Source organism: Solanum stenotomum, chromosome 8 (genome assembly GCF_019186545.1).
Source record: "Solanum stenotomum isolate F172 chromosome 8, ASM1918654v1, whole genome shotgun sequence".
Classification (NCBI taxonomy): Eukaryota; Viridiplantae; Streptophyta; class Magnoliopsida; order Solanales; family Solanaceae; genus Solanum; species Solanum stenotomum.
The window spans coordinates 7,221,382-7,272,592 of NC_064289.1; the positions used below are offsets into that span (position 1 = coordinate 7,221,382).

A 51,211-nucleotide genomic window follows, 5' to 3' on the forward strand; every position below is an offset into this window, starting at 1 on the left:
TGGCAAGAGTATTATCTTCAGTACTAGATTCATCTACCTTACTTTTTTCTTTGCTATTAGCAGACTCAATCTGAGTAAGACGATGATCATAAATAATATGATTTTGTTTAAGAAATTTAATTTCTTCCTTCAAATGCTCAATTTCTCCTTTTAAATCATCAAAAAAGGTATCACGAATAATCATACTTTGTTTAGAAGAGAGTCTATTATGAACTTCAGACAAAGAATAAGGAGCAGAATAATTAAACTCATCTTTAACCTTTTTTATTATTAGGAATACTAGATGAAGAACTAGTTTTACCAACAACTAATTGAATGATCTTTTCACGAAGAGTATTATCAGTAACTTCTTTTAGAAGTTCTATCACATTGTCTGCAGTGATAGTGAACATATTCATGTCTTCGAATTGAGATTACAGCTTGTAGAATTCATCATGTTCACAGTGACAAGTATCACCATGACATTTGCAAGCATCATTCAAATCTTGTTGAACCTTACTAGAAGACTCATGTTGATCATCCTCTGTTGCATAACTTGCTTCAGAATCATCATAATCTGATTCGGAACCAGAAGTATATAAAAAGCTATAAATCTTTTCCTAAATATCTTCATCAAGTTCTAGAGTCTTAAGCTATTCAAGCTTACAATTTTGAGCTATATGCTCGAATTTTTCACATTTGTAACATTTGATCTTATCAAGATCTCGCTTGGACCTATTCTTGGTAAATCTATTAGATTTACGATGAGCCCTACGCTATTCTCTTTCTTCTCTATTCCTTCTTCTAGATCTTCTTCTCTTCCGATGAGATCTATNCTTGTAGAATTCATCATGTTCACAGTGACAAGTATCACCATGACATTTGCAAGCATCATTCGAATCTTGTTGAACCTTACTAGAAGACTCATGTTGATCATCCTCTGTTGCATAACTTGCTTCAGAATCATCATAATCTGATTCGGAACCAGAAGTATATAAAAAGCTATAAATCTTTTCCTGAATATCTTCATCAAGTTCTAGAGTCTTAAGCTATTCAAGCTTACAATTTTGAGTTATATGCTCGAATTTTTCACATTTGTAACATTTGATCTTATCAAGATCTCGCTTGGACCTATTCTTGGTAAATCTATTAGATTTACGATGAGCCCTACGCTCTTCTCTTTCTTCTCTATTCCTTCTTCTAGATCTTCTTCTCTTCCGATGAGATCTATAAGCTTCGGATTTGGAGGTTTCATGGTTAGTACTTTTGGATGTATCTGGTAAACCAAATTGAGTACAAAAATCTCAATTGGGAAATTTTTCTCTAAGTTTATCCATCTTAAGTTGTCTAGAGAGTTTTAACTCGTTGCACATATTTATGCCTTATTGCGTACAAGCCCCAATAAGCTTTTCATAAGTAAAATTACTATAGGAAATAATTCCTTGCGGATCTCTAAGAGTATTTTTCACTCTTTCTGCAAATAAAGGAGGTAAACCATCAATAAATTTGGCTTTCCAGAATTCTAAACCATTTTCGGGAAGTTCCATTACCCGACTTAAATAAGTATCTTTATACCATCTAAACTTACCTAAATGTCTACACCTAAGACCATTTAGTAAAGATCTAATGGTTTCATATTGATTGGTAAATCTACTACTAAAATGTTCTAGTATGGTAAAGACTAAGGTATAAACAATGTTTTCTCTATTTTTGACTAAAGCAAAACCTAGGTTATCAACTCCTTCGGCTGTAGCTTTAGCATTTATGACTGCTGCCTTTGCATCAAGGGTCATATAATTATCCCACCAGCCTCTTAGTTGACCAGTAAACCCTGCAATAATCATCTTGCAAATGATCCTGTCAATGTTATTAAAACTCTTGTAGATGGTAGCATACATAAGCATCCTATGAACTAAAATAGTTAACTGTCTATCAGTCAAACCATCGAGATTCCATTCATATATCTCGCTTCCACTATAAGAGGTGTTAGTTTGATTCCAATCTCTTTCCTCTATTAAGACATCTTGAGGAGTTGGTCTGGGATAGTAGTAAGTTTGCATACTAGGTTTTCTAGCATACGTATTACCACTATTCTTCTTTGGATAACCATGAAGTTTATTAACTTCCATTTCCACTTGTGTCTTGAAATCGAAAGTGGCTTCCATTTCATCTGCAAAATCTTCAGCGAGGCTTATAGGTTTCGCGCTTGCGCCAAATTCTGAAAACTTTTTATCCAAAAGGCTTTCAAGATCATGAAGAGATCTAAGAATAAAATCCTGAATCTCAGGAGGTCTTTGAATAGGAACATCAAGTTGTTTTGATGTAGAAGCCTGTACGAAAACTTGTTTCACAGATTTCAACTTATCATCAATTTGAATAATCAAATTAGTTAGATTATCTAACTTTTTGTCAAGAGAACAAATATGTTCACCAATAACTTTAACATACAGATCCAAATAATTATTTTGAGAAATAAGACGATTAATTTCATTAATACTGACTGCGGCAACCTCATTATCAATAAATTTTTGAAATGCAGTAAAAGTAATACCTGTATTATTAGGTAAAACAAACGGAGCTTGAGGAAGGTAGATGAAATTAATAATTTACCTGATTCATCTTTGTAAGATCTTTCAAGAACGTTAATGAATAAAGGTAAATAAGTGGTTATAAACCACAGCTCAAAAAACATAATATGATTATGTAGAGCGCAAGTTTCATAAAATTCTTGAGAAATATTGTTTAAATCTTCTTCACTATAAGTGTCAAAAAACCAAGTTTTAAATCGGTTCCATTTTTCATTCGAAAATTCATTTTGAATATATTTTCTTGCCAGTGATCCTGGACTAAAATCAATTTGATGTTCACTCATCATTAAGCATCATTAAGATTAAAATCCATCTCGGATGCAAAATGAATATCCTTATCAGAAATATCATAAGATTTATCATTAGTTTGAACAATGTTTAACAGAGGATCAATTTTAATTTTTTGTTTTTCTGCAGATATGACTGTTGATAAAGTATGCAAAGAAGCAGCGCGATTCCTAGCTGGACCATAAAAAGGATCTATCGGGGAAATATATTGAATAGCCAGTCTTCTATCAGAAGTAAAATAATGTCTATTATAAGGAACACTTTTTTCATCAAACTGCATACAAATTTTTCCATCGAAATTTCGACTAATATGAGAATATTCGGAATTGGTGACAGCATCTGTCAGTTGTTCAGGGGGTATAACAGAATCTAGAATCCAAGTAGTAGGAAAATTAATTTCTTCCCATTTTATAGGTTTCTAGTAGTGACCTTAGATCTGGCGAAATTAGTTTCTACCAAAATAGTTTGATCAAATGTATCATATAATTTACATCTAGGATTCAAAGTAGCAAGTAATTTAAAATAGATTCTATAGGACAAGCAGACTAATTCAGAGCCAATTGCATAGTTATAACCATGTGCTTTAACATTCAAAGTTAAAGCATCTAATATATTAGAATCAGTCAAAGATAACTGCAAATTTGGTTGAGCATTAAAATAGACTGGACCATAGACAATCATAGATTCTATCGAACCCACAAAGATTGTCAAAAATTTAAATTTCTCGCATCTCGTAGAGCGGCTAGGAAAGTCTCAGGTAACCCTTTAAGAGTTAAAAGTTTAAAAGCAATTTGAACCATGCCAATATGCAAAAACTTATATTGAGATCTATACAAATCAATATCTCGCTTATTTAATAAATGAATAGTTTGTTCAGACGAGTTTAACGCCAAAGATTGCTCAATTGTTTTAATCAACTGTTTATTTGAGATTTTATCAAACCAACCATAATCATAAATAGTTTTTATATTCACTTTCGGAATAGTCCATTTATTTAACAAATCAAGGTTTTGAGGTATATCTACCTCTGCTAATCGAGTACTTTTAATATCTCCTTGGTCCATAAAAGAGAGAATATATCTATGCCGAAATATATATATATTGTCAATTTGATTTGGTTTAACTTTTTTTCTTTTAATATCAAACCAAACCAAGAGTGATCGATTTTTTTTTTCAACCGCCAAACCAAATCACAAATCAATTTTCTTTTTAATTTAATTTAATTCATCGATTCAATTTAACTTTATGATTTGATTTGTACACCCTACCTCAATATTCCACCAGATAAGAAGAATCAATTAAAGGTCAGTGCTTTTGCACCTATCCATCATTAAAAGAACGTGAGGACTTTATATCTGTTATATTGACTTTATAATAATGCATATTAAATCATATCTTTATTCAGGTCCGATTTGTCCATTCTTTAATATCAAAACAAGAAAGTATTAATTAATTACAAAGTTAACAGGCATAACTATGATAAAAAAAACAAAATTCAAACAAAGACCGTTCCAAAACATAGGAAGTGACATATTTTCGCATGGCGTCCTACGTGTATTATGGCATGTAGGATGAATGTGTCTATTTGTTCAATTTTATACAAATTTAAATATCTATTTATGCACACTTAAAGTTAAAGATTATAGTTGTCAGCTGACGCCAAGTTAAGAGTCATGTTTATGTATTACTAATTGTGAATATGTACAATAAATATTTAAAGTTAGTAAAATTAAATAAATAGACATGCGCTACATGATAATTCATGTGAGACGCCACATAAAATACATGTATTTATTTAACTTTATACTTAATTAAAATTGAAGAACAAAATATTAGTTAATACAAATTTAAAGAACATATTCATATATTACTTATCATGCCTAACTAATATTTATGGACATCTAATATCTACGATAAAATTAATACATAAATTCTCCCGTAATTAACTAGCCCTTATTCTAGTGGGAGTATTTTTCCTTCCCAACGTACTGCGTGAGATGACGATGGGAACAAGTTGCCAATGAAATTAACTTTGAAATTTCCGAAGTATCTTCTCCTAATAATTAACTCCATTACAATTTCCACATACTTTCTTCCTCATCAAGTCTCTTTCCTCCATAGGCATATCCCCTAATATATAAACTCACCCATCTTAGCTATCGAAATACCCATTTCGATTCTTCACTCCTTTGCTAGCTTTGTTGCTTCCCTTTGTAAGTATGTTTATGTAGATATGCACATACTTTATTCAATTTCAATTTTCCTATTTGTTCTTTTATTTTAGTCGTTTTTGTGTTAGAGTTAATGTGTGAAGGAAGACTCGCTTGCTAGTTTGATCTAGGTCAACTCTGTAAGATTATTCCCTTTGTTTTGATATTTTTTGCTTATCGAGAGACTAATCTTCGAAGTTGAATTAGATTAGATCAACTGTCTATTTTCAAATTAAAATTTTGATATTTCGAAAAATGTCACATAAATTGGGAAGGACAGATTAGTTATAAGCAAGAAAATTGCTACTCTAGTTTCTTTGATGCCATGGATTTTAGTTTCTAGCCTTGTTGGATTGGGAGTTGGTTTTGGGTTTGATAAGGTAAAGTAGGTTGAGAAGTTTGACAGGAAAATTTAACTTACATATCTATTTGGTGGGATGTGCCTTTTGTAGAGGAATACAGTAGCTGTTGAAATCAATAATTGTACTGCTGACATTGTATCATTTAATCTTTTATTGGTTAACTGGAAGTTTATTGCTAGCTAGAGTAGCAATTTCTCCCTAAAGTTTGACAAATAGTTAATCATTAGTCCCAGGGAGAAGTTTGAAAATATTACCCTTTTTGGATTGTGAACTTGAGGTGTCCAAGTGTAATTTGTAAAGTGTAAACTTACTATTGTGTTCTTTTCATTTTAGAATATATTACTTGTTGAAATTGCTCCTTTATAATGACAAGTTCTCATGGTGTAATATCTTTTTTGAGTTTGTTTCATGGGTGAATTCTGTGGATCATCTTCCTTTTCATGCAATCTTTACAGAGTATGGGCAATTTGTTGTGCTGTGTACAAGTTGATCAATCCACCGTCGCAATTAAGGAACAGTTTGGCAAGTATCAAGATGTGCTTCAGCCAGGTTGCCACTGTCTGCCTTGGTGCTTCGGATTCCAGTTAGCTGGCCATCTCTCCCTCAGGGTGCAACAACTGGATGTTCGCTGCGAGACAAAGACAAAGGTCTATTCTTTATTCCGAAACAGTAATTCCATTGATTTGACACAAGCTGTGTTGGTTCTTAGCTAAATCATCAAAGTCAACCACAATTTGCACTTTGACAAACATAAATAGGTGATGATTTTTCAGTATTTATGGATATTAATGACTTAATACATATTGCAACAAATGTGCAGGATAATGTATTTGTCAATGTTGTGGCATCAATTCAGTACCGTGCCCTGGCAGACAAAGCAAATGATGCTTTCTACAAACTAAGCAACACTAAGGGTCAAATTCAGGCCTATGTTTTTGATGGTAGATATTTAATCTGTCTGTTTATATATCCTATTCCTCCTTGGAATCTAGTTCTGAGAATAAATTGATTTCAGTGGATAATGCTAACTTACACAAATCTATGTTTATATTTTGTCAGTCATTAGAGCAAGTGTTCCAAAACTCAATCTTGATGATGTTTTCGAGCAGAAAAATGAAATTGCCAAGGCTGTCGAGGATGAACTTGAGAAGGTAAGCCAATTCTTCCCTGTTTTTTTTAATTGATACAAGCAATTTGAATTGTTCAGTGGATCTCATATGAATGTCATTATGATCCTCTACAGGCTATGTCGGCTTATGGATATGAAATTGTTCAAACACTTATAGTTGATATAGAACCAGATGAGCATGTGAAGAGAGCTATGAATGAAATCAATGCTGGTATGTCTAAAATCTCATCTCTGTAGTTAAGCCTGATGCCTGCTGGTTCTCAACTGCTCTGACTAGTTAGTACTTAGTCCCAAGAGGACTATATACATCAGTTGATGGAGGGGGATACGGTGGGATTCGAACCCACCATCACTAGGGTGAAGGTGTGGGCAGCTCCCCAACTGAGCTATACCCCACACTATAAAGGACTATCTTTTCATGTCCTAATTGTTTTCAACTCTACAGCTGCTCGGATGAGGGTGGCTGCTAATGAGAAAGCAGAGGCGGAGAAGATTTTGCAAATTAAAAGGGCTGAAGGAGAGGCAGAATCAAAGTATCTATCAGGGTTAGGTATTGCACGACAGCGTCAAGCGATTGTGGATGGTTTGAGAGACAGCGTGCTCGGATTCTCAGTGAATGTGCCTGGAACCTCAGCAAAGGATGTAATGGACATGGTCCTCTTAACCCAGTACTTCGACACCATGAAAGAAATTGGCGCTTCCAGCAAATCATCTGCCGTCTTCCTTCCTCATGGGCCTGGTGCTGTAAGAGATGTGGCAAGCCAGATTCGCGATGGACTCCTCCAAGCTTCTGTGGACCATTAAATGTTCTACTATATCAGAAATGTCAAATGAGTTTCACTTGAAGCTGCCTTTTTCATTTTGTGTTTACTTTCTGTAAGTGTGGATATGTTTGGTGAGTTTGACTTTGTATTTGTGAATGCCTCTAGTACCTGTATATTGTAAAAAAAATACTAGTATCTCCAGACCTTTGAAGAATTGTGAAGTATATACTATTAATAGATTGATGTGATATTTCTCCTCGTTAATTGTGCCTGTTAATTTGTTCCTATTACCCATCCATCCTTGATGATTGATCTTTTGTTGTCTTATTAGTTATGTTGTTCGGATTCTTCAAAAATATCAATGAGTGTGTGTCAAAGTCGCCAACAGTAATGTATTTTTGGAGAATCTGACATGGGTGTGACATCAAGCCTGAAGAATCTGCGCAACTTAGCTTACTGGTGTGTAGTACAGGGTCATATTTTTGTTGTGTGCTATGCTAAAGGAAGGTGATTGATCCCTCAAACTAAAACGAAAAATTCCAAAGGGAGGTTATATCAATATTCTTGCTTGTTTTGGCAAATACCAATTGAGCATTTAAGCGAGTCAAAAAGTTGATTAACATTTGTGAAGGGACTTCTTCTTCACTCACATAGCTTTAACTTTTGTTTCGATTCGATTTTCAAGTGAAAGGCATATTTCAACACAATTTTAACGTTCAAAAATACGTATTGGTGAACTATGTTTACAAAAATCTCAAAAATATACTATGTTTAATGCATTGTTTAACCATTGATGATCAACCTTTACAGATGTGAAGATTCATGGCCATCGAGGCATGGGCACCTTGAAAAAAATTATGACACGAGAAGACGCTCTCTTATAGAGGCTTCCTCTGATCTCTCATGCGCCTTGCACAATATAATATTTTCCTCGACATACGTATATGTATATTAGTAGATATATATATATATATCCAAATGATTCGGGGTAAAAATCGTAAAAACACTCAATAATATTTAATAATAATATATCAATTTTTATATAATTTGAATAAATAATGAAAAACCCAAGTCATTGACAAGATGTTATTAACTTATTATTATAAAGGAAAAAGAAAAGGAACTGAAAAGAGTAGTTCTATAGATCTTGTATAATACACCTATTCACAAAATTCCTTCTTCACTACTCTTTTCCCCTTTGTCCTCTCTCTTAATTGTGTGTGCTCTTCTTGATCATCTGTGTCCAGTTGAAGATCGTAGATGGATCATTCATGGCGTACTCATCTTCCTCCACCACCAATTCAAGGTAGAATCTGTCCATCTTGCTCAATCTCACACTTCCCCTTTTGCCCTCCTCCAATCCCTTTCCCTTCTAACCCTAGTTTCCGATATCCACCACCACATCCCAATCAACCCCTCCCCCGCCCTCCACTTCCTCCTCATGAGGCGGCGTACGACCCCTTCATCGATCATCGCGGTGGCCCCCCTATTCCCCCTCCTCATCGTCCCACTGTTGATGGCTACGAGCATCATCCCCGCCCCTCAGATGTGTATGGAAATATAAAACCTAGTTATGATTCACCGGGTGCTTTTAATGTTGGAGTAAAGAGAATGAGAGTTGATGATTCATCGGGTACTTTTACGAATGAAAAATTGACTAGTTTAGCTAGGTTTTCAACTGACAATGAGAGGAGATTGCAGCTGATTAGCGAATTTGGTGGGGCAGCTCACGAATTAGACAAAGGGCGTGTAAGTTTTGATGGTGAAGAATATGGAAAATTTGATGGATTTTTAGGTGGCAAAATTAGCAATAGCAGTTATGTAGATCAAGGTTATGGTAATATGGATAGAAATCAAACATTTCATGACCAAGAACGTTTTGAGAGACAGCAATATCCACCGAGGGAAGGGAATGTACAGTTTGGACAATTAGGATATGACAAGAATTTGCCACAGAGAAATGGTTACAAATATGGTAGTCCTCAAGCTGATACTCACCACAATGTAGAGCACGACCAACAGAATTATGAAGGATCAAGGTACAGCTCAAAACTTGGAGATGGTTATCTTCCAAGGCATGGAGTTTCAGGGATGAATAAACTGTACAATGAACAGACAAGCCATTTTCCCGTGGATGGTCACAGTTATAACCATCATTATTCACAGGCTTATGCAATGCCGAATCATGTGGAGTCAAAATCAAATCACTATGGTTCCCCATATGACCAGAGGGTTAATTCAGCGGACCGTAGTGGCACGAGCTTATATTCGGCACAGGGTTGTAAGACATATGCTAGCCAGCCGCCACTTCCAGCTTCTCCTCCACCTCCTCTTCCAATGGAACCCCCTTTGCGTGAGCGTCTTGTCTCATCTTCACCACCTGGAACTTCTGCCTCATTGTTTCCAGGTTCTGTTGGTTCTTCAGCTCCTTTGTCATCATATTATCCTCCACTCCCGGAAGAGAAGTCCATATCACGTTATCAGCCCAATTTACATTTGTCATCTGGCACTGCTATCGAGGTACTCCTTCAATTCTTTTTGGGCTTTGTTTATATTCTTGAGTGGCTCACGAGATGATATTTGATATAATAAATGTTGAAAATATTATCTAATTATCACATAAATATTGGAACACTACCTTTAAAAAGTTTCAAGGTCACTACCTAGTGGGCAATGAAGTGGGTCAAGAACCATGAGGTCAAACCTCAGTTGAGGTAGAAATACTAGGTGATTTTTTTCATTTGTCTAAGCCATGACGGATAGAGTTACCCTGTACCCATGTTGGTGGGAGGTACCAAGTAACACACGGAATTAGTAGAGGTGCATCCAAATTTGCATGTACATTACGAATATAAAATATTTTCAAGATTAATTTTTTAAGTAGTGAAATTGTTCGTGCGTGCTACAAGAAAAAATAATAAATTTATATATATATATATTTCTTATTTAATAACGTCATTATGTAATATTTATATTCAAGTTAGTGTCAGATAAGACAATATTGATATTTCTCTTCATTTGCGCCATGATATGTTTTTTCATCTTGTTTCAATATACAAAATGGAAATTATGTGCATCCTTTTAAGTACAAACTATTCATATGTATATAGTAGAACAAAACATTTAAAGTGGTGAAGTTAATAGAATAAGAAGTCATATTTTGAAATAATAATATATTGTATTACGTTGAAAATGTTATATGTATTTTTATTTTCTCTCATCTTTTGTAGCAGTTCTTGACTCTCTATACAAATTCTGATTTCTTAAAAAGCTTTTAAACTTCTTCATTGTGTCTTTGTTATTACATTTGCTTTTTTATAATTTTTAAATATTAATTAAATATGGTTAAGAACTATGGTAATGAAAACACAAAAGTTAGGAATAATATTAAGAGTAGAAGTTATAAGTAAGATTAAGAGATATGAGTTATGAATAATTTGAATGTATTATATTATTAGACATTAAACACATAATAATTATGCATTGATTTTAATAAATAAATAAATAAATGAATGGTGAAAATAAGGGGGGGGGGGGAGTCAAAAAATGAATAAATGAATGGTGGCTGCATAGGAGCCATGTCACATTACTATTTCAAAAACCACAAGTGTTTTTTACGAAGTAAGTAGATTCATTTAAAGTTATCAAGAAGATGCAAGATTTACAAGGATTTCTTAATTGTTGTTAGGACATAAAAATAACCTACACTATTACATTCACAACGTAATTAAAAATGAAAAGGAAAACTACAAATACTTTTCAAACAAAAATAATAGTGACGAAAACAGATTGTTACATATCACATCATATAATTAAGGGAAAATGCTCAAATATGCCATCGAACTGTGAGAAAAGGCTCATCTATGCCATTTCTGTTTGAGAAAAGGCTCATCCATGCCATTTCTGTTTGAGAAAAGGCTCATCCATGCCATTATTTGTTAACGGAAAACATTTTTGATTTTGCAAAATCATTTTTTTTTACAGGTGATCAATTATGATTCAACCACGTCATTAATTCAATTATTTTTTAAAAGGGCCATCAATCTTTGAGAAAAGGCTCATCTATGCTATTTCAGTTAATTTAATTCTTTCATTTTTTTGCGAGCATCATAAAAATGGAACTCCTCATCATAATTCTTTTGGTTGTAATTATATTAATTGTATTTCATAACAAAAAAGTAGGATAGTGGAGGACCAAATGAGTAGCATTGTCAATAGATGTAGTTAAGCTATTAATACAAACCAAAGTAAAAAAAAAAGCTCTAGCCAAAGTAGCTAAGTTACTAATACAATTCAAAGTAAAAGAAATTCTAGCAAAAGTAATCCTTAATTGTGCTTCAATTTTTTCTAGCATTTTCCTTTTCATGTAGATCTGTCATCATATTTTGCTCCCTATGTCACCTCATCATGTGCTACCAATCGAATAAAAATAATTGACATAATTATGAACAAATAAAATGTCATACCAATCAAAAAAAAATTATATTGGTGAAAAAGAAAGAAATCTAAACTATACAATATATTTGAAAATTATATTTTTGATTATACTAATAAAAAATAATCATCATCCCTTTAAATCTAACAAATATTGTAATCTAAGTACATTATATGATTATAAAGTTAATATCAACCGCAAATTGACCTTTAGAGAGAACAATCACTTACTAACGACCCATTGTTTATTTTTACAAAGATATTCTTGATCACACTTGTTTGGAGGATGATAAGACGTTCAACATTAAAATATTAAGAAAGTACATCCAAGTACATGAAAATGAAATATTTTTTACCTTCATATACTTCTTTTTTGTTATATGTAAGTTAATTCACAAACCAATATGATGAAGAAGAGAGAGGATAATCTTGAATGTGAATCTTTATGAAACTGAATATGAATTATATAGGTAAAATAGAGGAACACATTCACAAACCAATATGATGAAGAAGAAAAAAATAATCTTGAATGTGAATTTTCATGAAACTAGACATGAATTTGTATAGGTAAAATAGAGGAACACATTCACAAACCAATATGATGAAAAAGAGAAAGAATAACCTTGAATGTGAATCTTCAACTAGGGCCTCTTTACAAAGATAACATCTGGAGGCAATAATTTTTCCCCTCTTTTGAAGTTTATCATGTGTCAGGCAAGCTCTCCTAGTTTTTTTTTTGAAATTAGTAATGTTGTATTCCTCAGCATTAAGGGTATGCTGGTGACCTCCAAAAATTTGTACATAGAGGGGCTAGGAAGGCTAATTACAAAGCTCTCCTAGTTACCAACCGAGTGAAACACTTCACCTTAGTTGGGGCTACACTCTTCCATATAGCACTCCATGGCCCTGATTTCTTCCCCGCAATTGTGGCTAGATCCTTTTTATGCATTCTGTTCACATTGAATTGACCATCAGTGTGATGCCTCCATAGCAATGATGCCATAGCAATTTATCTGTTTCCAGATTTGTGCCAGGAAAATCTCCAATCAAAGCTAGCATATCCGATACCCATTCTATTTCCCAATCATTAAGAAATCTCCTAAAGAGCAAATTCCATCCTTGTGGGGACCAAACCTCTTGTATTTACTGTCAGGATTCAGGCAAATGGAAAACAACCCAGGGAGTTGATATGGGATTTCTATGTACTTTTTAGTTATGTTCTTGTCACTCCCCGAGCCTACACCCTGGGGAGACTGGTACTCGAAGACCATTGTTGGCCCCAAGCGAACCCTTGGCCTGACTTACTTAACTCAGCGGAAGACAATATTAATATCTATAATGATCAAAGAACGTAACTGAACTGAATAATAAAATAACTGAGAATGTTTTAAAGATTTAACATTCAACTTGGTCAAAAGTGGCAACCCAAGTCTTAACAATAGGAAATGAAAATGAAAAGACTCACAGGACTAACATTTGACTGTCTATGAAGCCTCTAAAACAACTGAGATGGATGTTGGGACAAACCCCACAACATCCTAATGAACTAACTAGAAAGCAATGAAAATAGATTCTTCGGAATGCAAGGAGGCTCACTGACTGATTCTGAATTGCTCACTGGATCAATGGTGCGCTGGGATGCCGATCCTAGTTACTTGTGTTTGCATCATAAGATGATGCAGGCCAACTGACATCAGTACATTGAATGTACAAGTATGCAAGTTGGAATGCTAAAACAGCAAAGGCTGGAAAGAGAATCTGAAAGAAACACTTACCTTGGCTCTTCTCAACTCATGAATACTTAACTGAACTCATTTCAATATAAAGCAATTTAAAACAAGTGCAATATAAAGAAAAATTGTTTAAAAACATGATGTCAACTCTGTGTATATACAAGGATACAACATAACTCTGAAATGTATGTAAAAATACAATAACTTCTGTGGGAGTTTCTCTAACCGACAACCATCACATAAGAGCTATAGTGATGATACAACGATCTACCTCACGCTGCCAGCGCATCCTATACTCGGCCAGAGGTATAGGACCTGAACTACTAAGTGGATCCACTAGTCTATTGTGAAAAAGGTTCATATAAAAAGTATGACCCTTTTCTACCCATGGTGGCTACATGATTTTATGTAGACGTGAGTTACCTGAACTTATGCTCCCACCCAATTCGGTGCTCAATACTACTCCCAAAATATACTAGCTATTATGTTTAAAAACATAGTTCTTCTGTGATTTGAGATTAGTGCTCAAAAACTTAGCTCAAAGGCTATCTTGGAAATCTCAGGGTACTGCTTGTTTCATTTAGAAAGTTGTTACTCTTTTCTGAAAAGTAGCCCGAAGGCCCTTTGAAAATCTCAGTTTCCGCTCTTATTTAAATGTGTAAAACTTTTTAAATCTCTTTGGGATATACTTAGTCCCCATATGTTTCTTTGAAGAAAAGAACTTCAACATTACTCTTTACTGAACTCAAAACTTAAGTCTTAAAATAAAGTTAAAACGTTTGTAAAAGACTTATGAAAGCTTGAAATGAACTTCTTTTACTTGACTCTTGACTTTGATCTTAACTGTTTTTGACTTGACTCTTAACTGATTCTTGAATTGAATTATAGATTCAAGGATTAAGATTTGTGATTGGAAAGATCTCATGTTGTTTAGGAATGATTTTAGATAGCTAAACATGAGAAAAGACCGAAATTCAAGATTTGAAGGTGGGTCCGCGACGCGGAGGCATAATTAAATTTTGGTTCCGAAAACGTCTTTTGAGGCAGAACACTTCGTGTCAGCTCCGCGACGCGAAGCTGAAATGTTCAAATCTGGGCACTAGGCACGCGACGCACGACCACCCCTTAATTTCGTTCGACGAAATTTCTTCTTCATTTTCCAATCCCAAATCACCCAAACTCAGTTCTTTTCCAGATTACTTTTAGATACAGTTACCCAGCAAATGTACCTAAGAACCTAACGCTAAACAACCCTATAATGCGACGTAACGAACTCAGAAACTTTCCCAACTCAGTCAAATTCAAGAACAATATATGAATTCAAGAATAGGTATCAAGTTCATCAATATTCATATGCTTTTAGGACAAATCTAAACTGAAATAAATATGTTTGGCACGTGGGAGAATGATCCCAACGTTATGAGAGCCTCACATACCTAATAGAAGCAAATCCTTGGCGAAACACCAACTTCCTTGATCGATCTTGATGAATTTCCCCTCTTCTCCTTCTTCTTTTCTCTTCTCCTTTCTCCTTAGCCCTAGCGTGAAAATCCCAAATTCTAAAACTGACTAAAATCTAATTTGACCCATATTAAACTCCTAAAAACGGATTAAAATAATAAGGCAGATGAAAAGACTAAAATACCCCTTAAAATTCCGGATTGGACATTTCCTTAATCCAACTACCCAACTTCCAAAGGGAATAACTCACTCATACAAACTCGGAATCGCGCAAACTTGGCGGCGTTGGAAAGATCGTCCCAAGAGCTTTCCAACCATATCTGGAACTGCACTTAACTCATCCTGAGCTAGGAGTTATGGCCGATTGAAGTTGACCAGAAACTGAATTTTAACTTACTTGCAATTTTTTCCAGATTTCCTTATACTTTCCAAAAATAACTATTTCCAGATTTTAAAATTCCTTCTAGTACTTTCTAGTTGCGAGATGTTACAGTTCTAATTCTTGCAAGATGGCTCACAATGAGGTTTACACTTCACATGATGTTTATTTGGATACGCTCCCAATTGACGACTATAAATCTTACATCCTATTCCATTCATAATGAATAACTCCCAACACTTCTTTAAGCTAATATTGTGTGATATTGGGGGTATATCAAGCATTGGTATCCTTTTAAAAAAAAATAGATATCTGTCTGTTTTCGCCTTAAAGATGTACATATGTGTGTCTTTAGCTATCTTCCTGTCTTGACAAATTTGATATCCTTTTTATGTTGAAGATATGGTAAAACGCCTAATATAACTGATTTTTGTGGTTTCACCAGCAAGTCCATATGCATCGTTATACTTCATCATCTATACGCTCCAGAGGAAGTGAACATCCTCTGCTAGAGGTACCTTCAGATAAGTCAAAAGTCATTGATGCTATACACATTCTAAAGCATCCATACCGAGCTACCCGACCTGATCATCTTGTTGTTATTCTTCGGGGACTTCCAGGTGCTTCTTTCTTTCCAAGAGCTATCTCATTTAGTTATGTAGTTGTCCGTTTGCTTTTAGTTGATATCTACTTTGAATGAAAATTATTTACCCTAATATTACTTGATAAGGAGATTAAACACCTTCCCCACTTAAATAGACTCCTTCAGTCCCCCCTAAACCCCCAGGGAAAAAAGGAAAGAAAAAGTGAGCCCTTCTTGTTATTAAGAAAAGAAAGGTGAATTGTTTATTGTGTTAAGTCTGCTGGAGACATATTTAAGGTAATAGTTTTCTGATAAGGTATTTAAAATAATAGTTGAAAGGTATGGCATAACGATTGGAGAGTTCTATGAATTAGCAGCATTCGTATCAGTTCATCATTTTTGAGATGGAGACATTTATGACTTGGGGATTTAGTGGTCCATGTAAAAAGATTAGATGGATGGTTTACTGCATATCATTTAGAAAACAAATTGGGGCACTTTGTTTGTTAACTTCTTTCTTGCGCACCTCCACATATATTGTTATTCTTCAGATAGATAGGTTGGTTTGATTTGGTATGATGTGGGTATGTTTAGTTGGCATTTGGAGAACATTTGGATGAAATTGAAAAAAATAGAGGAGAATTTGAAGTATTTGGAATAAAATTTCATTTGGAAAAGAAGGTTTGAAGTTTTGGGCGTGAAACCATTATTTCACTTGAAACTAGTTTTCTTCCTACTAAAATAATGTTGTATTGTGAAACAAATATTGATTTGCAAATATTATATCAAGATGAAGTTTAGATAATAAAATAGAATTTATAGCCAAAAGGGGTGACATGTCACTGGATTATGACCTAGAATTCTACTTTCAGGGATTTTGAATTTTTCCAGGCCAATTGAAATTAAAGAGTACCTTTCTGCACAAGTACTAGCTAATTATTAATGAGCTTGTTTTTACATCGCGCACACTCACACACACTCTCTCTCTCCAGCTCTCTTTCTCTCTTCGTGGCTTTCTCTTTCTCCCTCTGTTTGCCCCCCTCCTTTTGTGGGTTTTGTGGTAGTACGCATTCTTGCTCTGGCATAAAATGAAGTGTGGTCCTGGATCAAAGTATCCCTTTTTCTGGATATTGGGAGCCATTGAGAAAATTCTCACTTTTTTCTTCCTTGCGTTGCATTTGCTGGCCTACTTTATGATTCCATCATATACTGACTGAAAGTAGTGTAGGGGCTGGAAAAGTATGACCAGTTTGCTTTCCTCCTAAATATAATTATTTAACGGCAGGCAGTCATGTTATATGTCCTTTTGTGACTTCATTTCCTGCATTCTTATACGAATAATGTTTTAAAAAGGAAAGCTGTGCCCAAAGAATTTGGATCTCTGTAAGTTTTCTTCTTTTATTTTCAGCTTTTTATTATCCTTTTCAGGGAGTGGAAAGAGCTATTTGGCAAAGATGTTACGTGACCTTGAGGTTGAAAACAGTGGCACTGCCCCTCGTATTCACTCAATGGATGAGTACTTCATGACTGAAGTTGACAAGGTCTTATCTTGCTATCTTACTTGAAGTTCTTTTGATCGTCAACATCTCTCGCTTTTCTTCCTTTCATATGTTCAAGCCTCCTATTAATTCCAGTTACTAGCTATTTCAAGTCCTCTTTCAAAAATATAAACAAGTTCTTTCAGACATGCAGGTTGAGGAGAGTGAGGTTTTGAAATCTTCTGGTTCTATCAGGGGCAAAAAGATGGTGACAAAGAAGGTTATGGAATACTGCTATGAACCTGAGATGGAGGAGGTAAAGCCATCTCTGCCTGAACTTAAGAGATAACTGGACTTCCACAGATTTAAATTTGGAGCCTTTAGATTTAAGATATTTATCTGCCTTTCTATTAGGTAGCTTTAATCTATTTGTCTGCAGTGTAGTAAAATCCATGATTTAGGAAGTGTATATCAGAGATAACAAAAGATACCGGGGATACAATCGTAAAAGGTTTGGTCAAACTTATGTCTTTTAACTGATTTTGGCTTATAATCACTTTTTGTGTTTACCAAATGGAATAGATTAGCCAAAAAGTATCTATAAGATAGTTTGGTCAACTTATATGCTTTGCCAAACACCCTCATAATGATAGGTATTTGTACAGAAGTTCAATATTTTACTAAAGGAATGATATTTTATTGGTTGCACAAGTTCCTCTTTGCCTAGTATTTGTAAGGCTAAGATGACTTGAGTATTGTAAATTTACAACGTAGAATTATGCAGTATTGAGTTCTCGTTGTCCAATTTTTTTATAGTTATTTAAGGTTGCAATTTCTTTGTTTGCTACTGTTAGATTCTTCAAGTTCTTAGTAATGCAATGCTAGGGAAAGTGTAATTAGTCCTAGTTAAGTTTCCTCTTTCCTTTGTTTGGGGGTGGGGTGGGGTGCATTAGGATTGGATTAGAGTGTTATGGACATAAAGCAAACAAGCAACTATGGTTTCTCATTTTCTCCTTTTTTTTCACTGTGAAAAAGGAGATGGAGGGGGTAGTGTAGTAGAAAAGGTTTTTCCTCCTCTAACCATGAGGGTGAGTGTTCGAGTCACCAACAAATTGAGAAAAGCCCCAGTTTTGCTACTGGGATGGGGGTTTGAGGGGTCCGAGTTCACCTTATCAACTAAAAAACATTTTCATATTTGCATGCTAAGGAAGCTATTTCTTGAAACTACGAGGTAACACTCTATGTAAAGTGGTTCAATTCTTTTTGAGAAGGATATTTCCAGTGGTTTATTATATCTTTTGGTAACAGAAACATAGCATTATAAACAGTTTGCGTGCCCATATGTGCATTTCTTCTGTGGGTTTAATGTTGATGTAATTAGTATATTGTAATTGCATCTTTCAAGTAGCTTGTCTCTTCTATACTGTATGCAATTTCTGGAATCAAATATGATATAGAGGTCATCTTATGGTATTTCCAGTTGATTTTTATGGGTTGGGATTTTACTAGTTTGTTTTCCCCAATTTTCTGCAATTTATTCCCTCGTATATATTATTATCTCTATTGTTATTTTCTCTCCTCTTCAGGCTTATCGTTCAAGCATGTTGAAGGCTTTCAAAAAGACCCTGGATGAGGGGGCTTTCTCCTTCGTAATTGGTATGGTATTTTTGGGGCAAGATAGCTCTTACTCTGTAATTCCACATTTTTTCTTTTTGTCCATAATCTAAGACTGACATGTGAAATGGTTTGCATCACTGTTTCCTCTTTCAGCTGGATGTCTATTCTTTTGTTTATTGTGTCTGTGAGATTCTCCGAAATTTGCTAGTGAAATGATTACATGCTGCTGTCAGTTGTTTTGTTGTGTCATCTGTTGCTCTCTATTGGAGCATATTTCTATAGAAAACCTCCATTTTGTTGGATTTAGGGAACTTGAAGGTAGGTAGCATCCCATAGGTTTCTTGATAATAGCTAGCACATTGGTTCTTCAAGTCATACTAGATTGTCTAGTTAAAAAGTTCAACCATAGTTTAATTATAGATTAAGTGGTGATGCAGTGCCTTGCACTGCCTTCAGTTTACTAACTACAGATGCAGTTTTGTTCGGCAATTGACCCATTTGTTGCTGGTATTTGTGCCTCATTTTAGTGGATGACCGCAATCTGCGGGTAGCTGATTTTGCTCAGTTTTGGGCATTTGCGAAGGTATACTCTCAGTTCTCTGTATTATGCAACCAGTTCAAGTGCTATACTCTAGTTCAATTATTTTCTAGGATACTTTGAATGTCTAAAAGTCTTAAACCTTTTGTGTTTATGTATATATAGTTTGTTACTGCTTTATAGGTTGTCAGTTCTTTCAAGTTTTAAGTATTATAACCTTAGTTGATCAAGAGAACTTGTTGCCGCAACAGCTTTTCCGTTGGTTGTCCAATGTGACTGGGTGGATGCTGCAAGTTCGAGAACTCACTCCATCAAGTCCTAATATATTGTTATAGTCGTATTGTAGTATCAGTTTTTGTTAGTTGCAATCTATTTAATTCATGGTGTATTTTACCTCAGTTTCTATTTTTTGTTGGTCCACTTAAAAGTACCATTTCTTGATGACTTGTGGATGAATTGTTTATGAGTTTTTACTCTTTCTTGACTGCTGGTAATGATTTGGTATAGTCATTGCTTTAGAGTAGATATACTAAAGAAGAAAAAAACAATCAACCTGTCTTTCATTTTTGGTTATGTTTGGCTGAACATTGTCATCAATATTTTGGTGGTGATTTTGTTTGCAATTCCCCAAAGACATTATTGCCGTGTCTTGTTTTGCTCATAGTAAGCTTCAAATCTAGTATAACACAACAATGTGATAGGTATTGCCAAGGATATCTTTATCACATCTCCATCTGATTGAATAGGCTCCTGGATTTTGGAAATTATGAGAATACTAGTTCAAAGTTTGTTCAAGATTAGTTATGATGTTACCAAAAACAGTATATGGAGTAGTTTGGTTTGTGGTAGGATATTGAAATCTTCACTAGCTGATGTTTTTAATCTGGAGATAATTGCTTTTCGACAAGCATAAAGCTTAATGCATCGACTTGGACAGCTTCTAAAACTTAGCTTTTTATTACTAATTGCTAGGATAAAACTGGCATATATCTCAAAGTGCAGGATCATCAAGCTTGAAGCTTCAAACTAATTTAACCAAAGAACAATGCAGAATTATAAATTTCAGTAAGCAAGCTCAATTGTCATTTAGGATGGGGCTGAAACCCCCAGCTAGAGCAACAGAAAACTTGGATAAATGTTGGATTTAACATTTCTTCCAATCTACAACTTCTTAATAGAAACTATGGATCTGTAGACGACAAATAGTTAAAGTATTTGAAAACTTTTCTAGAGCTACCTGCTTCAGCACTTGCTTTCCCATTGATGTATTATGCTGGTTATCTAAATACAGCTAAACAACTGTGTATTTAGAGTGCACAAATTTGTGGGTGACAACTGCATATATGTATGTATGTATCTCACAGATAAATCCTATTAAAGAACTTTTAAGATCATGAAGGTTTGTAGAAGGTTCTCTGATCGACAGATCATATAAGTGGAAGTTTGTCTATTTTACCATACCAAATTTTCCATCTTTTGGGTTTAGGTTTGGTTGTTTGGGGTGAGGTGTTAAAAGAACTTGATTTGGTGAAAGTGGTTGAATATGTGAAGATTCCAAGCAACTAATTCAACCATACAATTGAAGTGGGTTTATGTTTTAGATTTTGTAGCCAAGGAGACTCGAGCCACTAAGTTTGTCCTCTAGTGATTTGTTTTCATAGTATAGTCAGTTTCTGTTTTGGCTAGTTATTACATAGAATTAGTTTGATAATTCTTAGCCAAGGTGGCTCAAAGTTATGAAGTGGGTCGAGGTAGATACCTGGGCTGGTGGGAGGTAGCAGTACGGTGGAATTGTCGAGGTGCATGCAAGTTGGACTGGACACCACTGTTATCAAAAGGAAAAATAAATAATTACACTTTGTCAGAGTTCTTGCTTTTTGGATGGGAATGGTGCTCCTTGCTTTCTGAATTTAATTGCTCGTTGCATTTCCTTCAGTGACGCATGCTGCTTCTGTTACTTTTGCAATATTATGGCTTCTCGAACTGCTGATTGGTTTTTTTGGATGACGGATTATCTTCTTCAATTGTTACCATCACAGCTATTTAAGAAAAGCTGATTGCTGCCTCTCTGTTTGGCATGATTATATTCTTTGCTTATTTCCGTTGCTTATTATTTCAGAGATCTGGCTATGAAGTGTACTTGCTAGAAGCAGCTTATAAGGACCCAGCGGTAAGTTAGCTCATGTATTTCTTTGTTAGCCACGATCTAACATCAAGCATTGTATGTATATATGTCTGTACATTATCTGATCCACTGAAGATACTTTTTAAACTCATGTCCTTGTGGATTTCAGGGATGTGCAGCAAGGAATGTGCATGGTTTCATGCGGGATGATGTACAAAAGATGGCTGGCCAATGGGAGGAAGCTCCATCCATGTACTTGAAACTTGATGTTAAGGTACTTTCTCCTTAAAACTATCTTGTTGTATAGTCAGTCAGGTTCTACACTCCTGGACTCTCAAGTATACTTGAGCAATTTAACTTATTCCAGCAAATTAGTTGTTAGTGTAGCCTGTTAGACCTTATGTGAGAAGTTAATTTTTATCAGCTTGTATGAGTGGGATGCTAATATGTCATCTGTCCTTACGGTTTCATTTTATTTCAACAATGTGACAGTCATTACTTCATGGAGATGCTCTGGAGGAAGGTGGAATCCAAGAGGTAAATTTTGTTATGCATATTTTCTTAAAACCTTACCCTAGGTTCAGGATACTCATGACCATGTGAGCACATAGACACTTGCATTTGTTCAGAATGTAAGGAGTTGTTTGGTATGGGGGATGAGATAGACAAAGTTATCCCATGGATTAGTTATGCCACCATATATATGAGATAACTTGTCCCGTCATTGTAATGCAAATGGTGGGATAAATGATCCCGGGACTTATACCCCTAACCTTACGCATGATAAATTGAGCTTGCTTTTTATCTTGAGATTATTATTCCTTATCCTCATACCAAACGTCCCCTAAATATGTCGGCCCACCTAAAGTTGCGGATAGCAGGTATGGAATGAAGAGAGATCCCTGTGCAAGACGTCCACTCGATTAGAAGAGGTAGATTAATGGCATGGGCAGTGTTATCAAAAGCAAAAAGCGCAAAAAACTCCGAGGTCTGTTGGGGCTTTATGTGCAAATAAAGTGTGAGCTTTAATGAAAAAAGGTGCAAAAGGGAGAAAAAAATACAAATATATATGTTTAGTCCAAGACTCCTAATTGTAAGCGTGAATGACAAATATATGAACAACGAAATTGAATTTTTTTAATGATAAAGTGAAATATCAATTGTTTAGTGCCACCTCTTCAGAAGAGGCACATTGGCAAGGAAAAGTATGCCTTAGCGCCTTGATGACGACACTAAAGCGCACATCAAGTGAGGCGAAGCGCTTGACCATTTGACCCCCGCTCCAGGGCTTAAGCGCACCTTTGACTAACCTATGATTGTGTCGGAAATGCTACTTGGAAAGTCCTATATTTTCTTTTGTATATTTTGGCTTAAGGATTCTCATAGCTTGTAAAGCTGTACAAAAAATAAAATGAAAATTCCCTGTCTTGTAAATTTGTATCATATAGCTTTTGAAAATATTTTCCTCTGTTGTCTCATAGCTTATTCATTTTATAAAGTGGCTTTCATTTACAAAACAAAAAATTAATATATGAAATGACAAAGTGTCTTGGATGGTTTTAGTTCCTACTTACAATGCACAATGAACAGTCAGCAATGTTCCAAATGCAAGGTAGGAAAGAAAAGAGATGTTGGCTGATAATGTTCCGAACACCTTACGTCTGAAAATTAACAAATGAACAATAAATAAGTTACAATAGTAATAATATACTAGGAATATCATGTGATGTCCACCAACTTGTATTGTCATCATTCACATCTTTTTCAGGTTGTAGTACCAAAACATGTACAGCTTGTGTTACTCAGAGGTAGAAACTTCTAAATCATGAATCTTATTTTGGATCTGCAGGTGGACATGGATATGGAAGATGATGACTCATTGGGAGTGCCTTCCACTTTAGATGAAGAGAATATTGAGAAGTTTACAGTACCTCCCCAAGAGGATATTCCATCTTATGGTATGCCATGGATCTGTCCAAAGGGTCATTTGTATTTCTTATGCTGCTGCTGTATTGTCTCTCTTGTTGTATGTCCTAAGTTCTAGTTAGTAAACATTGTTGTGATTAGCAAAGATGGAATCAGTTCTGGTGATCCTCCCTAATCAATTTGTGATGATTCTGGTGTAGATGGCATAGTTTCTTACCTTTGCAACAGATATCACCATATCGGTCCCTTTCTTTAAAATTTACATTCGTTGTAGTCACAGTAGGTCATATGTTTGTTTTGAGGCTTAAAACAAGGCTGAGCTGATTTTATCGTGTAATAACATAAAGGACCCGGCTTTTGTGGTGGTTGAACTTGGCTGATTTCGAAGTTCAACCGCCAACCCTTAGCTTTGACCACTGGGTGGAACCTATTCTCTTTTTCAATGCTGATTACTTCTCAACATCAGTTGGATTCTGTCTAACATAATCATTGGATCTCTTCAACTTTATGCATACCATTCTGAAGTAGATACGAACAAATTTGTCCTTTCTTCATTGTCTTGGCTGCAAAAAGCATCTGATCATACTTATATGTAATTTGATATCAGGCGATGTAAAGGATGATCAGGATTCAGACCATGAAGAGGATCACCGAATAACTGAAGTAAAAGAATTGGCAAAGAGTAAATGGTCATCTGATTTGGATGTAGATGATACTCGAAGAAATAAAGATGCCACTAAAAACATACATGCTCTCTCTGGGTTGATACAATCTTACAGCAAGGAAGGAAAGTTCGTACATTGGGGTGACCAGGTAACCTTTACATGTTACGGACTATAGCTATTCCTAGTTCTATATTGATGTGTTTTTTCTTACTGAGGGATGATTGGTGAAACTTATGTCCGCTCTCTGTTCTCTGCCTGCTTTTCCCCTTTCTGCTTTTTCTGATGTGCTCACCAGCAAAGGCTGACCATTTATCATTCGTCATATCTTTACTTTTTCTCATCCTGTCATCTCCTGACGCTTTACATTAGCAAACATCTGGTAGATGAATTGTTGGGAAGACTCTACCCTTCCACCCTCTATGTTTTTCTTTGAAAAAGTGAATTTTTTAAAGAATGTAAACCAGGAGTCCTACATCTCTTAGAATGGAAATAGGAGTCTGGATTTTATTTTTAAAGAAAGAATGCGTTTCTCGACATTATAGGTTGTTTCGGTGCCTATATTCTCTTATATCAGAAATGTAAATTGATTTAAAAAACTTGGAAATGTACGGTTTTTATTCATTGGATTGGACATGTGGTATATTGACAGTTCTTCCCTTGACAATATTATTTTGAGTTCGGGATGCAGGATAGTTCCTAGACAGCTGATACTGATAACTTTGGGATGTCTTAAAAACCTTGCAGCAAAGGCTTGTTTATTTTCCAAGGGGAGGGAAGACTTGTAGGAATTGTATTAAGTGGCTCCATATCATTGCAAGGCAAAGTTGTTTTATGGGGCAGATTTACTTTTTATCAATTTACATTGGCACTAGGGGAGGGAAGAATCATTGGGAGTGAATTAAGTGTTCCATCTCATTAAAAGCTTAAGTTGTTTGAAGGGGAAGTTCTCATTAGGCATTGGCCGTGAATCATATTGGCATGCTTATTTATCCGTTATTAGGGTTGGTTATTCAATGATTTTTTCAGATGTGGGATTGTAACTTTTTCCAGTGTACTAGCCTTATCTATTTCCGGCTACCAAAATCTATGTTGTATACGTTTTGGAGAGGAAGTTGAGATTACATGTATCTACTAATCTGATTATTGTTTTTTTCGCCATCTGTTCTTCTGTTCTTCTAAAAGAGGCACTAGTGCAATTTCTTTGTGCCAAGTGTATGTTTGCTTGGGAGGAAATTTTCCCATGTTCAGTTAGTCAAAAATTTTGGAAAAATTTTTCTCCGGGAAAACAAGTGCCTTTAGAATGAGAAAAATGACTTCCCTTGTTTTCCACGAAGTGCTATTCCACATCAATTGTGTCCTCTCCCTACCCTCCAACGCACCTCATTTCACTCCACCCCCTTGTAGCTCCCATCCTACGCCCCAACCCTTACCTCCACCCTCACCTTTTGTATATGTCTAGATTATATACAAATGCTTTCAAAATAATACTTTTTTGTTTTCCAAGAATATAAGTGGGTTTATTACTTATTCTCTTGTGTTCGGTACATACACACCTAAGCTTATGTTACTTGTCCCAGGTAACCAAAAGAGGCTTTTCTATAGGGGCAGCAAAAGCAACCAATGTATCTTTAATAATTGGTCCTGGTTCAGGATACAACTTGGTGAGATTCCTCATGCAACTATTGTTTAACTTGTTTGGCTCATCATCATCTACATCTTGAATAAATCTTGATGCTTATTTGGCAATATTATGCTTGTAACCATGCTGTTTAACTTTCTGGAGTTTTTGTTATTGTAATACAACATTTAGTTGGTAAACTACTTAAAATGAGATTTTCCATATACTTGGAACCCATATGATAAGCTGGCCTATTGTTTTGTCATTTTCAGAAGTCAAACCCCTTACCTGATGAAGAGAAGTTGACATCAACTCGACATAATGGTGAACCAAAGAGGCAGAACATATTTCAAGAGAGATTACGAGCAGAACACGAGTCGTTTAGGGCTGTTTTCGAGTCCTTCAGAACTGGTTCTGACAAGAGGCGGCAGCGGATATTTGGGCTTAATACTGAAGATGAATAGTACATGTAGATGGGGGTTTAAAATCACGTATTCGCAATTTTGTATGTTTTGCTAATCCTTGCCATTGAGGAAGAGTGGGGGAGGGTTTAGGTATTGTATTGTAACATCGTGTAAATTGTGTAGCAAAATAGGTAGTTTGTTGCCTGGAATGTAATTACTATGCCAGGGGTCCATTGAGTCTTTAATACTCTGTACTTGAATGGAAGGAAATATGCCATGGGTTCATTGAGTACTAGGTATGGTTGCCTTGAATGGGCTGATTTGAGTCTGTATTACTCAGTAGTTGGTGTCCTTAATTGGAAGGACTATGTCATGGGTTCATTGAGTCTTTATTACTAGGTATGGTTGCCTTGAATGGGGTGATTTGACTCTGTATTACTGTCTGTAGTTGGTGTCCTTAATTGGAAGGACTATGTCATGGGTTCATTGAGTCTTTATTACTAGGTATGGTTGCCTTGAATGGGGTGATTTGACTCTGTATTACTATCTGTAGTTGGTGTCCTTAATTGGAAGGATTATGTCATGGGTTCATCGAGTCATTATTACTGTCAGTAGTTGGTTTCCTTGAATGCGCTGATGGAGTCTGTATTACTGTCGGTAGTTGGTGGCCTTAATTGGAAGGACTATGTCGATCCATTTAAGTTCTAATCTTGAATTGAGCCAAATTTAATTTTCAAATTGAATAAAAATAGTTACAGTAAAATGATGGAAACTATTTTAGAAATTTAGGAATAGACCCATTTCAAGATTAAATATTAAATTATTCATGAGATTCTTTCTTGAAAGAATTCAATATTTAAAGAGGAGTAAGTTTAATTTTGGTGAATTATAAACCTGCTAATTAGGGTAAAAAAAATAAAAATTGAAGAAGACGCTAATAAAAAAGAAAGAGGATGTATGTGCCCAGATGTTTTAGCAAAAAAGAGATGGGGTATTTGGAGAAGACAATGGGGTGGGGGAATGGGTATGTGCAGATTTTTCCGCAAATGAGTAGGGCTATTTGGAGAAGGCGGGGGGTGGGGGTGCAAGTGTTTCTGCAAATGGGTATGTGTTTTTGGAGAAGCAATTGTGGGGTGGGGGGAGGTGTTTCTGCAAATGGGTATGGGTTTTTAGAGAAGACAATTGTGGGGTGGGGGATGGGGGTCATGTGGGGATTTTATTGATTTAATTTGTTTAAAAAAAGTTATTTGGGCAAATATCTACGTGTCATTGAGTCATTGGTTACTTTATATTTTTACTCAAAATTCATTATCTACAAATTGTTTTTGACAAATGTCATCATTTAATTCGCCACTTTACACGTCATTCGCGAGTGTAACACACACCTCATATATTTTTGTTGATTGGCAAAAGAGTGTCAAAATGACACAACGAGACCCTACATGAGGTGTCTAAAATGAACATCGTCCACTTGAGGTGCCTAAGTGAAACTTCGTGCCAACTTTAAGGGGTCACCGATGGGTTAGGCCTATTTTTAATAACACCAAACCATGCATAAGCAATAATACGAGCATAACTAATTCAATCATTACTAATTCTATTTAACATTATTCTTATATACCTTACTAATGACCTCTTAGAGTATTTTTTGTGTATATTAGAGTTTAATAGAATTTATATCTATCTATGTTACCTTAAAAACATAAATTTTCTAATTTAAATATTAAATTACTATAATACCCCTAACTATAAACATCTCCTAACTTAAATGTCAAATTACTATAATTAGGGGTGTACAAAACCAAACCGCAAATCGAGTCAAACCGGGAAAAAAACCCGACCAGTGGTTGGTTTGACTTGGTTTGGTGTTGAAAAAAAAAACCCGACTATATTTGGGTTGGTTTGGTTTTAACTAAAAAAAACCAACCCGAGACCAAACCAACCTGACATTATATATAATTTTAAAATTTTATTTTATACATAAAAATATTTACTTTGATATAATTTTTAAATATTTCTTTTTTTTTTATATAGTTTTTATCTTTTACTATATTATTTCAAGTTTGAAACTTAGAATTCTGAATAGTTCCATAAAGATTATAGTCCATAGATGTTGGTAATTATAATAAAACTTAAATCAAAATCAAATTAATACTAATGCAAAAAGAAAATCAATTTAACACTAAGAATGACAATAATATTGAATATTTGTTCTTTGGTTTACATTGGTTTAGACAATTAAAGTACATAATCTAATTTTAATTTCCTTTAATATTTAGTCATGTAACTAATACTTATTAAACTTATTTTAGCATGATTTAGTACTTTTAATTTATGATCATTTTCATTATGACTTGTTAATTTGCAATATTTGTTTTATGCGATTTCATTATTATTTTTATTTTTAGATATTTTAGTGTCATTAATCATATCATTGTTTGTATTGTATTCTTAAGAAACACCTTAGATATTTGTATTTTGGTAGGACTGGAGAAATATTTGAAGTACAAGTAAATTATAGGTTTGTATGAATACTTTAGCGGAAAAACCCGAAAACCCGAAAAACCCAAAAAAATCCAAAAAACCTCGATGTTGAAAAACCCGAGTTTTATTGATTTGGTTTGGTTTATAGATTTAAAAATCCGACACAAATGATTTGGTTTGATATTTGAAAAACCCAAACCAACCCGACCATGTACACCCCTAACTATAATACTTCAAAGTTCAAACTAAAAACACTTAATTCAATACATCTTCTATATTCTAATTTATTTATTTGTATTATATTATATTAAAAGGATGCACCTTTTCACATAATGGTTGTGTGACTTTTTGATAAGTTGTGATTTTTTTAAAGGGTTATAACTTTTCTGATAAGACACAATAAACACTTGTTCATACTATCATTTGTTGAATATAAATAGAGGGGTTTCCTCTCATTTTTAAACATACTGCCTTAAAAAGTATGAGTATCTAACTTGATTGTTAACTTACAATAATACTCCCAACTAAAAGCACCTCATAACCTGAATGTTAAATTACCACAATACCATCAACTAAAAACAACCATTATCTTGAATGTTAAATTACTATAATACCCCCAACTGAAAGCACCAAATTTAGTAAATCTTTTATATTCCCTAATTTAATTATGTTAATTTAATATAATACCCCCAACTAAAAATGCCAAATTTAGTATATCCTTTATATTTTATATTTAAAACTATTTATTTATATTGTATTAAAAGCAAACACTTTTTCACATTGAAAGATTGTAACTTTTTCGAAGAGTAGTGACTTTTTCAAAGGGTTGTGTGACTTTTTCAAAGAGGGTTGTGTGACTTTTTCGATGAGTTGTGATTTTTCTAAAAGCTTGAAACTTTTCAAATAAGGTACGATAAACATTGTTCATACCACCCTTATTGGCTATAAATAAAAAGATTTCCTCTCATTTTTAAACATATTATTAGTGAAAAATTACAAAATAACAGAATTACAAAATTACAATTGAAAATAAAAATGAAGAAATAAATCTCTTCAAGCTGAGGCGCGGATATTTCGCTCTCTTTAAGGAGATTCAAGCCCACTGCAGCAAATGTTTTTCACTGGTCCAGCAGTAGTCCTACTTGATTTGTCCCCTCCAGGATACAACAGTCTATTCACAAAAGATAACTCAACAACTCTGGACAAGAGTTGAATCCATAGCTCCACAAAAAAAACATATCCCTTCAACTAATAAGAATTCTCTTTTTTTAACAAACTTTATGCACTTTATATTTTCTTATATGTAAAACAAATGAAGACCACTACTATTTATAGCAGAAGAAGTCTTTCTAGAAATAAATAGGAAGATAATGGGGGTACTAAATAGTGAAGATAATAGTCTTAGGAGTTACATATGTTACAAGGTATAATGGAGGAATAAAGAATGAAAATAAAGGGACACTTAAGCCACCAACGGCTTGGGAGTTGCTGCATGCACCAAGAAAATTGTAACATATACACTAACTCCATTTGGAGTAATGCTGAATACAGTGAATAGTAAGTAATGCAGCAATAATTATTTTCAACGGCAACAATCAACTGCCAATTCATCCATCATTATGTAACATGTATGAGAAGTGCACCAACGGCCATAAACCAACATCTATGTGGCCATGCAAAAAAAAAGTGAATTCTTAAATTATTAAAATGCCACACTAACACATATTATCTCAAAGTAAGACTTAAATTTTTTAAAAAGAAAAAGACTTTAAAATTTGTTTCTTTTAAATTCAAAGTTAGTGCACATTTTAAAATGGTTCCTTTATGGTTTAATTGTTTTATGGAAAAAATCCTATTAATTGCTTAAGAAATTATGCACTCTGTAATTATAAACGGGAAAATAGTCAAATATTTTTCATCATACATGTACAAAAACAATTTACAGGATTATGCCAGTAGCTCCAAATGAAATTCTTTTGAAAATGGGTATGGAAAATAAGTTAAATTATTTTGGGTTAAGATAGATAGATAGATAGATAGGTTGGGCATGAGTTTCAATTGGGAATTATAGGTTATTTAAAAAAAAAAAATTGGATTAATTTGAACTTATTTGGGGTTTCCGTTATGTACGACAAATTTCGTAATGACGAGGACATAAATAACCGCATAATATAGTGAAGGATAAACATGACTATTGAATAAAAGTTTGGGGGTATTTTGACCCTTTTCCCATTAAAAAAATTTGGATGCTACATGATTTTGAATGCTTGTGTTTGTTCATGATTAAATTTGATTGTGCGTAAAATTTTTCTTTTGGGGGCCTCAGTGATGGACTCTCACAAATTATTTTTTTAATTGTTCTTTGTATTGTGAAGGAACTTTTTGACGCGACTATTAATTAGTCTTAGATATATTACATATACATAATTTGATATTTATATGCAACACACCTATTGAGATACTAGTAAATAGAAAGGAGAGATAGAGATGAGTTGTCACAAGTGAACGAGTGAGTTACCACTATTCCCATCTGTTTGTGATCTTGGGATTCAACTTTATAGCATTGTATCGATCGGTTCGTTTGATCTTAAAACTTATTGATTTGATTTATCAGCTATCAGTTTATAGATATGTTAAATTGTTATAGAACTATTGAGATATTGACTTATCGGTTATTGGTTTATCAATTGTTGATCGTTATCGGTTATTGGTTTATCGATTATTGATCATTATCGATTCGGTTATCGGTGAGACCGTTAATATTTGACACACAAAAAAAAATTGAAAATTATTTAGAAACAAAGTGACAAACCAAATGAATCATGCACATGAGTTGACAAATTGCATTTTGTTCAAAAGCAAGCACGATCACATTGTAGAATAACTGAGAGTTTGAGAGTTGAGACATACAAAAATAAAAGTATGAAACTAAACTCTTTGTCAAGAACTTTATATAACAAATGGTATAAATATAATTATTTAATTTACTACTCCCTCTGTTTCAGAAAGAATAAACTACTTTCCTTTTTAGTCTGTTTCAAAAAGAATGATTTTTTTTTTGTAACATTTTAATTTCATCTTTTCACGTGACATGTTTAAGATCACAAGATTAAAGGGCAATTTTGTACATTTGACATAATTTTAATTTAGGACCATAAGATTCAAAAGTTTTCTTTGTTTTCTTAAACTCCGTGTCAAGTCAAACTAGACCATTTTTTTTAAACGGAAGGAGTATTAGATTGAGAGGTGTATCCAAAGAGGGTCACCGAGTTCACGTGAACCCATGCTCTTCTCCCGAGATCATATATATTAGTGTTATATTTTTTTTAAAATATTGAAATATAGATGTGTGAACCTACCCTCGGAGTATCACATAATGCGATAATGATTGGCTGTACCTCTCTACGTGAGGTTAGAAATATGAATTTTATATTTATCTTGTTTTGTTTTTCTTTCTAAAATTAGACAACACTTCTCTATTATATATATATATATATATATATATTAGTATTGGACCTTTAATATTAAAATTTTAACTGTTTTCCGTAGTAAAAACCTAAATGTCGAATCAATCAAATTTATATCTTAGATCAACCGTTTTGTAATAGTGCACCCTTCATCTTAAAATCCTGGATACACCTTTGAATTTAGATTATTGGTTAACCCGTTAAGAAAAAACTTAAAACGGTTAAGAATCGATAATTCAATAATAAAAAAATCAAAACCGTTACCAAAATCGATAATCCATTATCAATATACCAATAACTTTTTTTCTATTCGAATTATCGATTTCGATTCAGTTTTGAACCGCCTATGTTATAATATAGCAGCTAAGATGTGTAGTTGTTGCCCATTTGTTACTGATTCATGGCCAACATTAAACTTTTTTGTGTATATAAAGACTAGTTATTTAATTTTCTGTATTCATTTCAAAATCCCTAAAACAATATCAATTCCCACCCTCTATCTCCATGGCTGTAGGTACAAGGCACTCCACTGTGCAGTTCATGGAACTTGAATCATTATCACTGATGAAATACGGGCTCTCGTATAGAAAACAATCTGTTCATTTCTCCAACACTTGTAGACAAGTAGGACATAGTGTATCAATTCTACAATTTGTGTGTTCTGTTTTTCTTCATCCTCTGACTTTGAAATTATTGTATATTTTGTAACTTAACTGAAACAGAGATATACTCAGCGTTGTTCAATGTCGATGAATGGATGCCAAGGCGATCCAACAGTTCCTATTGGAACCGTAGAAACTCGATCGTTGCCTGCAGTTTCTAGCCTTTCATTAGCTATGGAACTTCTCAATTCCACCATCTCCGACATGATTAAGTCCGATCATCCGCCTTACGATTCCGGCATTATTCGCCTCGAGGTAAATAAATATCGAAACGTCACTTTTGTTCTCTTAAAAAGAGAAACTTTTTTTTTTCTCAAACCCAGGTCTTGAGGCAACTTTGAACAATCTTCACCATTGGACTATCTTTCTTCAGTATGTCAAGATTTTTCGACAATTGATATATATTCAAAAATATCGATATCTAACATATATACTCGTAAAAAAATTCCAACGAAGGTTGTTTATTTGACCATCCATGCTAAGGTATAGTTCTGCACCTGTCAACAACAACAACATACCCAGTAAAATCCCACTAGGTGGGGTCTGGGGAGGGTAGAGTGTACGCAGACCTTGCCACTACCTCGTGGAGGTAGAGAGACTGTTTCCGAAAGACCCTCAGCTCAAGTACATCAAATCCAAGTAAAAGGCGAGGAAAACGGTGTATATAACATACCATCCAATACGAAAGATAGTATATAATCAACAAAGGAAGACAGTAACATCAATAAAACAATGAGAGAAGTGAAACGCAGTAAACAACATAAGACTATAGGTATCACAGACAAGAACTGCAAGTGCAAGGCTAGGACTACTACACACGCTAACAACCCCTACCCTTGCAAGGAGAAACAACACGCTAGCCCTACTAACCTTCAACCTTAATATGCGACCTCCACTCCTTCCTATCTAGAGTCATGTCTTCGGTAATATGAAGCTGAGCCAAGTCCTGCCTAATCACCTCTCCCCAATACTTCTTAGGCCTACCTCTACCCCTCCGCGTACCCTCTACAACCAGCCCCTCACACCTCCTCACTGGGGCGTCTGCGCACCGTCTCTTCACATGATCAAACCATCTCAGTTTCGCTTCCCTCAGCTTGTCCACCACAGAGGCCACTCCCACCTTCTCCTGGATAACTTCATTCCTAATCTTAGCACTCCTAGTGTGCCCACACATCCATCTCAACATCCTCATCTCCGCAATCTATATTTTCTGAACATGTGAGTTCTTGATTGGCCAACACTCCGCTCCGTACAACAAGGCCGGTTTAACTACCACTCTGTAGAACTTACCTTTAAGTCTAGGTGGAATTTTCTTATCACACAAGACTCCAGAGGCAAGCCTCCATTTCATCCAAGCAACCCCAATGCGATGTGTGACATCATCATCGATGTCGTCACTTCCTTGGATTACAGACCCAAGATACTTAAAACTTTCTTTCTTAGGAATGATCTGTGTGACAAGTCTCACTTCCACATCTGCCTCATCCAACGCATCACTGAATTTGCACCCCAAATATTCTGTTTTGGTCCTACTCAACTTGAACCCTTTGGACTCAAGTGTTTGTCTCCACACTTCCAACCTCGCATTAACTCTGTCCCGCGTCTCATCAATCAGTATTATGTCATCCGCAAATAACATACACCATGGGACCTTCTCTTGAATAGACTGCGTCAACTCATCCATCACCAAAGCAAATAGAAAAGGGCTAAGGACTGATCCTTGGTGCAACCCCATCTCAACTGGGAAATGTTCCGAGTCACCTCCAACCATTCTAACCCGAGTCTTGGCACCACCGTACATGTCCTTTATCGCCCTAATATAAATCATCGGGACACCTTTAGCCTCCAAGCACCTCCAAAGGACATTCTTCGGTACTTTGTCATAGGCCTTTTCAAGGTCAATGAACACCATATGTAGGTCTCTCTTCCTTTCTCTATATTTTTCTACCAGTCTTCGCATAAGATGAATGGCTTCGATCGTCGACCGTCCCGGCATGAATCCAAACTGATTCTCAGAAATGGACACCTCTCTTCTCACCCTCATCTCCACCACTTTCTCCCAAATCTTCATAGTATGGCTTAGCAATTTGATACCCCTGTAGTTGTTACAGTTCTGGATATCACCCTTGTTTTTATACAACATAACCATTGTACTCCACCTCCATTCATCAGGCATCTTTGCTGTCTTAAAAATAACATTAAACAAGATACTAATGATACGTATAGACAAAAAGATATTTTCACCTTTTTAGTTTTAAATATCAATTTCACCTTAAAATTAAAAAATATTTTTAAAAATTTCACAATGAAGCTTAGGAAATACTCCCTTTGTCCCTAATTAATAGAGATAAAATAATAAACTTATTATATTAAAATGATAAATTTACTATGTTAATCATTGTTTTCTTAATATGTGTGTTAATTCAAGAATGAACAAGTAATTGGAGAGGGAATAGTATTCACTCACTATTATAGGACAAAGTTGACATTTTCTCTTGATTTTCAAAACTTTGGAAAATCTAACAATTATGTCTATCCTCCTGTAAAATATTGTGATATTTAACAATGTTTTTTTAAAAAAATATTTTTATTTATCTTGCTATCTAAAGTAATAATCAATGACTTATTTCGGATATAATTAGGTATAGCAAGAAATACATTAAATTGACATAAAATTTTAAAATCTTTTCACAAGTAATGAAAAAAAAAATTATAATGCAAAAAATATCCAGATGATCCAATTCTTGCTACCACACACAAAAATTTATAATTTATTTTACATAAATTTCAAAAGTTTATTTGTTTATTTTTTAAAAATGTGCTTAGTTGCAAGTCACAACAATCATATAAATTGGAAATTTTGTTTCAAAATAATTTAAGCTAGTAACAAAAATGTATTTAACACTGGAAAAATCCTTCTTACGCAGCAGACTGATGAGGAAAAAATAAAATAAAAAATGTACTGGGTATATGGCGTACAATGTTATGCTGATTTTGATTCATCAAAAATGTAGTAACAAATTTGTGAAAATTGTTATGGGGTATTGAAGGTGCCGATTGAAGCGCAGTTTGAAGCACTTGAGTGGCTTCAAGCGCAGAACCATCTGTTCCTCCCTCGCTGCTTCTTCTCCGGTCGAAGACCACCAACTGTTGCTTCTGAAGTGTGCATCAACGAAACTTCTTCTCATACTAAATTGGTCAGTGTAGCTGGTGTTGGCTCTGCTGTCTTCTTTACTCATTTACGTCCCTTTTCATTAGACGATTGGCGTGCTATAAGAAGGTAATTTCATACCTCACCCAACTTTCTAAATTCCTTTTTTGTTTGCATCCTTTTACGATTTTGTTTTGTTTCTCCCTAGCTATTCTTGGAATGGATTTGTGATTTGAATTGATGATTCGCTAGGGCTATCTTCATATTATGCTTAGCTTGTTTTATTTTTGGAAGCATTAGGGGGCATGGTTAATGATGTTTCATGCAAGGTTAGTTTTACTAATTACAATTTAACTTCACGAATAATTATAAACTGGGCTTGAAATGTAGTATCATAATCACATTGTTGGAGCTAAACTTCAGAAAAATGTCAACAAAAAGAGAACCAAGAATGTTTAAGGATTTTTCAGCTAGCAAGAATTGGATCATCTGGATAACTTTAACTTTTATCAAAAAAAAAAAGAATTGGATCATCTGGATATTTTTTTAAGCATTGTTTTCTCTCTGGCAAAGGTTTCTCTCCAAGAAATGTCCACTAATTCGTGCTTATGGGGCAATTCGATTTGATGCAACAACCAATATAGCTTCTGAATGGAGTGCTTTTGGCTCATTTTATTTCATGGTTCCTCAGGTAAATGAATTGACTTTCATCTCTTCATTGCTTAGGGTCTTTTTGTTAGATATGTTGCCTTAGATGCTAAATAACAGGTTGAGTTTGATGAGCTTGAAGGACGTTCAATTATTGCTGCAACTATTGCATGGGATAATGCTGCCTCATGGACATACCAGAGGGCAATAGATGCACTTGGGGCCACAATATGGCAGGTCTCCCCTTCTTGCTTCATTTAATCATTGTGATTTGGTTGTTTTATTTTAGTCTAATTTTTCTCCTTTCCTCATCAACTTTCTTTTTAACTCTACATTTCTGAATGCAGCTTTCCTCCGTTCCTATGACAGTGGAGAAAAAAATTCCTCATTCTCATATAGTTGCCAATACTCATGTGCCGGGTAAAGCATCTTGGGACCATGCTGTTAAGCATGCTTTGCAAATAATAAGCAGAAATGACCCCGTACTGATCAAGGTTGTCAATCACTTGTCTTCTAATCACTTAGGTCTTCAGTTTTGAGCCTTTGACCTTATATTCTACTAAAATATTGTTGTTATCTGGTAAATAAAGTACTCCTATTTATTATGGAGGACTATAGAAGTAGCTGAAAAAAAAAAGAGATAAATCTGATGCATACATTAATATATGGGTCTATAATAAGTAAGTCTAGGTGGTTTTTTGAAGTGCATACCTTTTCTTGGAACAGGTGGTACTTGCTCGTAGCACCAGAGTTGTGACAGCTGCAGACATTGATCCGCTAACCTGGCTTACTTGCTTAAAGGTGTTCATTACCCACCCTATTTTTTTGAATAGTTCACTTGCATATTATCTCTTTGCTAAAATATGGAGGGTTAAATCTTGCAGGTTGAAGGACAAAATGCATATCAGTTCTGTTTGGAACCTCCCCATTCGCCGGCATTCATTGGAAACACTGTAAGTCGGAACTCTTTCTTTTAATTAACTAAATGGTGTCATGAAGCTATGTAAAAGGTGAAATTCTGTGTAGTCAGTTATATGTTCTTCACTTGATAGAACCCATCAATTCTTTGGTATGCATCCTATCGAAGTAGTTGCCACCTTAGATTATGGTGCATCGATCAGGTGAAATGACATTATTTTCACATGAAGAAAAATACTTTTGAATTGTTCTGTATTGCAGCTTTCGTTATATCATCTAATATACAAAGAGTTATTGAGACCAACAATATTAATTTCTGGGATGGTGTATCTGGCAAGTCAAAAAAGAAATATGTTAATTATGCTTAAATTTTCAAAATTTTCTAGTATGAAATCATGAAGGCATCGCCTTCAATGTTGAAAGGATATGAAGCTAAATTTCCTGAACAGTGACCACAATCATTCTTAACGTGCTCGAGAATTAGAATAGAATCTTATTAAATTTCTGACAACTGAATTTTCTAAAATATTTGCTTTGATTACAATACTAGTAATTACACAATTTGCTGATGGCTAGCTGATTAGCAAGACATTTGTACTGGTGACAACTGGATACGTGTGACGAATTTCTCTTGCTCCATCTATAAAAGTTGTAGTAATGAGAACCCATACCCACCACCTTCTATTGATCCGAAGCATCAAACTCAATTTTGAATCTTTCAATTGCCAATTATTAGCCGTGGTAGCAAAATACCTGGATTTTTTATACACTTGTTAGAAATGTCGAGGAGATGGAATAGTTTTATTTATTACTTATGCTTTTTTAAACAGCCAGAGCAGCTATTTCATCGGGACCGCCTCAGCATTTCTACTGAGGCTCTAGCTGGAACACGGGCTAGGGGTGGATCAGAGCTTCTAGATCTTAAGATAGAACAGGATTTACTATCCAGGTTCATCTTTCTTCTTTGTGTTCTATAAATAAAACACACTATGTCATTATCATACTTATTGTTTTTCATTGGTGTATTATTGATTCTTCCACAGTGCTAAGGACCATAATGAGTTTGCTATAGTACGGGAGTGGATAAGAAGAAGATTGGAGGTAAACTTGGTTAAATGGTTTCTGAACAGAATCCTTAGAACATTTGATATGGGAAATAGAACTTCTGAGATATCTAATTGGGGGATTGCACTTGTTCATTTTAGTTCGGTGACATGTACATTTGCTTTGACGTTTTTGAAAATTTTGTATGTCAAACTTGAACTATTCCAGCATTGGAATTTCTGTAGTTCCCAATCCACCTTTAGGACATCTCAGGTACCCTTCATGTTGTATAAAACTAGCTGGAGTCTCTTTTAACATTATTTCATTTCATAGGCTGTGTGTTCAAGCGTTGTAATTGAACCAAAGAAAGCAGTAAGAAAATTTCGAAGAGTTCAGCATCTTAACGCTCAATTGAGGGGGAGGCTCCAGGCTGAAGATGATGAGGTATGTCTTAACGCCTTCTATTCCACCCATTACTTACTGAGTTGTAGTTGGTGCAGGGCCTTACAAGACTCTTTAGGGGTCGTTTGGTAGAGTGTATTAAGAAAAATAATTTATGCATTAGCCTTGTGTATTACAAGTACCTTGTTTGGTATTCTTTTTCAACCTATGTATAACTAATGCTTGCATTAGTTACACACTCTATTGTGTATTAAGGTGTGTATTGCTAATACCATGGATTTCTAGGTATTAGCAATGCAATGGTTTTAATACATGCATTAACTCAATTAAAGACCCAATTGCCCTTCAATACCTTTTTTATATTTTTTAGGGTATCTTTGTAAATAATTTTTTTAATGCAATGCATTCTATTTTTAATGCATCAAACCAAACAATGCATAAAAATAATCTATGTATAATTAATGCAAGCATAACTAATATATGCATTGCTAATACACTCTACCAAACTTTTGTTATTTTCCCTATTTGGGACAGGTAGAGTGGGTTTTCCTTGTTCTTGAGGTGGATCATATGTTTTATGAGAACTAAAACTGAATGAAGCATCTATTGGTATTTCATCAAACATTCTTCCTGAATTAGTTCATAATCACTCCCCCTAGTTGGCAAAAACTACAAGTTTGAATTTCTATTATCCATAAAGATGTGCTGATGATATGTATAGATCAATTTATTGCTTCCTCTTTTCCTTTTATGAAACACCACACTAAGCATCTACAGTTTTCCAGTTTAAGATTTTGTCGTCCATGCACCCTACTCCAGCAGTTTGTGGGTATCCTACAGAAGATGCACGGACTTTTATTTCAGAAACTGGTATGTGCTAGTTGGTATATCTTTGCATTTATTTTTTTTTGATAACTGAGAAATTCATCTGTGACCCGCCCTTTGGACCAATCACAGCCTTCTAAACTCGGTGGATAATGAGCCCGCCCCTCTACCCTTCTCCACTTAAATACCGGGCTTCGTTTTGCATGGTGTGTCGCTTGAACCTGCAACCTAAGCCACAAATCCTCCACCTTTTGCATTTTTGATGACTCTATTCTAGAACTAGCTCGTTTTGCACCACAAAATGATAGATAGCTACTTATCTTGGTTCAGAGAACAGAAAGACAACAGAATGGAAAATTGTTGGCTTGTTGTTAAAAGGGTCACAATGTCCACTTATTATCTCAACCCACCCACCTATGGAAAGCCAGTTTCCTCTTGCTACAAAATATTTATCTGTATCAACCTTAGGCTTCCATATGAGGCCTGTATGCTGGTGCTTGGAAATGCTGTGATTAGTCATTACAATAAGCCTTTAATTGATGCGTAACTGTGAGAGAGTATTATTAATTTATGCGATGTCTTAATACAAACAGAGGAATTTAACAACTCCATTACCTTTTTTCATAAAAAGAATTTAACAATCCTTTGAGAATCAACTCAATGGCCTCTTGAACCTTGCAGTCTGGTATATGATTTCTAACCAGCTGGTGTTTCCCAGAAATGTTTGACCGAGGAATGTATGCTGGTCCTGTTGGTTGGTTTGGAGGGGAAGAGAGTGAATTTGCTGTTGGAATAAGGTCAGCTTTGGTTGAAAAGGTGAGGTTAATACTTCGTAGCTCTTCACCTTCATTCTAGAGTACATCTCCTGCAACTTTGCAAAAGTAGTTTGCATGCATGTGCTTCACACATAATAATAATTTGCTGTTGTAATTAAAAAAATAAGTATTAAAAAGCGCATGATGTATTTTTTTAATGCAAGGCTAATTATTTAAAAACATAACGTCTACTGATAAAAAAAGGAGACTTATCTACGTAAAATCTTGTATGATAATTTAGTTCTGTCCAAATTTATTTTATTATTTAGTATCAATAATAATAGATAAGTTCCATATTTTTAGTTACCTTTACTTCAAAATAGAAAAAGAGATAAGTTCCATGTTTATTGTTTCATATGTTAGGGGAAAAAACAATTTTATGTCATAAATAATTTCAAATCCAAATTTATGTCATAAATGATTGGGAACTTATGAAAAGCGTATAATATTTTGGTTTTCAAAAAGAAATAGAATGGATTTAAAGGTTACGCCAAATTGAAACAACTTTTTTGTGGAGTCTGACATAAGAAAACTTTATGTTTATGCTTGTTAGGACTTGTTTCTTGGATTATTTTTACTTGATTTTGATTAAACTAATTTTTAATTAATTGATAATTGAAATTACATGTATTTCCAATAAATTATCAAGAAGTCATCATTTAGTAAACATAGTTCAAAACAAACAAGCCCCAAAAGAGCTTTTATTTTATTCAGGAGAGTGTTTTGAGAAAAATATAGATTTTTCGATTTATTTTCTTTGTGCAATCTAATGTAAAAATAGAGAATAAATGTTTTATAACAAAGGGGTAAATTTTTTGTATATAATTGCAGATATATAGATTCTTCAAATTATTAAAATTCTCTTTGGGGTTACTCTGAAATTACGTTGGTATGAATCCTCTATATTTTACATGCATCATATATGATGCACCACACCGTATTATGTAAAACTTCCGGTGAAAATTAAGTCAAATTTAAGTATTATATGATGAATACCCTTATCAAAAAAAAAAAAGAAATCCTTATCAAAAAGTATTATATGATGAAGTATGGCCTTTGTATTGTTGCTTTTCACTTAATGTAATTCAAATTTCAACTTTTACAATTGACGTGTCCTTTTGTTGTGTAAGAACTATGAAGTTCTTTATACTTTTTTTCATATTTGGTATCAATGCAAGATAGTTTTTTCATTGAATAACAACTTCACTTATTCTATAGCTTATAAATCAAGTTTAAAAGCAAACTGATTTAGTGTTTGCTATATCTTTGAGTTCTTTGATTAGGTTCGAACTAGAGTGCATTTTGTGTTCTTTGATTAGCTTCCAACATCTATTACTTATTTCATATGTTCTTTTACTTAATTTTATTTTCTAATATATATTATAGTTGATTTATCTTTTAATTACATCTATGCTACATTAATGTGAAATGTCAGTATTTAATGGATCTAACAATCAAGTTTTGGTATCTTTTGTTTACCCCCGAATCAAGTAAGCTCTTACCTTTAAACACCACTGTAATGCATGTATCACTTAAAGTCACTTGATTTTCAGTAAGCAACTTGTCTTGAATTTTGTTTTTGCATTCAGAATTTCTATTTATCTTCATCATTTAACTTGGTCTATATGCATTTTGTCTTTTATTTTGATATTGTTATATTTCTCTTACATTTTAGAATTCTATGACTGCGTCCAATACTGTTGCAATTTTTTTAAACATTTATGGAATCAATTTTAATTGCTTCTGACTTCATTTTAGAATTCCTTTTAGGAATCCAGTTTATAGGCACAAAATGTGAAAATGCATCATTTTGTTTACTTTCTGCATGGGGAATTCCAGTGATACATTTTTTATATATGGCACGCTGATAAAATGTAATAACTAGGGTCTTGGTGCATTAATATATGCGGGAACTGGGATAGTGGAAGGAAGTGATTCATCTCTGGAATGGGAAGAGCTAGAGCTGAAGACTTCACAGGTATCCTTAATAATTCTTTCCTATGCTATTAGACATGCCTTTTGTTATCTAGTGTGTGAAGAGCTCTTCTACTCTCTGATAGGAATGACAACATAATCTTTTTTTCTGCAGCATCTTTCTGTCGTCTCCTGCAGTTCACCAAATTGATGAAACTTGAGGCACCTCTTTTGACTAGAGGACGAAGTAGGATTATCAATCAGAATGAGAAAGGTTTTTCATGCCTGCTGCGTCTTATTTAGTTTGTCTACTCCTCTCTTTCTGAAAGCAATTGTGGTTTCTGAAATTAGGTGGGGAAAAGAGAAAATTATATTTGTTGTTGTTGTTGTTTGTATGCAAATATCATCAGCCTGTCAAGGCAGGATTTTATGTGTCTTTTAATCTATTTATGTGTACGCTTCTAGATTATTAGGCTTTTACCCCATAGAGCAGTTCTAGCGTTAGATAAGGTTATGCAGACCAATTCTTACTCTCTTGGGTTGTAATCAGTTTCTGTTTGTGCTGTTTTTTCCTGAATAACTATTTTGCATGAGTAGAATAATACTAAAGAACCTCTATATCTGAGGTATTTTTGAAGAGGAGATTTTCATGTGTTGGAATCTAATAAAATATACTCCCACCAGTCATGTTATATGATAGTGTTAAACGAGAGACAGTTATAAATACTTATAACATACCAAAAGTACCGTTGGGTCATTTGTTTTATTAAGACGTCTGAATCTAAATATACATCTGATTATTAAGATGTTATCTCTATATCTGAATATTAAATAATTAAGACCGTTTGTTCTTAACATTTGAATGAGCATAAATTTGTTTCATTTCAAAATTAATAATGAACATGATAGGAAAGACGGTAATATGGGATCATAGACTCCCTGCTGTCGTAACCCTTGTATATCTCACCAGCAAATTTGAACTTCCAAATCTCCATTGAAATCCTTTTCTAATCTCCAAAACTCAAATTTCGAAGAAAAAAAAAGAAATTGATTTTTTAGGAATCTGCTGCAGAAGGCCTTTAGTGATTATTAGGTTTCATGATTTTTTTTCCTCTTTGTTTGTTCTTCTGGTTTGGGTTAAGAAAGTTGTAAAGTTTCAGTATTTCTGACGTGGCTTCTGCAGCATATGGTTGCTCCCAGAAAATATTTGAAATTGACTTCTTCAGGAATAGAGTTAAGTTAATATTGGAAATTGGGAACGGGTAATTGTGGCAATTTTCATTTGGCAGATCTTGCAATGATTGTTTTAGATTGTTGATTCGACAATGAAGGGGTGAGGATAGATTAAGATAGAAATCGTTCATCATTGATGAGAATTCTATAGGTAGATAAGATTGGAGAAGAATGAGAAGTTTAATACCATAGTAATTAGAAAGTAACATTTAAAAAATAAAAGAGCAAGAAAAGGGTCTGAATGATTTTCAGACTCTGTACCATATCTGATTGAGATCTGTTCAGGTCAAGTGGTTGAATCTTAATAAAAACAAATGGACTTAATGGGCTGAGATCTTAATCGCCGGTATATAGTGGTCTTCAGTATGCACTATTGATTACTACAAGAGCATGTCACTAAAACAATATGGGAATGTAAAAAATAAACATTTTCCTAATATAGAAAGGTGTCAATCTTTTTGGAGCAAACCAAAAAGAAATGGTGCAACTTAAAATGGAAAGGAGGTAGCAAATGGAATATATGACATACAGTCAAACCTCTCTATATTGGCAACTTTTGTTTGAATATTTCATGACAACTATAGTGAGGTGATATATATATATATACATACACACACTAACTGTTGATGTTTAAATTTCATTTAGGTGTTGTAAATAAAAGGATGCAAAAAATTAGTTTAATGATTTTGTGTGCCAAGAAGAAGTAATGTATTTGTTAACCTAATTTAACCAAAATAATAGAAAGAGTATGAATGTAAAAAAAGCGAACATTAATAGCATTTCCTCGTGAAGTTATGACCCTAACTGATGGGTACCATATACATACTTTTTTTTCCTTTTAGATATTCGTACTTGAAATTTACTATGTGCAACACTATCGATGATTACCATAAATATTTTAATATTTGTTTTATATGTAATAAATTTCTTACAAAATATTATTACACAGTATTTGAGTATGACTGATATAGAGGGGTAATTTTTATTTGTTTTTGATAACCGAGAAATCCGTCTGTGACCCGCCCTTTGGACCAATCACAGCCTTCTAAACTCGGTCCCACCCCTCTACCCTTCTCCACTTAAATAACAAACTTCACTTTGCATGGTGTCGGGCTTGAACTTGCGACCTAAGCCACAAATCCTCCACCTTTTGCCACTTGAGCTAGGCCTTGGGGCCGAGGGGTAATTTGACAAAGAGTGCATTGCTATTTCTAGAGTGGGTCAAAGTCCCACATTGGTTGGGGAATAGACTGATGGTTTACTCATATGGACTTAAGCAATTCTCCCTTCATGAGCTAGCTTTTGGGATTCAATTAGGCTCAGGTGCCATATTGTTATATGGTATCAAAGCTAGGTCCATTCCCATTTGGGCTCTCAGTCCACGCTCTAGTTGGTATTAGAGTGGGTCAAAGTCCCACGTTGGTTGGAGAATGGACGGATTGTCTGCTTATCCACTTGGGCAATCCTCGCCTCATGAGCTAACTTTTAGGGTTGAGTTAGGTCAGGTGCCATATTTTTACAGCTATAACGAATGTCATTGTTGTTATAGAGAAGTAAAATATAACATGAAAAATTAGTTTGGGAGAAAATCAGGCCGTTACAGTGAAATGTCATTTTAACAAATGGTCATTATAGAGATGTTTGGCTGTATAGCCCAAGTACTCAATAAGTAACTTTTGATTCAATAAAGCTGATATTTAAGATCGAAGTAGAATCCGGCTGTTGCTTTCTCAATTTCAACAGCAGTTTTTGACATCGTCTATACCTTTCAGTAAAAGCAGAAGCAGAATGTGACTATTTATGCTAGGACATCTAATGTTAATGTTATGAGAATGCATACTTTGACACTATGTATTAGCTATTTTGGATGTAATTTTGGGGATGCAAATATAATCCCACTATTTATGATTTTACTAATTCTTTTGGATAATTCATTTGTTGGATCACTTTGCTTTTGCCACTTACAAGCTACTTCTCTAATTTTCTTTTGTGTGAGCAACTCTTTACAGATCTTACACTGATTGGTCAACATTTTTGGCAATTTAGTGAGATGACATATTCTTGGAGAAGTGATGACATATGTCAATCATATGATATAACACCATTATCTTCAGCTTTTGATAGTAAATCAGATATGCGATTTAGCTTCCATCTTTAGTTACCCAAATGCAAGAGAAATCAACACCCGGATTTTCATTCAATATTTATGTAATTAGTTGTTGCCCTAGCAAGCAATTATGCCCTTCCACTGACATAGCACAAGAAGTAGAAAAATTGTATAAACCTTCACGTTTGTGTTGCAGAAATGAGTAATTTAATTTCTATCATTTACAAGAACACCTTGTTGTTTCAGTGGTAAAAGCATCCTATTGTGTGAATGTCCAAGTATCATGAAAATAGCTATATCAATTCAAATTGCAGGTTTATTTGATTTTTCATTTTACATTGATAGAAGGAAAAAAGGACATACCTGTGAACATGTTTGTTGAGATTAGCTGCAACTTTTTCAGGATGAGGATTATAGGATTCTTTAGCATTTTTATTTGCTTGGGTGGCACGAGTCCACCACACTGTAATGACCCTCCAGGTCATTTTTAAATTAAAGAATTCATTTCATCGTTTAGAGCGTTCCTGTAGCGACCCCAAGNAGCCTCAATGCTAAAACTAGTGTGCACAAAATTGCAAAGAAACTCAACCTATTTTTGAGAGTTTCCATTTTTCAATTATAGGTAGCTATATTTGTGAACACATTCTTTTCTCTCTGTACTTCAAAAATATATTCTATCTTTATCTGTGAGGGAGAAGAGTTTGTTTAAATAAAAGTAAAAGGGAGAGGAAATGAGAATGAGAAACAGTAGGGGAAAAGAAGGTTATGGAATGCTGCTATGAACCTGAGATGGAGGAGGTAAATCCATCTCTGCCTAATCTTAAGAGATAACCAAACTTCCATGGATTTAAATTTGGAGCCTTTATTTTTGAGATATTTATCTGCCTTTCTATTAGGTAGTTTAAGCTATTTATCTGCAGTGTAATGAAATCCATATTTTGACTAGCAGCTAGCTGTTAACTGAAGTGCGCCCCCTCAAAAAAAGAAGAAGGAATCTAGGATACTTGCTTGCTTCTGCAATTTTCATTAAGATGTACACCCAGTTCGGGTTAGTTTATCAAAAGTAGTTGATAAGCATCAAATGCTGAAAATCATTTTTAGGTGCTGAAACTGAAATTATAAATAAGCAATTACGTGTTTGGATAGAAGTATTGTAGCTGATTATAAGAAGTTAGTGAGTTCTGTAAAAAGCTGTTGAACTGCTTATAGGCACTTTTTCCTGTTAAAATCACCTAAATGTCCTCAAAAGCTAATAAAAAATATAAGAGAAAAGTATTGAAAACACTACTTTCCTTGGCACAAATTATTAGTTTCGTCCCTGAACTATTGACAACCTTAAAAACATCCCTCTACTTGACTAACTAAATTTAGATACACCCCCGATCTGACACATGATATAGCAAGTGGTCTCAATCTCTTGTAGGAGGATGAGACTCTTAATAAGACACCCCTAAACTTGTGCAGAATTTAGGAGTGTATTTCACTCATGTTATAAGATCGGGGGTGTATTTAAGTTCAGTTAGTCAAGTAAAGGGTGTTTTAAGGCTGTCAATAGTTTGGAGATGAAACTAATAATTCACGCCGAGTTTAGGGGTATTTTCAATACTTTTCTCACAATATAAATTTAGAAGTGTTTTTCATAATTAAAACATAACAAATGACATAAATTGAATAGAGTGATTTTTAAAAGTTATGCAGGAAGTGTTTTTCTTTTGGATAAGTTGTTTTGGGGAAAGTGTGTATTAGAGATAATAAAAGATATTAGGGATAAAATCGTAAAAGGGTTGGTCAAACCAAAAGTGTTTAGAAGTTGTAAAACCATAAGCTAGGGGTGACCAACTTATGGCTTTTGGCTGATTTTGTCTTATAAGCACTTTTTGTGTAATGGCGTAGATAAGTCAAAAAGTACCTATAAGATAGTTTGATCAACTTATATGCTTAGCCAAACACCCTCATAGTGGTAAGGCTAAGATGACTTTAGTATTGTAAATTTACAACGTAAAATTATGCAGTATTCAGGGAAAGCAATATTGATTTTGAGTTCTCGTTGTCCAATTCTTTTATTTATTAAGGTTGCAATTTCTTTGTTTGCTACTATCAGATTCTTCAAGTTCTTACTAATGTATTGCTGCGGAAAGTGCAATCAGTCCTAGTTAAGTTTCCTCTTTCCATTGTTTGGGGGTGGGGGTGGGGGGTGGGGGTAGGGGGTGCGGGGTGCATAAGGATTGGGATTATTGTGTTATAGACATATTGCAAACAAGCAACAATGGTTTGTTATTTTCTCCTTTTTGTTTTTCACTGTGACAAGGGGGGTGGGGGGATAGTGTAGTAGAAAAGGCTTTCCCCCTCTAACCATGAGGTTTAGTGTTCAAGTCACCAACGGAGCAAATTGGGAAAAGCCATAGTTTTGTTACTGGGATGGAGGTTTGAGAGGACCTAGTTCACCATATCAACAAAAAAAATATTTTCATATTTGCACACCAAGGAAGCTTTTTCTTGAAACTACGAGGCAACACTCTATGTCCAGTGGTTTGTTTCTTTTTGAGAAGGATATTTTCAGTGGTTTATTATACCTTTTGGTAACAGAAACATAGCACTATCAACAGTTTGCGTGCCCAATGTGCATTTCTTCTGTGGGTTTAATGTTGATGTAATTGGTATATGTAATTGCATCTTTCAAGAAACTTGGCTCTTCTATACTGTATGCAATTTCTGGTATCAATATATGATATAGGTCATCTTATGATATTTCCAGTTGATTTTTATGGGTTGGGATTTTACCAGTTTGTTTTTCCCGATTTCCTGCAATTTAGTGCATCGTATATATTATTATCTATATTGAAATTTTCTCTTCTCTTCAGGCTTATCGTTCAAGCATGTTGAAGGCTTTCAAAAAGTCCCTGGATGAGGGGGCTTTCTCCTTCGTAATCGGTATGGTATTTTGGGGCAAGATGATTGGTCTTACTCTGTAATTCCACATGTCTTCTTTTTGTCCATAATCCAAGACTGACGTGTGAAATGATTTGCATCACTGTTTCCTCTTACAGCTGGATGTCTATTCTTTTGCTTATTTTGTCTGTGAGATTCACCGAAATTTGCTAGTGAAATAAATTACATGCTGCTGTCAGTTGTTTTGTTGTGTCATCTGTTGCTCTCTATTGGAGCATATGTCTATAGAAAACCTCCATTTTTGTTGGATTTAGGGAACTTAAAGGTAGGTAGTATCCCATAGGTTTCTTGATAATAGGATGATGAAGTGCACCTTTGACAACACTGGGCATGGGATTCCTCCACCTTTAGATGTGCTCTGGAGTATCTGAAGGAGAGAAAGAGTCTGGGTTTTTAGATATAAAAAGATAAAAGGAACAGACTAGCCTATGATTGTGTTGGAAATGCTACTTAGAAGTCCTACATTTACTTTTGTGTAGTTTTGGCATAAAGGATTCTCATAGCTTGTAAAATAATTGGTCCTGGTGCAGGATACAACTTGGTGAGATTCCTCATGCAACTATTGTTTAACTTGTTTGGCTCATCATCATGTCCATGTTGGTGCTTATTTGGCAATATTATGCCAGTAACTGCTCTGTTTAAATTTCTCTGGTGTTTTTGTTTCGTATTACAACATTTAGTTGGTAAACACGTGCAATGAGATATTCCGTGTACTTGGAACCCATATGATAAGCTTGCCTTATTGTTTTGTCATTTTCAGAAGTCGAACCCCTTGCCCGATGAAGAGAAGTTGACGTCTACTCGACATAATGGTGAACCAAAGAGACACAACATATTTCAAGAGAGATTACGAGTCATTTAGGGCTGTTTTCGAGTCCTCCATAACTGGTTCTGACAAGAGGCGGCAGCGGATATTTGGGCTTAATGCTGAAGATGAATAGTGCATCTGTATATAGAGGTTTAAAATTGCATATTAGCAATTTTGTATGTTTTGCTAATCCTTGCCATAGAGGATGACTGCCCGGTTTCGTATGCTGGGGAGGGTTTAGCTATTTGTATTGTAACATAGTGTAATTCGTGTTGCAAAATAGGTAGTTGGTGGCCTTGAATGGAGGGCTATGTTATGGGTCCATTAAATCTGTGCTACTGGAAATTTTGGTTACGAAGGTTATCAATGGCACAAGTGGTTCATTGAAAAATTAAAGATATTCTGTCTCTATTTGGGTTTGGGTTATCAATGGCAACATTTACATGAATTTTCTTTAAGTGCCGCATGAGCTTACTGGAAGGTGAAAGTGTTTTGTCTAATAGTAAAACCTTATACGTGCATTCACTCTGTATTTACACTACAACTAAATAGTTTTATGAGTCCAGAGGCGTATTCAGGATTTATAGATAATGGGTGCACTATTACAAAAAAGTGGATCTAAGACATAAATTTGATTGGTTAGATTTTTTTTACTGAAAACCATTAAAATTTTAAAATCATAGGTCCAAAATTAACTTTTATTTATCCAAACCAGTTACAAAATCTTAGAAAGAAAACTAAAACAAGATAGATAAAAGATTCAAATTTCTAACCTCACCCAGAGAGGTGCACCCAATCATCATCGTACTACATTATATGATACTTCGAGTCTGGGTTCACGCATTTGTATTTAAATATTTTTAAAAAATATAACACTACTATATATAATTTCGGGAGGGGACCATGGGTTCACGTGAACCCGGTGACCCCCTCCTATATACGCCCCTAGTTTTATCCTAACAGTTAAATTTGAAGTAAAGAGTATATCATTTATTTATTGCTATTTTGATACGGAGCCTTAAAAAATAAGATGTATTTTTATTTGTTTATGTTTGACTTGGCACACATCTTGAGAAAGTAATTACTACCTCCGTCCACTTTGAATTGTCCCAGTTTCATTTTTTAGAGTCAAACGATAATAATTTTGACTAATATTTTACGATGTATTTTTTCATTATATTGATATGCAAAAAATTGAAATTTCTAGTATTTTTCGCATAGTTTTTGAATATCTAAATTTTTTATTTAAATATCGAATTAATGTAATCTAATTTAACTTTGAATATCTAATTGACTTTCAAAAAGTGCAACATGATAATTAAAAGTAGACAGAAAAAGTAATAAAATGTTAAGTTTACTATAAAAACACACTCTTGGAATATATCAAATTCAATATTTTGAGAAATGATTCTAATAAACTTAACAAATCTTTGGTGGACAAGTAAATGTAGATAAAGAGAGTTGTGGCGGAGCCAAGAATTTTGCGAAGAGGGTCTAAAAATT

The 51,211-nt window shown here is 34.4% G+C and overlaps 3 protein-coding genes across 8 annotated transcripts; all 3 read left to right on the forward strand.

Moving 5' to 3' along the window:
- The first annotated feature begins 4,838 nt into the window (after positions 1-4,838).
- On the forward strand, positions 4,839-7,584 carry LOC125874573 (hypersensitive-induced reaction 1 protein-like). Of its 2 annotated transcripts, none has more exons than XM_049555485.1 (6): positions 4,839-5,068; positions 5,883-6,074; positions 6,248-6,368; positions 6,487-6,578; positions 6,671-6,767; positions 7,002-7,584. In XM_049555485.1, exons 2-6 carry the CDS (start codon positions 5,886-5,888, stop codon positions 7,358-7,360), a joined length of 858 nt encoding a protein of 285 aa, XP_049411442.1. In that variant the 5' UTR covers positions 4,839-5,068; positions 5,883-5,885; the 3' UTR covers positions 7,361-7,584. The 2 variants fall into 2 exon arrangements, with proteins under 2 accessions (XP_049411442.1, XP_049411443.1); XM_049555486.1 differs by having other exon boundaries at positions 4,877-5,072.
- An 883-nt stretch (positions 7,585-8,467) lies between these two features.
- On the forward strand, positions 8,468-50,035 carry LOC125874569 (uncharacterized). 2 transcript variants are annotated; one of them, XM_049555476.1, is made up of 14 exons: positions 8,468-9,840; positions 15,773-15,947; positions 17,339-17,451; positions 17,603-17,704; positions 18,975-19,044; positions 19,533-19,588; positions 21,663-21,713; positions 21,838-21,942; positions 22,161-22,205; positions 23,518-23,626; positions 24,202-24,407; positions 25,837-25,920; positions 26,150-26,301; positions 49,802-50,035. In XM_049555476.1, the coding sequence occupies exons 1-14, from the start codon at positions 8,581-8,583 to the stop codon at positions 49,839-49,841; spliced, it is 2,568 nt and encodes an 855-aa protein (XP_049411433.1). In that variant the 5' UTR covers positions 8,468-8,580; the 3' UTR covers positions 49,842-50,035. The 2 variants fall into 2 exon arrangements, with proteins under 2 accessions (XP_049411433.1, XP_049411432.1); XM_049555475.1 differs by lacking the exon at positions 49,802-50,035 and having other exon boundaries at positions 26,150-26,346.
- On the forward strand, positions 32,715-49,806 carry LOC125874571 (isochorismate synthase, chloroplastic-like). Of its 4 annotated transcripts, XR_007447280.1 has the most exons (17): positions 32,715-32,856; positions 32,955-33,149; positions 35,945-36,174; positions 36,619-36,736; positions 36,814-36,930; positions 37,041-37,187; positions 37,420-37,494; positions 37,578-37,646; positions 38,442-38,560; positions 38,655-38,712; positions 38,989-39,099; positions 39,843-39,927; positions 40,601-40,698; positions 42,583-42,675; positions 42,787-42,885; positions 48,813-48,882; positions 49,661-49,806. XR_007447280.1 is itself a non-coding variant. In XM_049555483.1 (15 exons), exons 1-15 carry the CDS (start codon positions 32,737-32,739, stop codon positions 42,912-42,914), a joined length of 1,740 nt encoding a protein of 579 aa, XP_049411440.1. In that variant the 5' UTR covers positions 32,715-32,736; the 3' UTR covers positions 42,915-43,568. The 4 variants fall into 4 exon arrangements, 1 of the variants encoding a protein (XP_049411440.1); XR_007447281.1 differs by lacking the exon at positions 48,813-48,882 and having other exon boundaries at positions 49,661-49,792; XM_049555483.1 differs by lacking the exons at positions 48,813-48,882; positions 49,661-49,806 and having other exon boundaries at positions 42,810-43,568.
- Positions 50,036-51,211: the final 1,176 nt, after the last annotated feature.

Coding starts and splice junctions, on each gene's coding strand:
- LOC125874571 (XM_049555483.1), top strand. CDS start 32,737: ATGGCTGTAGGTACAAGGCACTCCACTGTGCAGTTCATGGAACTTGAA. Junction 32,857..32,954: donor TCTCCAACACTTGTAGACAA/GTAGGACATAGT, acceptor TAACTGAAACAG/AGATATACTCAGCGTTGTTC. Junction 33,150..35,944: donor CCGGCATTATTCGCCTCGAG/GTAAATAAATAT, acceptor GGGGTATTGAAG/GTGCCGATTGAAGCGCAGTT.
- LOC125874573 (XM_049555485.1), top strand. CDS start 5,886: ATGGGCAATTTGTTGTGCTGTGTACAAGTTGATCAATCCACCGTCGCA. Junction 6,369..6,486: donor TCAGGCCTATGTTTTTGATG/GTAGATATTTAA, acceptor ATATTTTGTCAG/TCATTAGAGCAAGTGTTCCA. Junction 6,579..6,670: donor TCGAGGATGAACTTGAGAAG/GTAAGCCAATTC, acceptor GATCCTCTACAG/GCTATGTCGGCTTATGGATA.
- LOC125874569 (XM_049555476.1), top strand. CDS start 8,581: ATGGATCATTCATGGCGTACTCATCTTCCTCCACCACCAATTCAAGGT. Junction 17,452..17,602: donor TCATGACTGAAGTTGACAAG/GTCTTATCTTGC, acceptor TCAGACATGCAG/GTTGAGGAGAGTGAGGTTTT. Junction 17,705..18,974: donor ATGAACCTGAGATGGAGGAG/GTAAAGCCATCT, acceptor TCTCCTCTTCAG/GCTTATCGTTCAAGCATGTT.